The 71,812-nt window shown below is 37.2% G+C and overlaps 5 protein-coding genes and 2 long non-coding RNA genes across 11 annotated transcripts in view; 4 read left to right on the top strand and 3 right to left on the bottom strand.

Annotated features, from left to right (window-relative positions):
• LOC114319826 (uncharacterized) overlaps nt 1-5,389 on the top strand; it is a 15,938-nt gene extending 10,549 nt beyond the window's left edge. For all 4 annotated transcript variants that reach the window (XM_028266884.2, XM_082866295.1, XM_082866293.1 and 1 more), the window contains exon 7: nt 4,946-5,389. In XM_028266884.2, the coding sequence (XP_028122685.2) occupies nt 4,946-5,200 (255 nt within the window). In that variant the 3' untranslated portion in view covers nt 5,201-5,389. The remainder of the gene's footprint in view (nt 1-4,945) is intronic.
• A 1,247-nt stretch (nt 5,390-6,636) lies between these two features.
• On the top strand, nt 6,637-11,719 carry LOC114319847 (uncharacterized). Its single transcript, XM_082923664.1, has 7 exons — nt 6,637-6,678; nt 6,804-7,302; nt 7,417-7,702; nt 8,069-8,718; nt 10,842-11,134; nt 11,345-11,440; nt 11,543-11,719. The coding sequence occupies exons 1-7, from the start codon at nt 6,637-6,639 to the stop codon at nt 11,717-11,719; spliced, it is 2,043 nt and encodes a 680-aa protein (XP_082779790.1).
• Nucleotides 11,720-22,135: 10,416 nt separating this feature from the next.
• Nucleotides 22,136-24,748, bottom strand: LOC114319825 (Radical SAM superfamily protein). Of its 2 annotated transcripts, XR_003649605.2 has the most exons (3): nt 23,827-24,745; nt 22,554-23,345; nt 22,136-22,466 (listed from the first exon to the last, which is right to left on the bottom strand). XR_003649605.2 is itself a non-coding variant. In XM_028266883.2 (2 exons), exons 1-2 carry the CDS (start codon nt 24,627-24,629, stop codon nt 22,718-22,720), a joined length of 1,431 nt encoding a protein of 476 aa, XP_028122684.2. In that variant the 5' UTR covers nt 24,630-24,748; the 3' UTR covers nt 22,136-22,717. The 2 variants fall into 2 exon arrangements, 1 of the variants encoding a protein (XP_028122684.2); XM_028266883.2 differs by having other exon boundaries at nt 22,136-23,345; nt 23,827-24,748.
• A 14,306-nt stretch (nt 24,749-39,054) lies between these two features.
• LOC145824074 (uncharacterized) lies at nt 39,055-40,151 on the top strand. The gene is made up of 2 exons (XM_082923663.1): nt 39,055-39,130; nt 39,739-40,151. Exons 1-2 carry the CDS (start codon nt 39,055-39,057, stop codon nt 40,149-40,151), a joined length of 489 nt encoding a protein of 162 aa, XP_082779789.1.
• A 3,829-nt stretch (nt 40,152-43,980) lies between these two features.
• LOC145789535 (uncharacterized) lies at nt 43,981-47,510 on the bottom strand. Its single transcript, XR_014327558.1, has 2 exons — nt 47,401-47,510; nt 43,981-44,243 (listed from the first exon to the last, which is right to left on the bottom strand). It is a non-coding gene; the product is annotated as an uncharacterized LOC145789535 (long non-coding RNA).
• Nucleotides 47,511-48,666: 1,156 nt separating this feature from the next.
• Nucleotides 48,667-55,594, bottom strand: ELO3 (radical SAM domain-containing protein / GCN5-related N-acetyltransferase (GNAT) family protein). The gene is made up of 9 exons (XM_028266882.2): nt 55,000-55,594; nt 53,887-53,956; nt 53,605-53,777; nt 53,260-53,434; nt 52,662-52,828; nt 52,235-52,454; nt 52,040-52,144; nt 49,436-49,588; nt 48,667-49,075 (listed from the first exon to the last, which is right to left on the bottom strand). Exons 1-9 carry the CDS (start codon nt 55,467-55,469, stop codon nt 48,917-48,919), a joined length of 1,692 nt encoding a protein of 563 aa, XP_028122683.2. The 5' UTR covers nt 55,470-55,594; the 3' UTR covers nt 48,667-48,916.
• Nucleotides 49,587-51,585, top strand: LOC145789534 (uncharacterized). The gene is made up of 2 exons (XR_014327557.1): nt 49,587-50,589; nt 51,530-51,585. It is a non-coding gene; the product is annotated as an uncharacterized LOC145789534 (long non-coding RNA).
• Nucleotides 55,595-71,812: the final 16,218 nt, after the last annotated feature.

Below are 71,812 nucleotides of genomic sequence, written 5' to 3'. Positions count from 1 at the left end.
TCCGACGCGTGGCTGTGTCTGACACAGTGACACCTATGTGTTGCCTCCGGAGAGGTGTCCGTGCTTCATAGACAAAGAGAAACCCTAACCTATTGAAGACAGAGAAAGAAAGAGAGAAAGGGAAAGAACTTGTTGAAGCACTAAATCGAGGTATGTTATTCCAACCTCTGTGTTCGACTCTCTCTCTCACTCTCCCTCTCCCTCTATGCGGTGCTCTTTGTTCATTGTCGAACTTGCTCATCTTCTTCGACTCTCTCTCTTCCTTTGTTTGGTGCTCTGTTCTTTGTTTCTTTCGTATCTGTCTCTCTATATGTTCGTCTCCTCTCTCTCTGTGCTCGTCTCTCTTGTTCAATCGCCTTTTTTATTCGACTCTCTCTCTTTTATTCTTTATTTCTTTTTCTTTTTTTTACCTTTTTTGATTTTAGTAATAAAAAAAAATTCCCTCTTTTATTTTTTTTCTATATTTTTTTATTATTTTTGTTTGCTAAACATTAATATATAGAATAAATTATTTTTATTTGTAGAAAAGAATTAGGAATGATATTTAATATTAAAGTAAATAAGTAATATAAATAAATAAAAATAATAGATATTTTTAATTTTATGTATAAAAAATAAAAATAATTATATATATTGAGCATGTCCCGAGCTTGTCGTGTTCCCAATTTTTTAAAAACTTGCGTGTCCATGTGTCCGTGTCCTTGTAGTGTTCGTGCTTCATAGATCGTAAGATCCTTCCAAAAAAGACCGTACGAAATAATTTAAGGGTAAACTACCAATAGGTCTTAATAGTTGGACTTAACTCCCATAAAGTCCTCTTGAAAATAAGTCTTGGTAAAATCATCGCTAAAAATAAATTTTTATGACGATTTTTGGAATGTCGCTAAAAATTGACACTTAGTGATTATTTTTGTTACAGTTTTTATAAATTGTCTCTAAAATTTACAATTAGTGACTTTTTTTATAAGAAAATTTTCAAACTATCGCTGAAAGTTGAAAATCAGTGACGATTTTTTTAAACTGTCGCTAAAATTTATAATTAGAAAAATTTTGTGACAATTTTCAAATTGTCGCTTAAAATTAATAATTAGTGACACTTTTTAATAGTGTTTGATGAAAAACACTATTAATTATCAAATGGCCTATTAGACAATAAGCCCATCTATTAGGACCTACATGTAAGTCGCTCATAATTTAATTTAAATAAACACTTCTTAAAAAATATATACAAAATAAGTCTAAATTATAAATAATAAAAAAAAGTTTAAATATTATTAAAAATATAATATTCTATGTAAAATGTAAACATCATATTATAAAATAGAAGACTCAATGGTAAAAGTTTTGCATTTCATCAAAAAAGAACGTGAAGAATAAAGTTTTACAACAGAGTACTTTGCAATTTACAATAATGCATAAAAAATGAAGGAAAAATATTTCACAAAGTTGGATATGAAAATTAGGGGTGAGCAGCGGATATACCGATCCGCCAAAACCGACCGAACCGAACCGATCCGCCGCATTTTGGACGGATGCGTGATGATGAGCGGACGGTTGCGGATTGATTTTCTCCAATCCGCCAATTTGGCGGACGGATGGCGGATTTGAGATTTTTTGGCCGCAACCGAACCACCAAACCGCCAAATCGCGAGCACCTGTAGTAATTTATAAGACTTTGTATTTTCAATTTGTTTAAATATTATGTTTGTGTTTTCAATTGAAAAAGAGTTTAAATATTCTGTTGAAAAAAAGTTTTCAACTTGATTATATTTTTGAATTGAAAAAAATAAACGTATTATTCATCTATATTTTTTAGTTTTTAAATCTAACTCTAAAAATAATAAATAGAAAATATGATATATGTTGGTTGGTTTTTGTTTTCAAAAACATATGTAGATGTAACAATATAGAGATATTCAATCTCTACAACTGCTCTGTTTATGGTTTTGGTGGTTTGAATTGTTATTATATTTTAAGAATTACAGATTGTAATACTTTATAGGGATGAATCATACTGTGATTGTAATATGTGGATGAAGCATGTAGTGATCGTGATATTCTAAAGTTTCAAACTTTCTTTCTTTGGATAAGGCATACAGTGATTGTAATACTTTTTTAAGTCATTGACTGTAATACTTTTTTTTTTTACTTTTTTTTTTTTAAGGAAGTGCACAAGTTGAATTATGTTGAAAATTTATAAAATTTTAAACCGCCAAACCGATTCGCATCCATCCGCCAAACCGCCAATCCGCTCAATCAACATCCGCTGGATTGGCGGACGGATGCGGATTGATTTTCTTCAATCCGCCAATCTGGCGGACGGATGGCGGATTAGAGGTTTCGTGGCCGCAACCGACCCGCGCCCACCCCTAATGAAAATAGATTCAGAATGCAAAAGAGCAACTTGGCCGAATGATAAGGCTTGTCGTTAATTCCCATGGTGGATCGAGTTCTAGGACGAAAATAGCCTCTCCAAAGGTCAGAGTAAAAGTTGTATACATGTCGTCCTCCTCAAACCCTGTTAAGGCTAAATTTGTTTTCCAACTAGTTAATTTTCTTAAATTACTACAATACTTAAATTTTTATTTTTCTAATTTATTTTTTTAATCTATTTAATTTAATATTACTTTTATTTATTTATTTATTTATTTGGATCACATAAATTGGTATTTAAACGATAAACATAAAATTTATAATAAAATAGGCCATAACAATACAAAACAAGGCTTACAAAATGGATCGGATAGGATCGTAATTTCACAATCCTATAAGATCCAATTATCATGATCGAAAGATCCTACCTGTAATTTTTTACATGATTCGAATCGATTGTGCCCAAATGAATAGTAAGATCGTCGGATCCAGATTGAGATTTTAATGACCGTGCTCCTTTCCTCTCTTACTTTCAATTGCAACATGCTAGGTGGTCTTTCTAGGTTACATGCTAGGGGGTTTTTATTTTGCTATTTGGCAAGGGTTATGCTACGGGGTCTTGGTGATGGGTGGTGGAGACGGCGATGGAAGTGCGTGTTGAAGAGGTGGAGTTGGGCGTGGTTGTGGTGGAGGTTATTATTGGTGGCTGTTTTGCCGGTGGCCAATTGCCGATGGCTGAGTGTTGGTGACATGGGGGTGAAGGGTGAGGGAGAATAGGCTGTGGAAGTTGTGGACCAACTATTCGACCAAAGACCCAAGTGGATTTCGTTTGGCTGTGAGTCATGCACGGTGTGTGGAGGGTGCGGGGTAGGTGTTTGTGATGCTTGCGGTGGAGGAAGGGAAATGAAATGTCAGTTCACCCCTTCCAAACAAGACTGAATGTGTGAAGACTCTGTTTCACGTTTTTTATAGACACGATGAACATAATATGCCTTGCAAAACCAATGCGCAACTTTAATTTGCTTGAAGAACTTAGAGTCAAATATATCCTAGGATTTGGGAACAAAAAGTATTGATTGGGAGGTGTCACAGCAAGAAGCCATTATAGCTAATTGGTCATTATGGTTAAAGCATAGCCATGGACAACATTTAACAAAAAAAAGATTAATGGATGGGAGAGGGGTGTGATGGTGGTGAGGGAAGGGGGTAATGGAAGGGCTTGGGCAAGGGAGAAAGGAGACGAGCGTACCATGTTTTTTTTTTTGTGTGGGGGAGGGTAATTAGGTAATTTTGCCTTTTCTGTTAATCTTGTTAAAAGATAAAACTCCAACAAAGGGGTCTCTGTAATTTTTCAAACCAAAGGGAATTTGTATTTTTGGTACACCTTAGGGGTGTAATTGTAATTTACCATTTTTTTAATTGAGAAGGATGCTTTTAGTTATTGTGCCATTCTATTATGTGACACAAATGGACAAAATCATGTAAAGGATGCAAGAAACTAATCAATTATAGACTCTTGAAAAACCAATTTTTTGCCCCGAAGGAGACACCCAAGATGTAGTCTAAGTGACTAGAGAATGTGTAGTGTTTTCAATTTTATGTCAAAATGTTATCATAGTCATCTGACTTCTGAAATCATTTGTGGGTTTTCTGTGATATTGTTCTTCTGATTGCACTGCATCGTAACTCGGTATTCTCAATTTTCCTTGGTCTTACATGCTAGAGGTTGTTAATAATAATTACTATGTAACAGAATTCAGTTCCGAATAAAGTTATTGATGAAACACTTAGTCCTACCATTTTAAGAGAAGATGGAACGGATGAAAGCAGACCAAAAACATTTGACTTTCCCTGTTAAACACCTTTTATGTGTCAGTATGAATTGAAATGTGTGGAGAAATGGTAATTCACAAGGATTCGACAGAATTTCGAATTTAAGCAAGGTACCTAAATGTTCAATGAACAGTTCCCTACTCTCTCTCTCCCCTTTTTTTCTTTTTTCCTTTTTCTTTTTCCTTTAGAGGCCCATTTTATGATTTCCTACTCCCACTTGCAACTTCTTTTTTTGTCTTTTGTCTTGCTCTTAGTTTGAAAAAGTAATCAACCCCCCTCCTCTCTCTATCTCTCTCTAAACTTGTATCAGTTGAGCATAAATTTGAAATCATGGATATCAAGTACCACAAAACTATGAGTGAAACCCGTAGACCATGTTTGGATTAGTTGATGAGATATATTTTTTCACAAATCCTCTCTTCTTTTTTTCCTCCGTGGATCCAAAAACAATATTTGAGTTTATGGTAGCGGGTTGACTGTCATTTCTCCGTGTCAATAAATTGAATTTCCACTCATTGCTGATAATTAGAAGACCATTCATGTATTACCTATCATGGAAAACTTGATGTTGCGCTACTTGTTATCGTTTAACCAATTGAATGGACTCTTTTTGCACCTCTTGTGTGTAAATGAAAGTTTTTTCGGAGATTTTTCCTTTTCTTTTTTAGATAGTGAAATAATGTACCCTTTTCTTCGGCATTTCTAAACTTTTCTTCACAATCCTTTAATGTTGGTGCAGGAGTTGCCGAATTGCTTGCCATCGGTTTCATTCAGGGGAAGGCCAATAATGGAAAGGAAGGTATTAGTTCGCCTTCGAGACCCAGTATCTAGACTGTGGCCAGTCATCTACCATGAGAAACAGGGTATCAAAGTTTTGGCAAGTGGTTGGGAAGCATTTTGCAAGGCAAATCGCATTCAGGTTGGAGATGAATGTGCTTTTGAAATTGAGGATGTGTCTGAGTGCATTTATAAAGTCAGTGTTGATAGGAAGTAAGATGGAGCTTCAAACTCTTCTAGTTTCAACAGTACATATCAGTACTTTCCAAATATGATGAACATGTAAAGACTAGAATCTATGAAACATATATTTTGAGTTAGGAAAGTGTTACACTTATATTATTTTGTACATAACTTATGACTTGTTGAAAATATAAGTTATCTTGATGGATATTTTGCTTTAAAATGTCAAAAAATAGAACTTGATATATCTTTATGGATCATTTTGCTATATAGATTTTCTATTTGTATATCTCTACTAGATTATAGGAATTTTGACCAAGTTTCACTCATGCTGTCATGAATTGGGAATAGCTCATTTGTCAATGGTGGATCTTTTTTATGAGATAGATGGTGGGTATTATGTGATCTTTTGTTAATGAACAATTGTAGTTTACCTCGAACAATTGTCAATAGATATCACTATACTCTTTTTTAACTTTAAACCATACATTTAGACTAAACTATTAAAAATTATACAAAAACCCCTTTTCTAGAGGGGTGGAAGTGAAACGATTTTGATAATTGAGAGATTTAAATGTATATTTTAAAATTAATGGGGTTACGGTTGATTTTAATTGATAATTGTGAGGGGAAAAATGTAACTAACCCTTTGAAAAAGGGTAATGGGCCATCAACATAGGAAAATTCTATTTTCACACACCTGATTAGCTCAGGCCACACACTTAATGAATTATTAATTTAATGACAATTATATCATAAATAAAAATTATTATAATAAACATCCAGTAACACTCATAATATTGTATAAAAAATTCTCTGCTTTTAGGAATAAAAAAAATCTCAATATACAACTTTTGAATTAAAAAAAATTAGACCCTAATTTTTTCGTTGTTATCACTTTCTTGTTACACACTTTATACTCATCTATTGTTTGCAAATCAATATTCTCATAAATCTCTCATATTGCTTTAATCTCTAGGTTTATACTTGACTATTTACATCGTTTAATTATTAGTTTTACAATTTTTACTTGATTTTGATATGGAAGAGTTGCAAACCTATGGAAGTTCAAACTCAAGTAAAAATATATCTGATGACAGCAAAATCAGTGCTGTTAGGTTTTTCGTGTAACAATTTTATTTTTATTTTTTTGCGTTTTTAGTCGGATAGTCAGTGTGGAATTTTATCAAAATATTCGGAAATCAACTTCTGAAATAATAGTAATATTTCGATATACAAGTTTAGAATTTATGCTATTTTTCGATACTTAAATTTTGATATTTGAAATTTATTTCGGTTTTAAAGTGTCGAATTTTATATTTTTTTGGGCCATGTAGTGCCGAATTTTTTATTTATTTTCGTCTCTGTAATGTCGAATTATTTCATTATTTTTGGCTTTGTAGTGTTGAATTATTTTATTATGTTCGGCTTTGTACAATCGAATGAAAATTGTTTTCCCTCCATTCTTAGATGGCATCCATTGAAGAAACTGAGGTTCGATCGGATATTATGGTGAATTGTACTAGTCATTTTACTACTAAACAAGTAACCTTTAACATGAAATTCGTAAGTTCATAATTTTTATTAATTAGTTTGTTTACTTTGTTCTTATGAAAGTTGTGTGACATTATATATAGGTTTTCGACAGCAAAGATGAATTGCTAACTTGGGTACGTGATATTGAAAGGGCAAATGGCTTTGTTATTGTTATAAGGACGTCGGATTATGGTGGCGGTCACAAAAGACGAAGAATTTATCTTACTTGTGAGGGGAGTGGGAAGTATAGATCGCGTAAAAAGTTGAAAGATGGCTCAAAAGACTTATTGAGACAAACTGATACGAAGAAGTGCGAATGTTCATTTGATTTGAAGGCATACAAGTTAAAAGCAAACGATGAATGGATATTGAATGTAGTTTGTGGACTGCATAATCATGCAACCGCGGAGCATCTCCAAGGACATTCATATGCAGGAAGATTGTCAGCTAATGAAAAGTCACTGTTAGTAGATATGTCAAAGAGCCTAATAAGACCAAAGGAGATACTCATTACACTCAAACAGAGGAATGCCCTTAATATGAGCACAATGAAGACAGTTTACAATGCACGACATCGATGTAGGATTCTACAGAAAGCTGGTAGATCTCAAATACAATAACTGCTGGGTGAATTAGTGAAACATAAGTACATTGAGTGTCATCAGTGTGAGGAAGGCTCTATGACTGTCACAGACTTGTTTTGGGCACATCCAGTGAGTTTGGATTTGCTTCGTACATTCCCTCGTGTGGTGATTATGGATTTCACATATAAGACGAATAGGCTTCCTCTTCTTGAAATTGTGGGAGTGACATCTACTCATATGACATTCTCCATGGCTATCGCATACTTGCAAACTGAGCGGGTTGATAATTTTGCATGGGCGTTACAAACATTGCGTGATCTTATGGACGACAGTGTTTTACTTGAAGTCATTTTCACAGACAGAGAGCTTGCTTTGATGAATGCCATTAACAACACTTTTCCGAATGCTCAACATTTGTTATGTCGTTGGCATATTAATAAGAATATATTGACGAAATGCAAGAAAATATTTGAGACAAAAGAAAAATGGGACAAGTTTAACACTGCATGAAACTATTTGGTATTGTCATCGACTGAAGAGGGATCAGCTTATAATACTGCATAAGGATTTCAGTAACTATTCGGAAGCAATCAAGTATATTACCGTGAGTTGGTTGAATCTGTATCAAGAAAAATTCATTGTGTTACATACAAATATGTGTATGCATTTTGGCAATGTTGCAACCAATCGGTAATATTTGTTTTTTTTTTAATTTCTTATAAATCATATTGTCATTTTTAATTATTATGCTTGACTATTTTTGTTCACATCCATATGAACAGGGTTGAGAGTGCTCTTGCTAGATTGAAAAGGCAATTTGGTTCAAGTCAAACGATATTTGAGATTTCATTTGAAAAAATACATTGTCTACTTGAGTTGCAGCACATTCAAGTTAAAGCATCATTCGAGAAGAGTTTGACAACTGTGCAACATCAATTCAAACTTTCTCAATTTAGAGAGCTTCGGGGTAATGTGTCTATTTGTGCATTAGAGTACGTGTTGGCAGAGAGTAAGAGAGCAAATTCAGTTGGAATTGATGTTGCAGCATGTGGGTGTGTTCTTAGGCGCACACATGGTTTACCTTGTGCTCACGAGATTGCAAATTACATGAGACAAAGCCATCCTATTCCACTAAGTAGCATACATGTACATTGGACGCGACTTACTATATGTGTGCATAATCCAAAGGTTGAGAAATTGGAATTGACTTGTATCCTAAAACTTGAGATGATTTTGAAGCAGTTCAATGAGTTTGATATTGTCGCGCAATTGGATATGTTGAAGAAGTTGAGGGAAATTGCAAATCCAGCGAGCACTTTTCTTATTGAGCCTGGTGTGAAACCTAATCCACGTCGAGGACATAAGAAAACTGATATATCTTGTCGTCGTGACCCGTGTGCATTTGAGTTAGTTGACGATGGCCATGATAGCTGTAACAGCTGCTCCCTTAATTAATTGTTAAATTACGTAATTTGCCTTACTTATGGGTTTATTATGCCTAATTGTATGTCATGTGTTATATGTACCATTTGTTAATTGTGCTATGTGTTCATGGTAGTGAAATAGTGGGAAAGATAGATGGAAATAAGTAATAAACCTATCTGAATCAATGCATCATACGATTAAAATTAAATATTTGAAATAGGCAATTAGAGCCTGATTCACAGTAATGTGTTTTAATTTAGTGTTAATTAAGAGATTTATGATGAGAAGTGAATTATTAACTTAGACTTGGGAAGAGAATTAGGAAAATCCAAACAAGACTTATCTCAAGTCAACAAAAGAGGTAAATAAGGAGAGATAATGGTTGGTGTAAAGACAATTGGAGAGAGAGCCTTAGGAGTAGAAGGAAGAAGAGGAGTAGAAGAGCTTAGTCCAAATCTTCACTAATTTATCCATCTAAGGTAAGAAACTTTCCTCTAATTTCAAGAATTGAAGTTGTTTGCCCATAGAATCATAGAAATTTAGATGAATTGAGAAGTTGGGTAATGTAAAGTGATGATAGGAACCCTAAAGTGAAGAAATGAAAATAGTCAACTCTTATCCTTGTAATACATGGCATCATCACTTGCGTCTTGCATGAAATTTCGGATTTGAAGAGCGAATTGCAAAAGTTTTCACTTTGACACTCAAAGTTTGCATACATTGAAAATTGTATACATCTAAGGTTCAAGATTTTGTGGTCTTCTTTGAGGCTTGAGCCTTGCTTACTTACTTGAAGATGGAAGTAATCAATTCCTTTGGTTTTGAAGTGTTTTTTAGCCTTAGACCGCTCGAGTGGCCTGGGCCACCGTTCGAGCGGTCAAGCTTGATTTGGCCAAATTTGCACACCAAGGTTCGTCCGCACGAGCGTGCGGCTAGGGCCACCTCACGTGCGGCCAACAGGGCTAGCCCAGATTGATTTTTCTCCTGATTTCTTTGACTTCCAGGCCTTCAATTGCATGGTTTTCAACTGTTTTTCATGTGCATGTGCATGGAATGAATTTAAAATGAAATAAAGAATAAAATGGATCGGGTTAAATGAGTAGTAATAAGTAAGTAATGAAGAAGTTAGTGACTAATTGAATATTGAACCATTATGCTTTCATGTGCCTACATAGGTCAAATGCCGCATCCAAGTCAAGTGCTACACGGGACTAACGGTGAGTGACAATGTAGTAAAACTATGCTTGAATTATAATTCTTTTCGATTGTTATTGATATCGTTAAAGTCTGTTCTATAGTGATATGTTGACTAAATACGTGAACCCACTCCATATAATACGCTCACGTGGCCCATACCCGGGGGTAATAGTACCACAGTCTAAAGTCATGTGGCCCGTAGCCGAGGGTAATAATACCATGGCGTATCTTTACGTGGCCCTCACCCGGGGGTAATAATATCGTGGTCTATGTTTATGTGGCCCTTGCCCGAGGGTAAGAATACCGTGGCCTATATTCACGTGGCCCTCGCCTGGGGGTAACAGTACCATGGCTAGATGCATATGAGATATTGAGTTATATGAACATGATTTGAAGAATTGATATATGAGCCCATATTTCCATATGATTTTTATGTTTTAATGAGCATGTTACTGCTATATGACATGATTTTACTATTCAAATGGACATTACTTCTAACCTCTATACACATTGTTATTCACTGGACTTGGGCTCACAGTTTATGTCTACCATGTAGGTGATCCAGCTCAAGGAAGGAGTTAAGGGCGTCAACCTACTTTCTAGTTTGTCAAGCTAACCGTTGTGCCTCCCTTCGAAGTTTCTTTTGGGTCTAACTCTAAGGCTTTTTGGTGAAAATGAATTTACCCTTTTGTAAAGTGATCAAGTGACTTATAGTCAAGTGTTTTTGGTCTTATGCTTGTTTGTTAATGTGTTTGCTTTTGGTATATGTGTATGATGCGTTGTGGTATGGGATGATTGTACAGTGATGTATATAAAGGTGTGTTATTCATTTTAGTTCACAACTCATTGGACAATGTATTATGATTTTATTGGTTTCCGCCAACCCCTTACTATTTTCTAATAAGCAGGCCTTTGGTAATTGCGGATTACTAGCCGGTTACGTCTCTAATCCCGTGGGGTGGGGGTTAGGTCGTGACAATAGCCAGAGCACATTAGCTTCCAGTCAGTCAAAGAAAAAGAGACCTTCGAAAGTGCTTGATAAGAAGCGGAATGTGAAGACAAAGACATATCGTACAAGAACAAGTTTACTGAATGCATATACTGGTGACTTCCTGCCTATGTTAATACCATTTGTAAAGTTGATGAAGGATGTAGATGGTAATGGGAATTGTGGTTTTAGAACTATTGCGGGTTTACTTGGTCTTGGAGAGAATGACTGGGTGCAAGTTAGGCGTGATATGCTACTTGAATTAAATAATTAAAGAGATGAATATGTCGTACTATACGGGTTGCATTAGAGCGTTGAGGAGCTGACATGCATCCTTTCATATTTTGAAGATAGCCCGGTCTTTGATTGTTGGATGACTATGCCTGACATAGGACATCTTATTGCATCATTTTATAATGTAGTCTTGTACCACTTATCATTGCAATAGTGTCTCACTTTCTTACCTTTGAGATCACCGCCAGCAACCCTAGTTGATCGTCGCGAGATTGCCATTGGATTTGTTAATGGAAATCATTTTGTGCAGGTATAAGTTATGAAAATAACGGTACATTGTTGTTTAATATTTGTGTAATTGCATATTTGATGGATTTGGTAAAGATATGTAAATTTTTGGATGTACGTATAGGTATTTTTTAAGGCCGATCATCTAGTTTCTCCCATTGCTGTGCTTTGGCAAGTTCGCCATCACCCTTGTGCATCAAAATGGGAGGATGCATATGTTAGCCGCATTCAAAAATTCAAAGACAACATAGGACCTAATGTAGCTACTCGAGAAACATTTGATGTAGTTGACATTGATTGATGTATTAGAGAGCAGTCATAAGAGGTTTAAGACATTAGTTTTTATTATTTACTAGCATGGAGCAACGAGATAGATATCATTTTGCCATTGAATTTTGTAATGGTCATTTTTTTAAAAATATAATATCATATGAGTTATAGTTCTCTTATTTATGGAATAGACGTCATATTATTTTTACATTGTCTGAACACAAAATGTAATGAAAATAATATTAACCAAGTGCAACTATTGTTAAAGATTATTCATATTAAAGAACAAGTATGTAACAAGAACTAGTAATATTAACTAGTAGTTTAATCCATCCACATCATCACAAAATATATGTCTCCTTATACATAATCCAAGAAATACATAATCCAAAGATAATAATAATATTTGTCTTCTTATACATCCACTAACACCATCAGAAACTACATGTGCTAACATTATGAACTACTATCAACTACATGATCGGCGAATGTAATGTGCTCCAAAACGATGTGTAATATAAGAGCTGGGTGCAGACCAACCCTGAGTGGATGTGTTGGGCGCAGCTTCACTAATGTGCTGATCTTGAAGAAGCTGTTCAATTGCATCAATTGCATAGTAAAGTCTATCAGGATGTGGAACACTCTCCTCATAGCCAGCCTCAATGAAAGGATGAGTAATCTGATATATCTGTGACATACGCTACATTACGAGAACAAATACAACATTATGTACAAACCTATAATAGTTTACATAAATAATTTGTAATGGTGCCCTTTAAAAAAAAAGTACATGTGCAACTTGGCTAGGATACTGATAATGATGAATATTAGGTCCACCTGAGAACGCGCGTTGGCTTTTGAACATACATATGGGTAATGGTTTGGTACCAATCCATGTAACCAGGAACACAATTCCAAGGTTGTCGTACTGGTGTATTCCTCCTTCGATCAGATAACACATGGTTGTCCTATGCCTCCCAAATGATGTCCAAGTATGCATACATAACATTGTAGCGTGGAGTTGCGGCTCCTCGAGAGGCACATATAGGGCCAAGTGGTGGATTAAGGCTATCTCAAAACTCTATCAGGGTGATATGATTCAACTACTTCCAAACACTTTAGGCAACCGTGGTAGAACGTAATTAGGTGACACGGATGGACATCTCTACAACTTTGGTACGGGTCCCAAATAACCTACAAACAATAACAACTGTAAGATATGACAACTGTAAATTTTGTATGATATGGAGTTTCAAATTTTGAAGGACTTTCTAACTTACATCATGTACACCCAACCTATCAAGCTCCTCTCAAAAATCCTGCAACTGTGTCTCTTTACCAGACTCTCTCCGAGAAGTCCAACGATAAACATGTGGCATGTCTCGAGTGTAATTCACATTCAAGTGTGGTCGGAATCCACGAAAGTACTTATAAATCCATCCCTCAAAAAGTGTCATGTAACTGGCTATTTGTCGGACCTGCTAGCGTACTCCATCTGTCTATATAAGTATGCCAATGTAGCAGCACCCCAAGCATATGAAGATACAGTCGTCAAATCGGACAACAAACTCAAACAAACAACGGGGACCCTAGTACCAGTCTTGTCACTGAAAAGTGTACAGCCCAACAAAAATAGCAAGTATGCTTTACTTGCACATGCAATTCTTTCCATTGAATCATTGTCTGTGACATTATGAAAGTGTGCTCTCAACCACTCAAGCCTCACTGAATTGCCTCCAGCATTAGACATCTCATGTCTGACCTCTTGCTCATCATTTTTCAAGGTATTAACTACTAATGCAATGGCCCGACTTTTTGACAACTTACGTACACTAATAGATTTTCCTACAATGGGAAGCCCTAGGATAGTGGCAACATCATCCAATGTGATAGTCATCTCTCCAACAGTCAAATGGAAGGTGTTTGTCTCCGGTTGTCATCTTTTAACAAAACTAGACACTACAATTTTGTTGACAGAGCGATATATGCAACGAGCTAATTGTGCAAGTCCTGACATCTCTACAATGTTTACAAATGTAGCATTTTTTCCTTGTTCCCACTACGGCCACGAACGAATCTTAGACGAGTGATTATGACAATTCAAGGGCCCCCTTTCATCAGCACCATTCCAAATACCTACGGCAACATGACTTTTAAAACTTTTAAGGATTGATGGATCAATTGGCCCTTCCAGAAATGGCTAAGCAAGAATATCTTCATCAACAATGTCAGCATCATCACCAGTAGGGTCATCATCCATAGCAATATCATCCATAACTGGTGCATCATGTATAGGATCATCATCCATGGTAATGTTCGTGTCATCATCATGCACTCGAGCACATCCACGTCTACGTCCACGACCACGTCTCTCTAATTCATAGAGTCTTCTGTTCGAAGCTGTTACTGACCAACGTTGACTGGGACCAACATCCATCTGCATAAGGAAAATTGTTCTCATCAACCCAATATAATGAAATAGAATAAACACTCTCAGAAAAGGATCACATCAATGTGGGTAATAAGTAGCCTAACCATGCCACCTTAATGAAATCTAATATGCAGTTATAGACCATTAAATTGACAATTTCGATGATATGAAATTAACAAAATAAGTTAAGGATATAACCCTACTACTGATGAAAGAGTGAGACTGGGATTTGTTGAAAAATTACAATGTAAACATGGATATATAACAAAACTATTTGTATTTTATACAGACCATTCACCAATTAGTTTGGTAATGTTCACAACATGCCAAAAACAGATTAACTTCACTTTGGCCAATTTACCAAGGCACCAAGGTCATTAATCAATACCAACATCATTTTTCAAACAAACAAAGGATTGCCCATTACTTGTCTTTGTACATTCTAATGATTGTAAATTTGTTGTAGCTGTAAGTATACAACCAAAGACCAAATTTGGCCCCAATTTCAATGTTTTGAAAGGACAAACCCCTAATATTCTATATAATGCAATTGTTTTGATCAACTATTTAGCTAACAACATTTTTGAAGACCATTGTTTAACAACTACTTAAGTTAACAATATAATGTGAAAATACCAATACTGTTTTGTTTTTATTGTTATGCATTGAATTCGCAAAAAAAAAATAAAAAAAAATAAATACATAAACATACCCATAAAATAAAATTGTTGGAAAAGAACCTAAAGTAAAACCAATCTTGGCAGCCTATATTGGTGTAAATTTATATATATATATATATATATAAAAAAAAAAAAACACCATGCGGAACTTTAGTGCCGAATAAACACAAATATTTCAGAAATCAATTGCCGAAATTAAAGAATTAATTTGGAACTATTGAACCAAAAAAATATATTATATTCGGCAGAAAAACTTCAAAATTTTGTATTTTGTTTGGATTTCATTGGTCGAAATTGTACACATTATTTGGTGATTAGGTTCCGAATTACAGAAACAAATTCGGACACCCAGTGAAGATAGATCCAACCCGTCCCTAACCATGGAAAATCGATGTTTTATATGCCAATGGAGTGCAGAGATATCCGAAAATAGTAAATGTAATAACAAAATGATGAATGTAATAAGAAAATGGAAATATTACCTTAAATAAAGGATTCAATAGTTTTTAGTGGAGATTCAATAGAGCTCTTCAAGTTCTTTAATGAAGGTGAGGAAAGTTCAAAACTTTTTTTTTTTCCTCTGTTTGAACGAAGTCAAAGTCTTTACAAAAGTGGGTGGAACTAGAAATGTCAATTAAGATCAATTAAAGTGTGTACATTTGAGGGTAAAGTGTGTGTACCATTTATGAGTGAAGGATGTGATTGTAATTTTAAGGGTGTGGATTGAGAAAATTAGTTCATAATCAAATTAATAAGTGTGTGTATTGAGAAAAGATTTGCCTTGAGTTTATTAGGTGGGTGGAAATAGAATTTCCCATCAACATATAACAACTTTTTTTGAGCGTGATTATTATTCTTCTTATCTTTTTTGGAGGGTTGAATAGGAAAGCCCCAAATGAGCCTAGTGTCATGGCCTTGGTTATTTACAAAGTTTTACTCTTTAAAATATGTAAATCCTTAAGGCATTTTATTTGAGATATGAATTGGTTTTGTAATTGTATGACATGCTATAGATTCAGGCTTACGGGTGAATATATAATACAATTAGACAATCACAAGTTTTACTTGATCTAACTCACAAGTTTGCAAGAAAGAGAAATAAAAAGACAAAAAGATTTTGAGAGAATACCTTTGTATTCACCTTAAAAATCTTAGGCCTTCTCTAGAATATTCCAGAACATACAAAGGAGTTATTGAGAAGCTTCTTATAGAAGCTTTCTTTATCCTACAAGAAGGTTCTAGCATCCCCCCTAAAAATATCTATACAAATATCTATCTCATTCTAGAAATATGTATAAGGGTCTTTTACCACCTTCATTTCCCTAGGAGGTTCTAGAAGCTTCTATTGCTTCTATTCCTCCAATCTTCACTTAAATGCTCTAGAACTAACTCTAGATCCTTTTATGTACATTATAGAATTATGTTCCATATTTTCACATTTTCTCAAGTCTTCCAAGAGCTTCCGGAATATTTCATTAGCCTTATGTCCTTGAGACTTTCTCTTGGTAGGCTATTTTGTCTAGGTAATCTAGCGGGACGTGACACTAGGCTCAAGAACAAGAATTTTTATATGCTAATAGGGTTTACATGGCACTACTTTCAACCAATCACAAATATATGTGCCCCTTATTGTTCCCCAAACATCCCTATATAAATGTGATGGATCCTATTGTTAAAACCAATTACAATAATAGGAGGTATCACATGAAATATAACCTCTTAACATGCAAAAATTACTCAAAAACAGGGATTACGGACTTGAGTCATAACTTGACTCTAATTTCATTGAATGTAGTGTCCAGGAGTCCATAGTCAAAATTAATAAGTCTAAATCTTGTATCTAAGCGTTGCTCCAAAGACTGGAGCCTATGTCCTTGAACTATAGGAGTAAACCTCCAACAGGTACTGCTCTACTTTGCCCTTGCATCTTCTGCCCTACCTTTGATGAGAAAGTGGGATAGAAATGGGTTTTGTTTCCCCCATTCTAACTTGTCTTGCCCTAACCCCATCTATTATATATTCTTTAGTTTTTTTTTCAAAATAATAAGATTAAATATTAGAAAAATTTATCTATAAATCCCATTTTGAGAAATGATGTAACGCCGTAAAAAAAAAACATAAAACCCATCATTTTAGACATACAATGATATAAGAGAAATAAACATCTTTCCATTAATCAGAGTAGTTCTTACAAAAGTATTACATGTTAACAACAAAAGCAAATGCCCTACGGGCTTACAGCTTTCCAAGTTAACACTTGGTTACAAAAAGAAGAGTACTAACTCAATACATATTACGCCCTTGGCTTGAATTTACATGTAATACATCAAAAGAAAGCAAACAACAAAAGGAGCCTGTCTGCCTCCAGCCTCCCAAGCTATGTCCTTGGAGGTGGCATGCTACCTGTACCTGAAAATGATGTCCCATAAAGGGTGAGCCACAGCCCAGCAGAGATATACTAAACCAGCTATGAACAATGCCTAAAAGATTAGCAGTTGACAGATGGTCAACACCGGTACACCCACTTATATCACATTCCAGTTCCATGACATTTAAGTCCATGTTACGTTTCATTTCTCATTTCTTTTTCAACCTTAAGTTTGACAACAAGGTCCAAAACTTAGCCAAATAACTTAATGAGAATAAGACTCATCTTTAAAACACTTTCGAAATTCATAACGGATACACATTTTGATACTGTATCAATAACACATAAACCACTTCCATACTGTACGAACAATACACATTTTGGTACAGTATCAACATAACATAGAAACACTTCTATACTTCACAATTGATAACGATATACATTTTAGTGCTATATCAAATCAATTTAAACACTTCCATAATCAACGCTCGATACACATTGTAGTGCTGTATCAAGGTCACACACAATCCGATTTAGAGGTCCATCCCCTATCTTCTCCTAAATCGCGGAGTACACCCCCTATCTCTTCTCACACACACAATGTATATAAACATAGATCATATACATAAACAATCAATACATAAAGTTGATGTATTAATCTAACCGCTATGCTCGATAGCCTACTCAATCGATTAGTTTTAATTTGCCTAATCATCATGCATTGTCTACAACAATCAAGACTATCCTCCACCGATAGCCCAAAGCAGTTATTTCTAAACAGAAAATAAGCGCACCAAATGGATAAAATATCAACATATCAACTAGGTGAGTGATAAATGATCCAACTACACCCCTTTAATCCCATAATCTTTCAATTTGAATATTCTCAATTCAATTCCTCATTTCTCAAAATTAATTATACAAATTAATTTATCCAACTAATTAGGGCATTTTCCCATAATTAACATAACAACTCCAAGGTTCCATTTTCATCCACAGTTCATCATCTATCTCATTTCTCTATGCCAAACATGCATATAGGTTTAATTATAAATAAAACCCCATCTTTTGTAAAACTACACAAAGACCCAAACTTTCTCAAAATTACCCAACAACCCCCAACATATCAAAATGCTAAAATTCAAAGACAAAGCTCAAAAAGAGGAGTAAGATATCCCTACCTCGAAGTTAGAGCTCAAACGGGGAAGTTGAAGAAAACCAAAATGTTCCAAATACCAAGATCCACGGATCAAAACGAAACCCTCGATGATGAACATACTTTTCACAAAGGCCGAAGGGTAAAGGGACAGTCGAACTAGATCAAACCCTAGAGAGAAGGGAGATCCTAGAGAGAGAAGCTCTCAAAAGTGTTTTTAGAAAGTAAGAGAGAGAGAGATAATGTAAAAAGTGATTTTAAAACGCCCAGCTGCCAACTGATATACGACATTCCCGCTCGAGCGGCTAACAGGACGCTCGAGCGTCAAGAACAGAAAACTGGATCCGCTCGAGCGCAAGAATGCCTGCTCGAGCGCCAAGACACAAAGACAAAGCACACCCGCTCGAGCGCGAAAGACCAGTCCGCTCGAGCGTAGATTTTCATCTCCCAGAACTTTCACCAACAAGGTACTACCCGCTCGAGCGCCAACAAGCCCGCTCGAGCTCGAACCGCTCGAGCGCAAGAAACCCGCTCGAGCATAGAAAACACACCTGCAGAAGTTTTGCAGGGACACGAAATGCTGGAAGGGTGTAAACCCCGCTCGAGCACAAAATGACCCGCTCGAGCGGACCATTCAAAAACTGAGCAACAACGATGGGAGCCAAAGCTTTACCAACCTATAACAACCAAGCCCAACACATCCTAAAACTCAAACCAATGGATTTAAGGACGACAACAAGATAAATACAACTACTAACTCCACGGAACCAAGTCCGGAATACAACTGAACAGAAAATGGACAACCGGGATCGCTATAAATGATGATCCATTTAGTTTCAAGATTTTTTTATAGACCAATCAGTCCCATTAATTTTAGAAATATAGATTTAATATATTATTTGAAAATTAAATTTACGATTATACCCTTATTTTTTTTTATTTTTTTTTTTCTCTCTTTTGTGTTAGAAAGGTAAGGTACACAATATATAAAAATTGAATTTGGGATTAATTTTTATATGATAATCTTTTTATTTGGAAAACATTTCAAAAGGAGTACAAAAATGACTTTCCTTAGTGTAACACTCTAATGTAACATACAAAAAAACTCCTTAATGTATTTTTTCCAAACGTGACACTCCAATATAACACTCTAATGTAATATACAAAAAACTCCTTAGTGTAAAACTCTAATGTAATACAAAAAAAAAAAATCTTTAGTTTACTTTTTCAAACGTAACACTTCAAAAAAACTCCTTACTGTAACACTCTAATGTAACACTCCAAAAAAAAGATGTGGGATTCTTCAAACCATTCCAAAAGGAATATAAAAATTCATTAGTAAGTTTTGGACAAATATATAATTTCAAACTGTGAGTATTACGTTTGAAAAAAGTATAATAAGGAGTTTTTATTATTTTTGTGTGTGTTACATTGGAGCATGTTACATTGGAATGTTACGTTTGGGATTACATTGATTGAAGTGTTACATTGATTGGAGTGTTACGTTTGTGTTATATTGGAGGACTATATTTAAGAAAAGTACATTAAGGAATTTTTTTAATGTTATGGTGTTACGTTTGAGAAAAGTTTACCAAGAAATTTTTTAGTATGTTACATTGGAGTGTTACATTATTGAAGTATTACGTTTTTATTCGTAATGTGGGATTTGTTCTAGAAGAAGAGAAAATCTTGTGTTTGGTGGAGCTTTCCAAATATGATTCCACAACATGATTTAAGGGCTCTGTTTGTTTACAATTTTCAAAAATTGATTCCACATCCATTTTTCAAAACACGTCTACCCGGTCCATCCTCTCGGTCGTCCCCTCGGACGTCCGACCGGTTGACCGAAACAGTGTTCGTGATTTTTTTTTTTTTTTGGCACATGTTATTTTTATATTTTAAATAAAAAATATTTTGGAAATTTTTTAAAATTTTTTTATGAGCCTTGAATTGAATTTTGGGTTGTGTGTTTGATTATGAGTTATAAATTTTTGAATCAAATATCATATGTCACATTACTCAATTCAAAACTTATAATCAAACAAATTTTTCATACTCAAATCATAATTCCAAAACTTACAAACTCAAAATACAATCCTATTATCAAATCATAATTCCAAAGCTCTACCAAATGCAACTCAAAACTTTTATAGTGTAGATTGCCCAAATGTGTAATTTTACATTTGGAGAAATCAACCTTTATTTCTAAAAAATTAAACTTAAACATGTAAGGGACTATCATTTTATGTAATTTTCACTTCAATGAGACTTTTAGGTTCATAAGAAAAAATGAAAGACTCTCCGTTTGGTAAGCCTCTCAAATTATAATTCTACCCATTGATTTGAGTGTGGTGTTTGTTTTGAACTTTCAAATCATAATTCTACATCCATTTCTCAAAAGTCAATTCAAAATATAATTATTACTTTTCAAAACTCATAACCAAACAAATAATTCAAAACTCTTTTCAAAACTCAATTCAAATCAATATTTTAATTTTTGAAATATGAAATATTTTAAAAATATTTTAATTTTGTTAAGATTTTAAATATTTTAATTTTTAAATATTACGATTTTAATTTTTTAAATTTTTAAATATTTATAAAAATAAATTCAAACTCTATTTTATAAAAATATTTTTAAATATTTTAATTTTTTTGTTATGTATTTGGTTACGATTTGAGTGTAGAGTTGTGAAAGTAGTATGGAGTTTCGAGTTATGTGTTTGGTTATGAGTTTTAAAAATAATTTCTTAATTGAGTTTTGTTTTATGTGTTTGGTTACGATTTGAGTGTAGAGTTGTTTTTAAATTTAAAATATTAAAATTTTAAATTATTTAAATTTTTTGAATATTTATTTTAATTTTTTACCTATTAAAATTTTTAGATTATTTAAATTATTTAAATATTTATGATTTAAATTTTTTGAATATTTATTTTGAAAAAAAATTATTTCCTTTGTAGTATTTTCAATTAAAAAATTGATTAATGTTATTTTCTGTTAATAATAAAATTTTTTAATTGAATTTTAGAAAGAATTTGGTTATGAGTGTTGATCAGAATTTTCAATAGTGTGAAAGTAGTGTGTTTTGTTATGAGCTATAACAATTTGAATTAAGTTTTGAAAACTCTTTCCAAAACTCATATCCAAACAAATTTTCTTACTTTATATGCCAAATCAAACTTTCAAAACTCAATTCCACATACAATTCAAAACTCAATTCAACACTCTATTCAAAAACCATAACCAAACAAATTTTCTACACTCAAATCATAATTCCACAACTCACAAAATCAAAATACAACTCATACTCTCAAATCATATTTACAAAACTCTACCAAACGCAAACAATTCACAAGATGACATTTTGAGATATTGGTACTTCACCCTAAATGTTACACTTACAATTTATTTTCTCTGATTTATTTCTCATCTAACATATTTTAACTTTCATTAATTTTAAATTAGTATCCATAATATATTATATTATTTTAAATTTTTATTAATATTGTATCCACCCGGCTTGCTCTTGTCACCAACCTAATTTATTCTGCCCTAATATGATGGGGTCTTTTGAGAAGCAAAAAAAAAAAAAAATAGCTTTTAGTTTTTTATCCATTTTGAGTCATATCACCTCACAGTTTTTATATACAAAAAGATAAAATAAATTAAAAAAATCAAAAAATTAACTTTTTACCAACTTTTCAAAACAGCATGACATAGTTGAGGGACGGGAGATTACAAACCCCTATTGCCATGCTAGCACAAATGATGAAACATAGAAATAGAAGGAACTGTGCACTACACCAACCACTATGGGTGCTCTTAAGCAAGCACTACAAACAAATATTTATTCATGTCACAGACTCGCAATCATATCAAGGTAAGTCCAATCCAAGGGCAACAACAATCTCTCTCTTTCAAGATCTTTATTTTTACATTCAAACAGAAACATTAACCCAGAATCCTCAAGTGGGACAAGTATTATCCGTGGATTAAAGAAAACAGAATATACATACACTGAGCTCTGCATAGATACAGTTTTCCCTCACCAGCTGACCCCTTACAAAACAAACAAGGAGTGGCGAGCCATTACACAACGGGTTGTCAAGTGTAGGAAGAGGAACGAGAAGCACCCCAAAGCTCTGCAAAATTGAAAAGGAAAGATTCTTTAAAAGCCGGAGGTTTCTTTGTGTTTAAGGTCAAATGGTGAGATCGGAGAATTCACTGACCACTATAACAAAGGACCAACAAGGATGGAGGAGTAGTAGGAGCTAGCATGTTCTAGTCAAGTCAAGAACATGCTAAAGAGAATAGATGATACGTTCCAAGGGTGAAGCTAATTACATCCAACGACACTATTGTCTAGTTAGGATCAAGAACAAAAAAGTTTGATTCATGGAGCTATGACTTGAAATGCAAGGGATATTAGCTCATTCGATAGAAGGAAACCATCGGGATCACTGAGCCTAATAAAAGCCATGGTCTCTTCTATCTCTTCCTCATCAGATAACAATGCACAGAAACGATCTGTTGTTATAACCCTTCTATTCCGATCCAAACAAACCACATGCCCACTTTCCACAAAAGGTCTATAGGCCTTGCAAAGAGAGTGAACAAGAGAAGTACCAAATGTTTTTCTAAAGGACTTCAAGTCCACCCCTTTGGCAGTTCTAAAAGAGAGCATCACAGCATCCATGGCCATGTCCTTGGGATTGGGAAAACTATCCTCACTAAGCCCCACTACCCCGTCCTCCAAATTTTGAACGTAACCTGCATACTCTTTCATCTTTTTTGGCCTTGAAAATCTGAATCCGCCCAAGAAACTGGCAGAACCAAGGCCAAAACCATAGAATGGTTTGTTGTTCCAGTAGGTTAGGTTGTGCTTGCACTCGAAATTGTCCTTGCAGTAACTGCTGATTTCATAGTGGTTGTAACCGGCATCTGAGAGCATTCTTGAAGCCGTTTTGTAGAACTCTGCCGATTGGGTTTCAGAAGGCAGAGGGAACTCCCCCGGTGAGTATCTGTAAACAATCCAGTGTCAGTTCCATACTTGACGGTAGTGTATGTGTAAGTGTTAAAAATACCAAATCACTCAGGGCTGAAAGCAAAATAATGATAATAATAATAATAAAACTCACTCTTGCCCAAACAAAACCCTGACAGTAAAGTCTCATACAAAAATTTCTTATCCCAAAAAAACACATTCTTGTCCAAAAATAAATATTTTAAAAAACCCACATTGTTAAAAAATATGATAAAAAAACAAAATTTACTTTTCCAAAGACCTAGATTAAAAAATATATATCGATAATATAAATATACACTCCTTGTCAAAAATCAGGTTGTGAATAATCTCGAATTTTCATTACAAAAATAGAAGAGAAAATTGTTTTTTACATTAAAAGGATATAAAAAATATTATTTAAACGTAAATAAATAAAGCTACTCATTGAAATTTCGCCTTAGTCTCATCAAGGTTAGGAGGCCCTTGACTCCACTTACAGTATCCCAAATTTGGTCCCTTGTTCAACTTGCAAGTCATAGACAGATACATGTTTAGGCCTTGCATTGATGGTGAGCAACAAACTCTCTTCCCACATTTGTGGAGTTTGGTGAGGTAGAGAAGATATCAGATCCATACTCCAATTCTCAACCCCACATGTCCCAACAACCCCAATTGCCTCATGAACCTCCTCAACCCCATGAGCTCTCCCACAAGCCTTGAGTAACTCATCCTGAAATGCCTGAACTCCCAAAGACACTCTGTTCACACCCAACCCCATAAACTCCTTCATTTTCACAACATCAAACGTCCCTGGATCCATTTCCATGGAAATCTCAGCATCCAAACACAACCCAAATTTCAAATTCAATGTCTCAAGGACTAACGAAACGAGCCTCGGCGGTACCAAAGATGGCGTACCCCCTCCGAAAAAGACTGTTTTGAGAGGTGGGTTGTGGTTGAATTGTGAGTTTGTGGCCTTGATTTCTCTGCAGAGGAGGTGGATGTAGTTGGAGATTCGTGGGTCGTTGATATCGTTGGTTTGGGTTGAAGATGAGCCGAGAGCGACGATTGGGAAGTCGCAGTAGTAGCAGCGTTTGCGGCAGAAAGGGAGGTGGATGTAGGCGGAAGTTGGAGAGAGATTGTGAAGTGGGTTTGTGGTGGTGGCGGTGGGCGAGGCATTTTGTCGAACAGTTGGTGGGGATTGTGAGAGTGAAATGGAGATGGAGTGAGAAAATAGGTTTGGAGGTTTGGGTTTGGAGGGGATGGTGTGGAGAAGGGGAGTGAAGGTTGATCTAAGCATGATTGGAGGTTGATAGTGGGCTATGGATATGGAAGATGAGAGAGAGAGAGAGAGAGAGAGAGAGAGAGTGAGTCTGCGTCCAAGTGATGCAATTCGAAACTTGTTAAATCAAACATGGATCAGCTTATTTCAGTTAAAAAGTGGTTATAAGGGTAATCAGTGTGTTTGGTTTGAGTTTTTTGAATTAAGTTTTTTGAAAATTGATTTTTTTAATTTTTATATTTTTTTATTTTTAGTAAATATTTTTTAAATTTTCAATATTTTTTTTTTTACTTTTTTAGATACACCTTACTTAGATGTATCTAAAAAGTAAAAAATTTGTGAAAAAATATTTTAAAAAATTAATAAATACATAAAAATACAAAAAATGTACTGAATTCTTATATATTTTTTATTTTTTTGATATTTAGTAAATTTTTAAAAGATTTTTTTTACAATTTTTTTACTTTTTAGGTGTATTTATGTTAGGTGTGTCTAAAAAGTAAAAAAAATTGGTTACAATATTAAAAAAATTCAGTAAAAATAAAAAAATACGAAAAATAAGAAAGTAAAATTTTCTTAAAAGTGTTTTTTGAAAAATGGAAACAAGCAAGGTGAATATTATATATATATATATATATATATATTATAAAAATAATATATATTTTTTATAAATTTTTTTAAAAATATTAAAATAATCGTCAAACGAGATTAATGTTTTCTTACTTTTTTTAATAATATTTTTTTAGCATTTTGAAAAAAAAAATCTCAAAAATAATTTTTAAAAATAGTTTGCTAAACGAATTTCTTGTATCATTTTCTTTGTCTAATAATTCACCAAATATGTGATTGTTGGCACTAAAATTTATCTTCTCTGTCGAATAAGCATAACAAATACAGAGAGTTGGTTCAGTGAATGCTACGAGTAAAGATTAAAAATTTACAATGAGAGGTGGATCCCAGAATGCAGAGCAAGTGATAGAAGTGAAACAGTTAAAGAAGCAGATGTAGCAGTTGCAATTTTTCCTGTTGATTTATCTAGTAATGCAGTAAGATGTGGCCAAACGTAGCCCAGGTGTCAAGCCATGAAGATAGGCATGCAAGGGATGCAGGATATGTGTCTTATTTGCAAGAGAAAGAGGATGTTGTAGCAAAGAAGCAGTTACCAGTGGTTATGGAGATTATGAGCAGTTATACAGGAAGTGGAGGTAACTTGCTCTAGGATGGGACACGCGGCAGCAGAGAAGTAGCAAGACCAACAGCATAAAGGCTGGAAATTCGAAGAAAAGAGGATCTTCAATCAAATTCACAACCTATGTGGAATTAGAAGTTATTTAACTTAGTTAGCAATAGCTTCTGTACTTAGGAATAGTCTGTTTGTAATTCAGTTTCTGTGGCTAAGTTTTCCTCCGTCGATTGTTATGTTCATTAAACTTGAAATTTAATTCTTGTAATTAAGTGGCAGGTTTAGTTGTTCTTCAATTGATTCTCAGTTTGTTCATACTTGTTTCTTCGCATTACAACCTCCAAAGAAGTCCTTGAATCTGTCAAGGCATAAGACATCAACCACAATTGCTTGATCTGTTTGTTGTGTGTAAAATTTTGGTTATTCTGTCAAATCACCTCTGTCAATTTGACCTAAACTAGAGTTTTGCTAACATATTTTGGCACGCCCAGTGGGACCTGTCTAATTTGGAGTGATGGCTAAGAAGAAACAACACGAAATCTTTGAAGACCTTGAGAAAAGAGTTGAAAATGGAGAAGAGTTGGATGACGGACTTGAAGCAGTGCAGGACAACCTAGGTGATGGCCATGCAGTGGCCAGATAGGAAATAGGCCAAGGAAATGGCCAAAATGTGGCCAAAACTGGCCAGTCTAGTTGTCCTCCTGTTGATTCAAGAAGGGCTCTTCTATTGCATACTCAGCAAACAATTGGTTCTATGTCTGCATATGAGAACCAAGTGATGATAGATGACTTGCTGGCTTTGTTTGAGAAGGCTAACATCAAGCCTAGCCAATCAAGAAGGGTTGGGGATGAGACTCAGGTAAATAAAGCACAATTCATACCTCCTGTAGCCCCTCAACAACATGAAAATGTAAATGAACCTGTGTCATTTTATAGACATCCCACATTTCAAGAAAGATATGAGGAGGGAATGACCAGAAATCCTGGGTTTAAGAGGGAATACCCTACAAATTCAATGTTTAATCACAACTTAAATAATATAGGAATGAGACTTGGGAGGTAATCAAGGCGACAAATGTATGGTACTCAAGCATTTGATGGGCCTGTAGCAGGTTATCAGGCTATGGCAGAACAAAGAAATAGGCCAATTAATCAAGTAAGGCCTCAGAATATACGAGACCATGCCATGGATCGACCATATTATGAACCTAACATGATGTATCTAAGGCCTAGAGGGCTTGGTTCCCCTTTTCTTTCATTCCAACCAGAAGTCCAAGGAGGAGGACAATAACAACAATACTTAGACCCTCAGATTAATAGCAAGCAGCAAATAATGAACATCATACAAGAAATATACGGCCCAGGCCTGAGAAGGCCAAATAGGCCAATGTTTAGGAGTCTTTACGCTTCATGAGTAGAAACAACCCTCATTTCAAGAAATTATAGGATTCCTGAGTTTACTTTATTTATAGGGGAAGAGAGACAATCAACCATGGAGCATGTAGGCAAGTTCATACTCCAATGTGGAGAACCTGGCTATGATAACAATTTAAAATTAAAACTCTTTCCTCATTCTCTGTCGAAAATGGCATTTACGTAGTTTATTAACTTGCTAGAAAATTTAGTTCATACTTGGCAAGAAATGGAGTGTGACAACCCCGATCCGTATTACACTGCTAATTCATTAATTATATGAGTGTTAATGTGTTTGATATGAAGTTTGATGTTAATTATGTATTCATGTGATTTTTGAATACCTATCTGTTGATTGTAGACATATCTGTTACAATTCCTGCTATAGTCCGAAATTGAGGGTTGTAAAGGCGTCAGAAACCAAAATTGATTAGTTTATTGTGATCAGCGTAATTTTTAGAGTCTATGGTAAAATTTAATTAAAATTGATTCGGATCAAATTAATTAGAGGCCTCGTTTGGGAACCCTCCATTTTAGCTAAAAAGTCAAAAAGTTACTAAATTAGCCAAAAAGCCAATAACCCATACCAAAAAATCAAAGATTCTATTTTCTCTCTACTTTTTGCACATCTTTTCATAAAAAGATAAAAAGTCATCCCAAACATACTAGTTTTTTTTAGCTCATATTTTAGCCAAATAGCCAAAAAGTTACTAAATTAGCCTGTTCCCAAACGAGGCCTAAATGAATTAAATTAAGTAAGATTGATTAGTCTTAATCATGCTTAATTAACTTAAGCTAATCACCCACTATATATATGTTGAGTTAGTGCCTAGGCTCATAAAAATTGAGCTCATCTTCACCATTTTACTGAGATTAAGTTATATAGAGAAAGATATCTTCATCTTAGTGAGATAGAAGCTCGATCTTGAGGTATTGGCTTGGAGGATTGAAGATTTTGGAACCTAGGCTCAAGAAATTGCTAAACCTAGCCTCATTAAAGATAGTAGGTAAGAGTTTGAACCTCAATTTGTGAGTTAAGTCATTAAATTGTGGGTTTAAGAAGAAGATAACAAGATTAAATGTGTGAATTGAACAAAGATTATAGGAATTGAGACGAAATTATACATGCATGCAAGTATTTGCTTTGATTCTTCAAGTTTTGGACATGAACTTTAATAATCATGTTGAATTTGGAGTTGTCACTTACACGCAATCATGTTTTCTAAATTTGAAGGTTTGAAATGCATGAATTCTAGCATGGTTGTAGACACCTCATTTTTGGCCGTCCTCAGGACTTGGACGACATCGTTTGTGCACTCGATAATTGTGCTTATTTGTGTTCACTTTGAGCGCTCGAAGCCCTCGACGAAACGTCTTGTCTTTAAGCCTCTAAACCTTATCTATTTTGTGTATATTTTTGAACCAAGAGCTTGTTGCCTCTATCCTGGAAGAGAGGGTGACCTGTCAGCCAGCCCTAGAATCTATCGGCCATGGCTTGTGCTTGTTGGCTACCAGTGGTGACCGACGGTCATTGGTTTCTTTTTCCAGATATTTGTTGCCAGCTGTGTCAACTGTTGCTCACTGAGTTGCATCTTCATACACGTATATGGTGAGATGTATCTAACCTCAAGGCTTGTTTTTCTATAAATAGGGGGGTTCCTCCCTCATTTTTTAGGGTTAGAAGATTTTGGATAAAAAATATCTCTCTCTCTCTCTAGCTTTCTCTCTCTCACTTGATATTTTATGCTTGATTGCCTAGTTCCTCCACACTTTTGCACACCAACCCTTAATCAAACTTGACCACCATTGAGCTGAGGTCCCTTGGAGTCTTGTTTGAGCTTTGGAAGGAGGTTTGAGCTTGGATTTGTGCCTAAATTGCGCTTTGCTTCAAAGGTAAAGCACTTACCTTATTTAAGCTTATTGTGCATACTTATCTTCCTATCTTTTTTAATTGTTTTAAGGCTGTTTTTGAAGTGTAAAAAACTCAGTTTTTGTAACCTAAAAATGGTGGTTTGAGCCTTTTTGAGTTAGGGGATTATCCGACATTTTGGCTCCTTAGCTTGTTAAGCTTTTTGTGTTATTTTTCCTCACTTTCAAATCAATTTTTTTGGGCCTTTTAACCACTAAATTTCAGAGGTTTTTCAGTGGTAAAAATCAACTTTTGAAGTCCAAAATTAGAGGAGTTAACCTTCCCCCCTTGTGTCTTGTTTGCATGCCTAGTTAGCTTCATATGTTAGCATGTTTTTCTAGCCTAACTTAGCTTTAGTCCAGCATGTTTTTGCCTCTGTTTTGGCCGGTTTTAGCTCTGTTTTGGGCTGGTTAATTCATTTGAGGCTTGTATTGCATGGTTGTAGTGTTAATTCCTTCACTAGCTTAATGTTTTAATGCTTTGATCACGATTGTTTTGAGTTGAAAGCATGTTTTAGTGTTGTTTTGCACTCCATTTTAGCACTAAAGATCTCTGCAATCTCCCTCCATTCTTCACTCTTTCGTTTGCTTTGAAAGTGGTTTCAAACCACTTGTTTGCCTAAGTGTGGAATTGAGGTGTTGCACCTAATGGTTTAATCCCTTAGGGGGTTCATTACCAACAGTGTAATGCCTCTTTCATACCCAAAGCAACTTTTTGTTTGAGCCATCTCTCCATTAGAGGACACCCACCAATGGACTTAATCGATTAAAGAATGAATAGGTAATGTAAAATGAGTAAATAAAATGAACAAGTAAAAGAGGCAAGATAACCATCTTTCGTGTTGCATTGCATATGTTCGAATTGGACGTTAATTCGAACGCAAGCAAAATGGGATATTTCATACTCAAAAATGATGAAATATGCCACTTCCTTGGTCACCATCACCATTGATCATGCATAATAGGGCGGTGGTCTTTTTTAGTCTTATTGAGCATTCATTAAGCCTATACAAGCTTGGTTCCTTAGCCATCATGCACGTGAATTGCTTGGTTGATGGTTTGAGGGCTAAGAGTTACACTCCTTTGAGCTTGTATGATGATAAGGAGCATAACAGTACAAACACTCCTTGAGAATACACTGTTTTACCTCTATTTGCTCTCTGTTGCAGCAAAAGGAAGTTCAGGGCAAGGGTGGCCGACCGACCACCAGCAATGGCCGACGGCTACTAGAAGTAGCCGGTCGGCCACCAATGAAGAAAGTTGCTCAGTGTAATGGAAAAGGGGAGCAAAGGTGTTTTGGAAGTTGGTAGCTTCTTTGGTGTTCAAGTGTGCAAACAGAGTCTTACAGCAGTGAGGCAGTGGCATTTTCGGGTGGAAACCAACCGAGCATGCATATGTCCTTTGCCCCTCAAGGCAATTTAGTTGCTTTGCTTAGCTGATTAGGGGCAGATAGTTAATTATTTAATCGCTTTAGTTAGCTTAGAATAGCTAGTTAATTCACGTGTTGTAATTAATTAGTTAGTGTAACTAGTTATTCGATTCCGATTTGTAATAATTAATTAGCTTAGAATAGTTAGTTAATTCATTTCAAGTGTTGTAATAGTTAACGTAGCTAGTTGCTTAGTTTATTCATTCGAACCGTCCTTCGGGAGAGTGTAATGTTGTAATAAGTGTGTGTGCCTGTGTGTATGTCTTCCAGCCCCACGTCTTTTTCTCTTTTATTTAATCGCTTTTGATGGTTAGATTAGGGACATTTTCAATTAGCATGCCTTATGCTCTCATGTTTGCATTCATTCATTTGTATTGCATGCACCGAGGCTCGGCGCATCATTCAAACTGCATTGCACTTTCAATACTTCTTTAAATATGTGTTTCAACAACATGTTGTTCAAATTGATTCATATGCCATATTATTAGCTGAGCCTATTAATTGCATAAGTTACATTAGGCATCTTAACATAGTTAAGATCATGCATCTTTCTAACTAGTTTTTGTTTTGGTTTAGAGTACTCGGTAAGTCTTTATGCTTTAGCATACTTGCATGAGTGTGATTGCCATATTGTCATGTTTCGTATGCTTGCCATGAGGTTATGTGCTTAAATGCTGAACTACATGAATGCCTGTGGATGAAGGCTTGTTGTTTGAATTGGAACAATTCAACGAATGCGCGTTTTAAGCCCACTTTGTCATGGCAAAATCCTGTTTTGAGCCCACTATGTTTGGTGGCAATCCGCATCTTTAAGCCCACTTGAGGGTGGCAAATTCAAATCATTTTCGCAAAACAAGCATGACTTGAAATGTTCCAATTCTTGCGATTTAGTCTATATTTGCTTGTGCGCATCACATAGTAAGGTTAGATTAATAACTGGAATAAGAACTCATAAGGTTTATAAAATGACATATCATGGTTAGTAGAGGCCGATCTTTGATCGGGCGAGCGGGGGTACTCAATTCATGACCTTCCCCCCTCGTACCCAAGTTCCCGAGCTGAGGCAACTTTGGTGATGACGGACACGTGGCCTTTGCCACGAGTCAGGGTTTCCTAAATTTTCTCAAAAACAAAATATTTAGGTGTCGACTCTGTATCTAGCAAAGTAGTCCAATTTTGACATTATTTGATTTAAAATCAATTTTTCAAAAGATTTGTCAGATTGGACTATTTGGTGATTATCAGTTTTACACTGCACTTGTGAGACTAGATTCAGAACCGTGAGAGTCCTAACTGTGAGGCCTTTCTTTTCAAACCCTTTCCGAAAGAAGGGGCGCGGAAAAAGGTGAGCCCATAATGGTATGTGACCAAGGTCAAGAATTGAGCTAAATATGATGAAATTGAGGTTAATGTCTCTATGCATATAAAGATTTGCCATGAATGTGCATGATTATGAAAATTTGAGCACCAAAATTCACATGCATGCATAATTTTGATAAATCTCATGATTTTGATCATCATATGTATCATTTGACATGGAATTAGAGTCTATATTTTACATGCATGTGTCATCCTTGAAGATATGAAGCTTGGTAGCTTGTATTATGCAGTTGTCAAGAAGAATGTGAAATGAATTGGGATTTGAATCATGGTTTTGGACAAATTAGACTCAATTTGCCTATGTTATCGTGTTATATAAAGATTTCCATGTCTTTGTATAAAAAATGTGAGTTTTGAGCCTTTGAAATCAAGTCATGAACTTTAAACAGAGTTCTGGAAAACCTAGAATTCAACTTGTTCGCTTGAGCGAGGAAAGTGTTGCTTGAGCGTGAAAGTCGAGCTCCTAGAAATTTTGCAGAGATTTACACTATGGCTCAAGTGACAGACTTTACGCTCGAGCGAACCCTGTTTTGCAAAGACTCCTCGCTCGAGCATGAATTACAAGCAATCAGTGCTTTTGCAGACCAAAGGGGTCCGCTTGAGCCACCAAAGCTGCGCTCGAGCAGAGAGCCCTATTTTAGAAATTTTGAAAAGTTGTTTTATGTTTCGTTTTCCGTTCTCTTTCATTTCTAGGCACTCTTAGGCATGCATTGAGCACGCTAAATGAATTAAAGGGTTAGAAAGGAGCCTAAGAGAATTAAACAATGAGCAGATTAAATAGTATTGTGATCCGATTTGTGTATATTTATGAATTGTGTAGGAGCATCCACGAGGACGAATCAATACTCCGAACACTGTAAGTAATATCTTAGTAAGGATATTTGAAATATGCTACCTTCTAAATGTCTACTTCTGTATAAGTTCCATAGGATTGTTACTTGAATTGTGAACAAGGTTCGTTATGACAATGATTGAATAAGGTCGGTTAACATGAATAATTAGGCCAAAGGCCGTTTGACATAAATAGTTAGGCCAAAGGCCGTTTGACATAAATGATTGGACCTAAGGCCGTTTGACATAAATGATTGGGCCCAAGGCCGTTTTACATAAATGATTGGGCCAAAGGTCGTTTGACATGAATGATTGGGCCAAAGGCCGTTTGACATAAATGATTGGGCCCAAGGCCACTTGACATAATTGATTGGGCCAAAGGTCGTTTGATATGAATAATTAGGCTAAAGGCCGTTTGACATGAATAATTGGGCCAAAGGCCGTTTAATATGAATGATTGGGCCAAAGGCCATTTGACAAGAATAAATTAGGCCCGAGGCCATTTGATAAGAATGTATTAGGCCCGAGGCCGTTTGATACGTTTGGGCCTGAGGCCGTTTAATGTATTAGATGGAAACATAAATGGGCCTATGGCCGTTTGATATGTCTATTACGAATTTCATTCATGTAATTTCTTTATTTTGATATTATTCACTAGGCTGTAGCTCACTCTATATTTATATGTGTGTAGGTGAGCAGCGGGATGACTAGCCCTAGCCTTAATGAGATTATGAAAAGAACTCGAGTTTTGTGAAGTCGGCCCAGGTGCCTCACACAAGAGGCTTTGTTTATGATCTTTTGTATTTTCTTTTGCTATTTCCATTGGTCATGATAGACCATTTATGTGTATAAGCTTTTGGTATAGTTGACTATGTATTGAACGATCCTGGGTGCACAAGATGTTAACTATTAATATATGGTGTGAGTTATTATCAAGTATATGGGAAATGTTTTTAATTTACCATGTAAGCACAACTCATTGGACAAAATTTTTAAGTCTACTTCCGCATCTAGCCCCATATTATTAATTATGAATTGATTTCTGTTTGAGGTCGTAAGTAATCTCATGATTACTGGCCGGTTATGACCTTAATCTATAGGGGCGGGTTCGGGTCATGACATGGAGAGTCAGTTTCATGCCCAGTTCTTTAGAACTGAGCCTGAAGTGACAATGGTGGATTTGTCAAAATTTAAACAAAGGCAAGGAGAAAGTGCAAAGCAGTACATCGATAGGTTTAAGAAGGTAAAAAACAGATGTCATGTGTACATGCGTGAAATAGAAGTTATAAGACTAGTCCAGAAAGGTTTAAATTTTGAACTTAGGAAAAATTTAGAAGGTGTGATGTTTAAAGACCTATTTGAGTTGTCTTCAAGGGCAACTAGTTATGAGGCCATTCTTAGAGAAGAGCAACAAAGAAATGCAGCCTCATTAGGGACTTATTACCAAGAGGTTGAGTTTGACACGGATATCGACATAGATATGGCTCAAATAATAGGTAAAAAACCTATGATTTGTGAAACACTAAGGAAAGCTGGTAAACATGTGAGCATGCCAGCAACACAACTAGCCAAAAAGAATGTGGCTATGTCACATAGGCAGTACTCTTTTGATTTATCAAAAGCAGATGCATTATTTGATGAGTTGTTAGCAAACAAGTTTTTAACTTTGACTCCTTGACACAATATTCCCAAAGACAAGGACAGCTTTAGCAAGGAGTATTGTAAATGGCATAATTTTTTTAGGCATTCCACTAACAATTGTGTTACATTTCAGAATTGTGTGCAGGACTTAATTCAAAAAGGAATATTGAAATATGCTAAAAAAGATAAAGGGGTTATGGCAATCGACAGTGACCTATTCCCAAACATGGTGAAGATTAACATGGTTTCAACTAACTTCCAGTCAATTGATCAAAAGAAGAAGGACAAAAATCCTAGAGTTCTCTTGGTAGAATTAGACAAGCTCCACAAAGAGAGGATGAAGAAGATGCCAAAAGAAGCAAAAGTTTAGGAAGAACCTGGTGAGATGTTCATTTTTTTCAGATATGGTACTAAGAAAGAAAAAGCCAAGGCCCTTGTGATTGATGGAATTCAAAAAATTGGAAAAAATGTTGGCCTGAGGTTCAAAACTATGGGCAGTGGTGATCTGCAAATTTTTGACAATAATTGCTTGTTGTATGATGGGACAGACCCAGGGATATTTGGTCCTGCAGAGAATTATGGTAAGGATGATGCTCCATTCTTGTTCCAAGGAGCTTCTGTTCATCCATGCTTTGGTGGATCAAGTAATGTGAGGGTTACGCTCAAACAACACAAGGGTTCTAAGCCCTATGGAAGTCCAAGGGTTCTGACTAGGCCATATAGTGGCTAGTAACAGCAATTTGGTGCATCACATAGTGGCCATCAACAGACTGGAAGGCCATATGGAGGGTAGCAACAGTTTGTGAGACCATTTGGGGGATTTCAACAGCAGCATCATGGCCTAAGAGTGAGGCCAAAAATGCAATTAGCTTAACTAAAAATGGTAAAGCCTTCAGTACCATCTCATCTAGGATGGCAAGGAGTGTCTCACCCGAAGTTCCCTATGAGTGGTTGGAGACCAATCGGAGAAACAAGAACTCAGAAAATGAGAGAATAAAGAAAGTTCCATGCTATGATGTCTACAGCTGCAGGGGATAAGCTAGCTGGAAAGCAAGATTTAGTATGGACTAGAGATAGATTGGTTCCTACTGCTGGAGGAAAGGAAGTGAAGGGTTCAATTTCTAGGGCCCATCCAGTACAACCAGTTCAAATTCTGAAAAGGAAATGGAGCCAGAATAGGCAGATGACAGACCTGTTAGGAAGCTTTTTGAAAAGGCTCTATTGAGCCAGAAGCTGAAAGAGTTAGAGAAGGACCTAATGTTTGATGAAGATCACAGTGATAAGAAAAATGTGGCAATGAAGGATGATCAGGACCAAGTAATGGTCACTGATAGCATGAATGTTAATGAAGGAGTTAGAGAAGATGAAGCTAAATCAAATAGTTCTGGTGGTGACATTGGAAAGAAGTTGGCTGCAATTCATTTTGGTTCTTTACCTCTATCAAAGGAGTGTAATATGATTATGGCCATTCCTCAGAGGTTTCAAGCCAAGCCAAATCTGCCTAATAAACTAGCAGGTGATGTTGAAGATTTGATAGAACTAGCAATTCAGATAGCAATGGCTGAGACACGAGCCAAGCCCCTGAGATCAATTGAGGTGGTTAGGTATGTCGATGGAGAAAAGATTGTGCTACAACAGCCAAAAGACAAGCTCATCAGGCATCTAAGGCCTTTATATGTCAGAGCTTATTTAGATGGGGTACCAGTGGAAAGGGTGTTGGTCAATAATGGAGCCATTGTCAACATTCTTCCTCCTAAGACACTGAAAGCTATTAGGAAATCTATCGATGACTTGCTTCCTACTGATGTGAACATAAGTAATTTTGTTGGTGAATCATCTGAGGCTAGAAATATAGTGGCTTTACAACTTCAGGTTGGTTCCAGGTCAATGGGAATAACTTTCTTTGTAATAGACTCCACTTTTAACTATAATGTGCTACTAGGTAGAGATTGGATATACCTTTATGGTTGTGTACCCTCTTCGCTGCATCAGGCATTGATCTTCTTAACTAGTGATGGTAAATGAGGGATGAAAATTTACTGGGCAAATGCAAATCCTTTTGTTGCTGATGTTAATAACTTAAAAGTTGTGTTGTATGATGAGGATTTGGGTCCAGTTGTGATTGATGAGGAAGAAGTTAAGTCCCAAGGAAAAAGTTTGACAAATGAGGAGTTCAAGGTCTTTGTTGATGAAGGTTTTAAGTAGATGAGCCAGGAATTAGCCAGCAAAGCTTGATGCAGAAGTAAAAAAGGATTGTGATAGAAGAGATTGCTGAAGATCAAGAGTAATACAAGTACAAGTGACAAAAGAAGACAAGCTGGATGAGACAGCTAAAGTAATTAGATCTACTTTTTCTAGGCTTTTTTATTTCTTTTAGAGAGTAAGTTTAGCCTTAAGTGTTTGGCCAATTGTTCTTGGGTAGAATGTGTTATTGACAGTAGCCCTCTGAGTTATAAAGAGGTGCAACTGGAACATCTGAAGAATGTAGCTTAGGGAGTAAGGCCTGTAAGAGGCCTATCTATGTAAATGCTAATCTATCTAATGAATGTAAGAGCAAACTAGTTGGTTTGCTTTATGAGTATAAGGATTGTTTTGCATGGAATTATGAAGAAATGTCTGGATTAGATAGAGCATAGGCACCCAATTAAAGGAAATTTCCTTCCCCATAAGCAACCACCAAGAAGGATGACCAATGAAGCCACCTTATTGGTCAAAGAGGAAATTGGAAGGTTACTCAAAGCAGGTTTTATTAGAACAGCCAAGCATGTCGAGTGACTGTCTAATATTGTCCCTGTTATGAAGAAAAATGGCAAGTTAAGAGTGTGCATAGATTTTAGAAATCTAAATTTAGCAACTCCCAAGGATGAATATCCCATGCTAGTGGCTGGCTTGTTAGTGGATTTAGCAGCCAAAAGCAGGATTTTGTCCTTTATGGATGGTCATGCTGGATATAATCATATTTTTATTAACCCAGAGGATACACATAAGACAGCCTTCAGGTGTCCTGGTGCTTTGGGGACATTTGAATGGATAGTCATGCCTTTTGGATTAAAAAATGCAAGAGCAACATATCAAAGGGCAATGAATTTCATTTTCCATGATTGGATTGGAAAATATTTAGAAGTCTACATAGATGATGTAGCCATTAAATTTGACAGTTTTGATGAACATTTGGAACATTTGCAGTAGACATTTCAAAGAATGAAGACCTACAAGTTGAAAATGAACCCTTTGAAGTGTGCATTTGGGTATCTGCTGGAAATTTTCTGGGCTTCCTAGTACATCACAAAGGGATAGAAGTGGATGCTAATAAAGCCAAAGCCATTTTAGGAGGAAAATCCCCAACCAACAAAAAAGAGCTACAAAGTTTTCTTGGAAAAGTGAATTTTTTGAGGAGATTCATAGCCAATTTGGCTAAGAAAACTTTTGCATTTTCTCCTTTGATAAAAATCAAGTCAAACTATGAGTTTAAGTGGGAAGCATGCCATCAAGAAGCTTTTGATTTACTCAAAAGATACCCGACAAACCCTTCAGTGCTTATGCCCTCAATGGCAAGAAAGCCTTTGAAGCTGTACATCTCAGCTTCTGACCTGTCGATTGGTTTTTTATTGGCTCAAGAAAATGATATAGGTCATGAACATGCCATTTACTACCTAAGTAGAAGGTTAAATAATGCTAAGACTAGGTATAACTCTATTGAAAAGCTATGTTTGGCACTTTATTTTGCAGTCATTAAACTGAGGCATTATATGTTGCCCACATAAGTGTTTGTGATAGCACAAACAGATGTTATCAAATACATGTTGTCTAAAACAATCTTGAGAGGAAGACACGGTAAGTGGATTTTAGCATTAATTGAATATATCTCAAGTATGTGCCACAAAAAGCAGTCAAAAGGCAAGCCTTGGCTAATTTTTTGACAAAACACCCTTGTACATCTGTCGATTTAGATTTATATGAAATCAATATGGTGGAGAATGAACCTTAGAAGTTCATGTTTCATGGTTCAAAGACAGATAAAGGAGTGGAAGCAAGTATTGTGTTTGATTGCACCAAATAAGCAAATATACCAATTTGCATATCAGTTGGAGACACAACATATTCAGTCTTGTAATCAAGCTGAATATGAAGCTTTGATAATTGGCCTAGAATTGGCCATAGAGTTCAAAATAAGAAGTCTTCAAGTTTTAGGGGATTCACAGTTGGTCATTAAGCAAGTCTTAGGAGAATTCAAGTATGTAAGTGGTGCTCTGGAGGAGTATCTAGCTGAGGTCAAATGGTTAATCAGTTTCTTTGACCATGTCACATTTACACACAGATATAGATTAGAGAATAAAGAAGCCAATGAGATGGCTCAAGCAGCTTCTGGTTTAAAAATACCTAAGGAAGCTCAGGAAAGGGTGATTCGAATGAAGAGAAGAAACTTTTCTGCACTTAAGAATAGGTGTAGAAATTTCTTGCCTATTTTTACTTTGGATGTGACAGAGGAAGATTAGAGATTCTCCTTAATAAAATACCTGTCGAATCCTAGTGAAGGGGGTGATAGATAGGTAAGATATCAAGCCCTAAATTATGTCATCATGGGAGATGACTTATTTAGGAAGGCTCGTGATGGTTTGACTTTACTCTGTATTGGTAAGTTAGACCAAATGAAAGCCATGGTTGAAGCACATGAGGGAATTTGTGGGGGCTATCAGGCTGGTGATAAGATGAGATGGTTGATTAACAAGTATGGTAATTTTTGGCCATCTATCATAAAAGATTGCATAATGTATGCAGAAGGATGTCAGAATTGCCAGAAACATGGCAATATTCAAAAAGTTCTAGCCATAAGTCTTCATTCAGTAGTGAAACCATGGTGTTTTAGATGATGGGCCATGGACTTGATAGGAAAAAATTTTCCAACCTCTTCAAAAGCACATTCTTATTTGCTAGTGGCCACTGATTACTTTACCAAATGGGTAAAAGCAGTACTTTTAAAAGTGGTGACACAGACTCAAGTCATTGAGTTCTTAAAGAAGAATGTGATCCATAGGTGTGGTTTACCCCAATCCATAACTGTCGATCAAGGCACAGTGTTTAATGGGAATGAGATTAAAAGGTTTGCCATAGACTATGGCATTCAAATATTGAATTCCTCACCCTATTATGCTCAAGCAAATGGGTAGGCTGAGGTAACAAACAAGATTGTCAACACTTTAGAAAGGATGATTAAAGACAATCCTAGGGATTGGCATAACTCTTGTCAGAAGTGCTTTGGGCTTATCGAAATTCAAAAAGAAATAGCACAACAATAACTCCATATGAGTTGGTGTATGGGAATGATGTTGTGTTGCCTCTAGAAGTAATAGTGAGGTCCAATCGACTAGCCAAGCATTTGGATATTCCTATGGATGAATATGCAAAAGCCATGTTGATTGAGTTGCAAGACCTAGAGGAAAAAAGAATTATGGCCTTTAATCACTTGATAGCTCAGAAAAATAAAGTTAAGAGAAGCTATAACCAGAAAGTAAAAGGTAGAGTGTTTTCTGAAGGAGAATTGGTGTGGAAAACCATTTTATCAGTTGGTTTAAAATGCCCAGAATATGGCAAGTGGTCTCCAAACTGGGAATGTCCATTTAAAAGACATAAGGTCCTTAAAGGAGGAGCTTATCATCTTGCTTATTTGGAAGGTGAACCACATAGGAGAGTTATTAATGGTAAATACCTAAAGAAATACTATCCAACTATGTGGGAATGCATGAATGAGTCATAAAAGCATAAGAGCGAACATATGCGACAAGCCAAGAGAAACCAGAGCAAATAAGAGAGATCTTTCATTAAAGATTGTGTCAAGAGTACAATCAAAATAATTAAATTTGGTCTAATCTTTTTGAAAGTACATTGAAAGTCTATTCCAGGCTTGAAGGGCAGTTTGGTGCCTTATTTTATTTTGCCTAAGTTTGGCTTGAGCCTATTTAATGGCAAGTGGGCCACCTTCTGCTTGAACAAGAAGAGTTGGAATTTGTTGAGAAATGTTGGCTTGTTCTTGTTCAGCAGCAGTTTTCTGAGCCCTCACAATTGCTAGTTGAGCTTCCAGTTGGGGCTCTTCTGCTGTGAGATTAGTAATTTGAAGACTAAAGGCTTGTGATCTAGTGGAGGCTTCAGTCAGAGCAGTGACTGCCTTTTTCATTTGATCCATTTGAGTTTCAATAGTTTTGGGCTCAGAGTGAAATTGATTGATAGTTGTTAAGTATTGTAGAAGGTCTGAAAGGAAGTTCTGGAAAGCTTGCACTTGGTTTGGATCAAAGAGTTGAGGCATTAGAGGTGCAATGGCCTCCAAGCAGTAAGTCAGAATAGTGGTGTGAGAAAGAGCCAGATCATCTAGGGGTTGATCAAGTAAGTTGAAGAATTAATCCACCAATTTTTGATCTTCACCAGTTAGTTGTTTTACTTTTTCTTCAACAGAAAGATTGGCAACAGTTTCTTATACAGCAGAAATGCCAAGAAACTAGCCTTTAATTATGAAAGGAGAGACAACTGCAGACTGTGACAATAATAAAGTGAAGTTAACAATTGGTGCAAATTTAAAAGAACAAAAATTAACATACAATGTAAAATAGAAAGTAATTTGAGGTGTTGTTACTTCTGTCGAAGGTATGGTAGTAGCTTCAATGTGAGGAGGGATGGAGACGGTCAAGGCCTCCCTTGAAGGACTTTGGGTTGGTGTGGCTTGCACCTCCATTTCAGCAGTCAGTAGTATCCGAGAAGATATAGTGGTCTTGCAAGATAGTATAAAGAAAGATTATTAGGCCACATAGAAAATATGAAAAAATAAGGTGTATATTTGTGAGAAAATATTACCTGTATTAGTAATATCTGAGCAGTGGAAGTATTGGTGGCTAGAACATCTGGATTTGGCTCTCTAATAGGACCATGAATGTGAAAAGGTTGAGCCCCCATGCCTTGACTCATAGGAATTTCAGTATGGACTAGTAAGGGTGCATCTATTGGTGAAGGCGGATAGAATAAAGGTGCTTGGATAGAGGTAGTGGAGGAGTGAACAAGTTGTGTAAGCACCTCATGAGGAGTTCTCATGTCAGTTGAAGTTGATTCATTGTCCAATACCTCAATGTCAACTCTATCAGCCTCATTCCCTTGGTTGTAGAATGAAACATGACTGTCTTGATGAATGTTATCATTTTGTTCATAGACAGGGTCACGGACAGGGGAACTTCTGTCGATAAGAGCTATATAGCTGTCAGGGTTATTGGTTAAGTCAATGAGAGTCTTTAACATGGCCTAAGTCAGCTAGAGATTTTCTGGTATGGCCAAGGGTTTTTTATTCTTCTGAGGAGAAAGAGGCCACTCTAGGGAAATTAATGACTTCATTTGTTCCATGGAGCACTTCTCTGAGAGGAAAGGCCATTAAGTCTACTAAAGCTATTCCGTAAGGAATATCAGATAGAATTTGGGCTAGTTCAGGGGCCAATTCTCTTAGGCCTGCTCTCTCTTGACCAATTTGTTCTTCATGATAGGGATGTTGGTGTTCTAAGTTTGGTTGAGGAGAGGGCAATTTGGTCTGGTCTTCAATTATATAACGGGGATTGATCTGAGTTTCAGGAAACTCTTTATTCTTAAGCAAAGAAGGGGGTAGATCGGTCTGGGTTTCAAGTAATTCCCCATAAGAAGAAGGAGATGCAGCTAGAGAGGGAAGTCTTCTCCACTTATATGTTTGAAAGTATGTCTGAAAGAGAGAAAGAAATGTGGAATAGAGTGCTAGTACATTAAACATAATGTGTAGTGGTTTAACAAAAGTTTGAGTGAAAATTATACCATTATAGTAAGGGAAGAAGAATTGCTGGAAGAGGAAGAGGAAGAGGCTAGTGCAGCAAAAGATGTGGTTTGAAGGAGAGTTGGTTGTTCTTGTTTTCTTTTTGACCTCCTCTCAAGGGCTGCACATTCCTCTAATTGTGGCTGAGGGATAGAATTTCCTGAATTTCCTCTTGTCTATTCTTAGTCCTCCTTTAAATCTCAACACCTTGGTTGGAAGGTGTGAACCCTTCACAACTGGTTGTGTTCAAAGGATTGCCTTTGGGTTTCTTTGATGGGTTCATTGGAGCCTTGCCTTTGTCTTTAGGAGCTAAAACAGCCTGAGTAGGCATCTCTATGGTTAAAGGAGTGACCTTGATAAGAGACTTGGCTGCATGAGAAACATGGCAAGTTAGTACCACTACACACCTAGTGAAAGCAATTTTACTAACAGGTATAAGTAAAAAGGAAGCACAAGTGTTTACCAATGCTCATTTTCACTCATTTCCCGTTGTCAGGGTGCACATTCCAGAGGCAGACTTGAACTTCTTTGTCAAAAATTAATGCACTCATGAGAAGCCACCATTCTTTGAATCTTGTAGTGAGGTAAGGTGTGGTGTTGTAGTAGTAGAAGCTAAACTGATCAAATAATTTTTGATTCTCAGCTAAGAGAGTCTCCACATCTGAATGGTCTTTAAATTGAAGTCTAGCCCCAACTTGTTCATGAATGGTGGGGTGGAAATAAGGGCAAGGAGTAGTTTGATATAAACGCATTTGCTTGGCCCATTGGCAAGGGTTATAGCTCTCAAAACTGCAGTTTGAGAATCTACTGGTGGAGATAGACCTTCCCACCAGAATATATCTGGAAGTAAGGATTTGACCCCAAAAGCTTCTTTGTTTTTGTCTCCAGTCATCATCTAGGATATGGGGCTCAGTAATAATATATATGAATCTGGATGATGTAAAGTGGAAATGTTGGAAGAGGATGAAAAGTTGAGAATCTCTGTCGATAGGTAATTCATAGAAAGTGGTGAACACCTTGGTGAAGGAATTGGAGGTAGCTGAATGAGAGAAAATTCAGCATAGCTTTCACATACTAAGAGGTATGAAGTTTGGGTGGTGGGCCTAATTTCAAAAAAATAGGCATAAAGCTAGGCTTGGAAAAGCCAAAAAGGGCCATGTCGTGACCCAAACCCGCCCCTATAGGTTTAGCATCGTAACCGGCCAGTAATCCTTGGATTACCGAAGGCCTTCCTGTATAATCAAAATAATTGGGGCTTATGGAAGCAATAAACAAAACACCAATAGTCTAACGAGCTGTGCATCTATATGAACAAATAATCACATACGAAAACGTTAATTTACCCACTTACATGACATAACATATAACATAATATTTTATGCAAAAACATATGTACAGGTCAAAAATGTATAACATAACCGAAAACTTGCTAAAGGCCTTCCAGGCCTAGCCCTAACTCAGAGGCACCCAAAACACTTGGTAGGCTTCAAAACGGTGACTCGGTTCAAGACTCCACCTAGGCTTGACTTTCGAGGCGCTCACCTATAAATATATCTATAAAAATAGTGAGCTAAAACCCAGTGAATAACATTAAAATAAAGGGGTTAGTGAACGAATTCCAAATATATCATATCCGTAAAACAGTTCATGACACAGTTATTCATATCAGTCTCATATCAGAACATAATATAATGGTACATCTCATAGAACATATTACATGTCGTCTTCTGACTAGAGTAATCGGTTCCGGATACCGATTAAACACATATTATCACAATGAAGTGGCTAACGAGATCCCATATTCACATTTATGTCATGGACCCGCATTAACATGTCGTCCCCCATGACTTGGGACTATCTATGGATGCCATAATAGATTTCAAACATGGGACATTCGTTCACGTAAACAATATCATTTCAGAAATCATAACATATTGTAACTCGTTTGGAACATAATTCATATCAACATATCTTTACAGAAATGTTACTCACAGTGGGCTTCCAGAAACGGTTGGTCAGTCTTTGAGTCTTGACCTACAAACATAAATGTACATGGCACAAAACATGCCTCATTATTACTCATTCATGTGACCATACATGGCTTAGCTTTCTCACTTTAATTTCTCATTCATTCCATGTTACATAACTTGTTCATATTGCCCATATACTCGGATTCAACACATATTTTCTAATTCACTTACTTATGCTGTTTCTTAGCTTATTAATCTTTAACGGCTCATAAATCATGCCTAAGAATGCCTATAAAGAGATGGGAGTGAAGATATGTACTTAAAACATCTTTTGAAAACATGCTGAAAATAAGTTGGTGGCTAGAGCCAGCAGAAGGCAAAAACAGAGCTCGCTCGAGCTAGAACTCCTTCGCTCGAGCCAGCTTCTGTAGAGTTCAAAACTCTGAGAGCTCGTAATGTTGGCTCAAGCTACCACTTCTTCGCTCGAGCTAACTGTAAATTTTTGGGCACCAAGCTTAACAAAAATGGCTTCCAAACCACCTTCAAACCTTGGGTTCTTGCATGGTTTGATCAAACACATAAAATAGCTTTAGAAAACTTCAATACAAGACCCTTGAAACATCTTTTATTCAAAAACTCATCAATTCTTGAAAGATTTGAATCAAAATTCCTTCATGCAATATTTCAACTCTTTTCATGGTTTTCATAACATGCAATTGGTGATCAAGAAACTCATGAATTTCTGAAACATGGACATAATTAAAGCTCACATGCATGCAAGGACTTTAAAACTCAAACTCAAAATGATAAAATTCAAAGATGATCTACCATGAATACTCATGAAAGCCATCTACATGTTCAAAGACCCATTTTCTTGCATTCTCATGAAAGTAGCTCAAAACTTGATGAAATCATGATGCATGGAGGAATAGCTACAGAAATTAGACATACAATCCTTACCCAAGGCTTTAATTTCAGAAATGTGAGACGAACCCTCCTAGTTTCTTCAATCTCTAGCACAAAAACAAGCTTCTCTCTCTAGAATGAGCTATATCTCTCTCTAGCTCAAGACATGGATGAACTCAATGAAGCCAAATGAATGATACAACATTTCCAACTCATTAGAATATACACAACACACACCTCACTTTGAGCACAATACACGTGCACACACATGCAAAATTCCAACACACACACACAAGGGTTTTAATCCCCTACACTCAACACCACAAAATGTCTTAGTACATCATACACTTAATCACATCTTGGATCATTAATAGGGTTAGATTAGGTACCAATCATGCATCATTTTAATCAAACACAATTAACCTTAATTAGTCAAGGTTAGCACAAAATTCAATTATTCAAAAATAGTTGCAATTAAGGCTTAATTTAATCACATGCGATTTTACTAAACTGAATCAGTTTTTAGCAAAACTTCTCAGATGGTTCCAAAAATTCTAATTAGTCAATCCATGTGCTCAATTTCAGTTTCTGAGACCGTTTAGGCTATCAAATTCATATCAGAGCATAAATCATTTCATATCAAAGCATAAATCATGATAGATATTACTACGAGTAGCAGATTGAAGGCCCAAATAACATACAAAATACATAATAAACACATAACTTTTTTTAACCACTTAATTAACATCCTTAATTACGGATTAGTAGTTAATTACGGAATAGGGTTGTTACAGGCCACCACAATTACGATCAATTTCCTTATCAACTAAAGAGAATAGACCTCTGTACAAGGTACCTAAAAGAAAATGAGCAAAGGCCAGTTCTATGCCTTCTTGAATACATGTGGCAAGAGCTAAATATTCCTTAGTAATTTTAAAACCAGGAACACACAAGAAGTGTTGAAAAAGCCACAATAGGTAAAAGGTTGTTCTTTCTTCATCTGAGGGTTCAAGGCCAAACTTTTGATATTTAGTCTGGAATTTTCCATAACTAAGGTCAGTATCGAATTTGATAGGTGTGTGCACTGATATTTTGACCAGAAGTAGGGAGGCCAGTTAAATGAACAACATCAAGAATGGTGAAAGAAATCATACCATACCTTAGGATAAGGGAGTTGCAGGAAACAGACTAAAAGAGCAGCACTGATGGCCCAATTGTCCATGTCTAGGGGAAAGGTTGACAGTCTAATGGCATAATAAATCCCTAAAGCCCTCCAAAGATCAATACCGTATACCATCATTTGCTAGACCCAAAGTCTCTAGTCAGGGTTAGGTTTTTACCATGAGCGCAGAGGGTTAAGGCTTAAGTCCCAATGATGCCAAGCCAGCTTTGCTTTATTGAAGAGCATCATTTCGGTGTCTGCAATAGGATAATAATGAGTAAGTTCATCAAGAATGGTTGCAGTGAAAGTAGGGCCCAATTCCCCTTGTGTAGAACTATCGCGGCGAGGAATAATGCAACTGTTGAAGATGTGTTGACGGAGTAGCTGCTGGAACTCAGTTGGGAAACGTTGCACAGATAACGTGTTTACTTGTTTCTTTCCTTTGGTTTAAGCTCGTTTGGGTGCCATTGGAGTGTATGAGCAAAAAAGGGTTTCAAAGCAGAAGGTCTGAAAAGGCAAAGAACAGAGTAAGGTAGAGGAAATGAGAGTAGTGAAATGATTATTTGAATTCTGACGTTCAAATAGCTTATGGTAGACCCTCACGATTGAGTTTGGGCCTGTTGACAATTTAGGCTTAATAGTTGGGCCTATTTAATTCTTGTTTTGGATCAATTTTAGTATTTGGATGTTATTATAAATATTTGGGCTTTAATACGTGGGTTTGTTTTTATAAACCTAAACGAACTACCCAAATATATAAGTGTCCAAGCCTTATTTTGTCCTTTCTGACATTCATTCAAAACAAAAACATCTTTTTGTCTTCAATGAGAGAGGCATTGTTGGCACTAAAATTTATCTTCTCTGTCGAATAAGCATAACAAATACAGAGAGTTGGTTCAGTGGATGCTAGGAGTAAAGATCACGAATTTACAGTGAGAGGTGGATCCTAGAATACAGAGCAAGTGGCAGAAGTGAAACAGTTAAAGGAGCAAATGTAACAGTTGCAGTTTTTCCTGCTAATTTATCTAGTAATGCAGCAAGATGTGGCCAAACGTAGCCCAAGTGTCAAACCATGAAGATAGGCATGCAAGGGATGCAGGATATGTGTCTTATTTACAAGAGAAAGAGGATGTTGTAGTAGAGAAGCAGTTACCAGTGGTTATGGAGATCATGAGCAGTTATACAGGAAGGGGAGGTAACTTGCTCTAGGATGGGACACGTGGCAGCAGAGAAGTAGCAAGACCAACAGCATAAAGGCTGGAAATTCAAAGAAAAGATGATCTTCAATCAAATTCACAACCTATGTGGAATTAAAAGTAATTTAACTTAGTTAGCAATAGCTTCTGTGTTCATATTTGTTTATTCGCATTACAACCTCCAAAGAAGTTCTTGAATTTGTCAAGGCATAGGACACTAACCACAATTGCTTGATCTGTTTGTTGTGTGTAAAATTTTGGTTATTCTGTCGAATCACCTCTGTCAATTTGACCCAAACCAAATTTTTGCTAACAGTTATCTTATGTTTATTTTTTGTGTTTACAAATCATATATATATATATATACGTGTTATTTGTTTTACTTTCTTTTTTTTTTAAATATCAAAAACCAAAATATATTTCAAACTTTCTTTAAATACATAAAACTGTCAACATTATGTATCAAAAAATTATAACTGTCAACATTTAGGGCTAGTTTGTCCCCCCCAAGTATTTCTTTGTTTCAATTAATTTACAATCATTCAATCATATGAAAATTTTAAGATATAGAAATTTTTAACGTATCAAACTTACAAATACTAGTCTATATACCATGTCCGACTTGATAGTAACAACTAAACTTAATGGATAAATTACACTTTATCCCCTTTATATTTGATCATTTTCTTACTGTGACCTTTCAAGTTCATTTTTTTCTCTATTTGGTCTATTATGTTTCAAATTTTTGCATAATTTACTCTCAAAGCTAACTTCTATTTAAAATTAAATAAAAAATGTCATAATAACTATCACATAATATAAAAAATATATTAATATAATTTAACTTTATGTAAAAGATGTGAGCTATATAAAATAAAATATTTTTATTTTACGTGACTGTTAATGTGTCATTTTCTATCTAATTTTTAACATAAATTAACTTTACGAGTAAATTAAAAAAAAAAAACTTAAAATAAGAGAAGTCAAAATGGAATAAAACAAACTTTAAAGGGTTAAAGTAAAAAAATGACCAAACATTAAAGAGACAAAATGTAATTTATCCAAACAAAATCTTAAAAATTGTCAATACCCTATCCACAACACTTTTTTTTTTTTTTTTTCCTTTGCAATAATCTTGTGATAATTTATAACAATTCAATTTAAAATTGAGACAAAACAACATGCCTTTAGAGAGACTTAAAATAAATAGTAGATCAATGTCATTTTACTTTAATTTTAAACTAGTCATTGGATTGGATTTTGATAACGTGTAAAAACATTACATGATTTGATCACTCAATGGTCTGAACACATTCGATATCCAAATATAACCTAAACCCCCGAAACAAACTCAAAAAGCTCAGGGAAAGGACAAAGAGCATAAACAAATATATAAAAACATGTCAAACTAACCCAAACTACATATAACATGGATTTTACAAAATTGGTGTTGCATCAAGCATATCAGTCTTCTTACACTAGGCATTTTACCATGTAAGGACCTTCAAGTTCATAGCCCAATTTCCTATAGTAATGGCGGGTTCCTACACCTGAAATAACGGCCATCTTTGTTGACCTATGCTCCCTAAGAGCAATCCGCTCAGCCTCCTCCATTAGCAGTGTGCCATAACCCTACGAGGAAAATAACTCGTTAGAGAGAGAATCAGAATGCAATTAAGTAAGATACAGATTTGATTCCCCTCCTGTTTGCCCGATTTATAGGCATAGAGTTGGCCTTTGAACCGGGTAGGTACATAGACCCCTGCCAAGGCTGAGTTCTCGGTCATAAAAAATAAATAAATAAAGAAGAAGAAGAAGAAAAAGATTGTTGGCCCTACAGAGTGAGAAAAGGGTCGGCTTCAATCCAAGATTCTATCCACATGATGGTGTATTATGGCATACAGTTACTTGAATTAATTGTGACTTACTACTGTGATTTCTACTTTATGTAGTTTAAAATTTTACATTGAATATAAAGGAACATAGAGTGACCTGGTGTTGCAGCTTATCAGCATCCCGGCCATGAACTGGAACTGCAGTCCCGTAGACATGGAGTTCACGAACAATTGAGCACTTCCCAACGAGTTCTGGGCAAGTTACATTCCGGCCACATTTTCTTAAGCGCAGTAACCCAACAAGAATGTCCTGCATGCAGACACAGATTATGTTACAAGCAGCCTTGGTTGCTGTAAATAGCAAAGCCTATGAGAAACCAGTATCAAAAGATTCAAAACAAAGGATGGAATAATCATTTATCTTGAAAATGCTAGCAAAAACCACAAAAAAAAACGGTTAGTTATGAATCGATAGAATCCAAAATCTGCCTAGAAACTATTCACAGAGGATGGCATCACCCAAGTTAATAATTGCGATGAGTAGCACCTTTAAGGTCCTCGTCACCCAGAAAGACAATGACCCCATGTAGACAGCATAGCACTGACTTGAGAAGTGAATTGCATGAAAAATGATTAGATTTCGACAGGCAAATAATGAATTTAAGTGTGTAAAATGGCAATTGTTGTTAGAAAAGGAGGCATATATTTCTAACAAGAACAGTTAGAATCCTGGTACAAGGAATAACCTAATTCTGACATATTTTGAGAAGTTGGGCATGCTAACCGATTTATGTTAGTCAGATCTCAGTCATCAAAATCAATGCAACAATTCGTTGTAGTTGTTGTGATGTTTCCACAACACAGTTTAAATAGGTAGGATTCATAGTCTCACATGATTGACAACTGCTGAAAATGAAGAAAAATCAAGGCTCTGTTTGGTGTGATGTTTCTACAACACAATTTAAATAGGTAGGATTCATAGTTTCACATGATTGACAACTGCTGAAAATGAAGAAAAATTAAGGCTCTGTTTGGTAGAGCTTTGGAATTTTAATTCCACCCCTTCGTTTGCACGTAGTGTTTAGTTACAGTTTTAAAAAATTGATTCCACACCCACTTTTCAAAACACGTCTACCCAGCTATCCTCCCGGACGTCCCCTCGGACGTCTGGCCGGTTGAGCAACTAGTTGACCGGAATAGTATTTGTGTTTTTTGTTTTTGTTATTTTACGTTTTAAATAAAAAATATTTTGAATTTTTTTTTTTTTGAATTTTTTATGAGTTTTGAATAGAATTTTGGGTTGTATATTTGGTTATAGGCTAAGTTACACGGACGCGGGTACGAGGATCGGGTGTGGGTGCGTATCTAGGGGTCGGACACTTCAAAATTAAAAATTAAAGATACGTGGATATGTATCCAAATTTGGATACGGGTACGGGGATACGTTAAATATATATATATATATATATATATATTTTAAATATAGTTATTAAGATGAGTTATATTATATAAATAACAAATAATTATTTTACATATATGTGTTTATTTATTTTTATTAATATATATAAGTATATATTATCTTATAAATATCTTATATGTTATACAATAATTATTATATAATATCTATATAATTTATATAATATCTATTGTATTATATAATTTTTTTTAGATGAATAATATTACATATTATTATATTAATGTAATTTATACTATATATTATATATTAATGTAAATGTAATACTTGAATAATAATTTATAAAAATTATTATTATATATGATAAATTATATATATGATAAATTATATAAATTATATTATATATATTATATATGATCAATATATATGATCATTAAATCAGAGGCGAAGAGAGAGAACAGATTGAGAGACGAGAGAGAGAGAGTAGCAGAGACGAGACGAAGAGGGAGAGAGAAGCAGAAACGAAGAGAGAGACGAAGACGATCGAGCTCGAGGTCGAGATCGACAGTGATCGAAGCCCTAGACGAAGACGATCGAAGCCCTAGACGAAGACGATCGTGATCAATAGTGAGAGCCCTAATCGTGATCGATGATCGAAGCCAACAGTGACCAGTGACCAGGTTTTCTTCCTTTCTCCTCTTCCATTTCTTTGCTGTCTGTAAAATGCCGTGTCCGAGAGAGATGAGGTGAATCCGACACAGATCTCACACCCGCACCCGTGTCGTGTCGTGTCGACACGGGTACTTCGCCCCAAAGTGACGAGTCCATGTAACATAGGTTATAGGTTGTCAATTTTTTAATCAAATATCATATGTCACATCACTCAATTCAAACTCTTTTCCAAACTCATAACCAAACAAATTTTCCACACGCAAATCATAATTTCAAAACTCATAAACTCAAAATACAACTCTATTCTCAAATCATAATTTTAAAGCTCTACCAAACGCTACCTAACTCTGTCATATTATATTGCAACTAAAGGAATAACCGACGTCGGACAGAAATATAGTGACATATTCAATGAATCATAACAGTAAGTGGGCACCATATGAAAGATAGGTGAACTACCAATTCACTGCCATCATGCACTGATGGCCCTAAATCGGAGGTTTCCAACAACTTGTGAACAGAAAAGGTGCCTAGACACAATGCTGTATTTGGGATCAATATTGGAGCATGCTGACGTACCAATTGAGATGAAATGCAAAAGCAGTGGCAGAATGCACAATGGGGTGCGTGCGTATGTGGTGTTGGGATTGTTAAGGATTTTGGAGAGAGAAAGACCTGGCGTGTATCTTCATATGACAGAAACGTTTCCCAGCCCTCATTTGCTGTATAATCACGGCGGACAAGATCAACTTCTTCTGGTTTTATTTTGTGGTGAATGTCCTAAATACACAAAACAATTGGCAAAAATTTTAATTTAATGCAGTCTATAGCAGATAGCATGCCTAAATGACAATAAAAATGTTCACTTACCTGGATTCCAGCTTCACGTGTTCGAACATCTCGACATTTCAAGCCCAAGTCATCCATCCGAGCTAAGGCTAGCTCCCGAAGATTTCCTTTCTCAACCCCAGAAGTAACTAGAGGCATAGGAATATCCCGCTGAACTCTATAAACACGTGTCCAAGGGGGTACCATGGCTAGGATCCTAGCTACAATGTCCACAAGCTGCTCAGGTGGGTAGTTTCTATACCTGAACATGATATTAACTATTAATTACCGCTTTTCATTTGACCAGGCAATTTGTCAGCATAGTCAACACTGTATTTTATGATCGATATATATCAAGAAAGATCATTCTTAAAGAAATGAATCTTCACTTCAAATGACCCCCAAAAGGGACCCCCCAAAAAAAAAGTTGAGTCTTAAGACCTAAAAAAAACTAAAAATGACATTATACCTGCCAGTTTTCCAAAGCTCGTAAAGCCCAGTTCCACGAATAACAAGCGTAGGATAGATTTTAAGCCCATCAGCTCTGAATGAAGGGCTTTCAAAGAATTCTTTAAAACTTTCCATGTCCCTATCAACTCCAACGTTTGGAAGATCAGGCATCATATGAGCAACAACCTAGAAGAAATGCATCAAAATTGGTAACACGGAAAAAAAACAAAATCAAAGAAAGAACTATCCCCAAAAAATGCATGCTTAGACTAGTGAGGCACCAAACAAGTAGTTTCAAGGGGAATGACATTAAGATGGCATTAAATAGCAACAACTATGTGAAACATGTGTCTCTTATTATGCTAGACTAGAACAATGGGAACAACTCCCTTTAGAGTTTTTAAGAAATAATTCTGACTACTTGAACAGAGAGCATGGCCAAATTTGGAAATGTCATTCAAGAAGTCAAAGTTCAAGCTACTGATCATGTAAATGGAAAATCAACAGTGGCTAGAAGATGTGATTTTGTTAGGAAACAACCAACATTGCAACCACAAAAGTTTAAATTGAGATTCCAAACCGAAGGACTAAATTTATAAGATGGGACAGCGGAGAACCTTGAAACCGGCATCCTTTGCCAAGCAAAAGCAATCAGCCACGGCTGCTACTGTGTGGCCTCTATTGGTGTCACGAGCCACATCCTCATATGTGCTTTGAACTCCAATCTCCAGTCGTGTACAACCATAAGAAAGCATCTGCCTCAAATGAGGTCCAAGGCAATAATCGGGCCTCCTAATAGTTTTAAACATAATAAAAAAGCATCAAGTCAATTAAAATTTTCAAGCATACATCTTTATATTAATACATGAATAAACTAAAACTTTTAGCAGCAATTAGAATAATGAGGAAAGAAAGAACGGTAAGTTTTTATATTTTGAAAATTTACTGTAAATTTAACTCACGTTTCTATAGTCATCCCAATACACTTTACAGCACTGTGCTCAGAGTAGGAAACAGCCTCCTCAACATTAACAGAAGTGTGTCCCGATAAAGCATCATGAAGATTCCTTATAAAGTAATCACGGTAATCTGATGGTAATGACATGAAAGTACCTCCCATCAAGATGAATTCAACCTGCAAAACAAACGGTCATTTCCAACAAGTGAACAAGGATTTTTAAATACATATCATCTCATTTTGTACAATTGAAAGTAAAAATTGAAAAATATGGAAGACGACAAACCTTATCGACACTGTGGCCCAACCTTTTGAGTTGATCTATCCTGCTTCTAGCTTGAACATACGGGTTATATCTAAAACCAATATTACATAGAGTGATTAACTCATCAAATATTAACTACAAGATATAGACACTCATAAACATTTTCACATAATGATAAACGAATTCTAGTAGATCCAAATTAATAAAACTAGAGATAAGGTGGAAAACCATTAGGTTATTAGCATTTTCTCATAATGCTGGTTATAACAAATTCACATTATAACACAAGGTGTGGCATTATTGGAGTCGGCACTTCTGTTTCTCCCTAATATATCAACAAATAGCAGCCACAATAGTGAAACCTCCCCTCACAGTGCATGTATATACTTTGTTCTTTACTATGCCGTCCTCATAGAAAATCTCAAGCTTCAACCAAATGATTCAAACTCCAATGTATTCATTTGAACACTAACTCCTCCCCCAAAAAAAGTCCCCCTATGACAATGCATAATCAATCAACTGCTCATTCACATATAAAACGCAAGCATACAACTACTATAAAAAATAATAATAACAAAAACTAAAAACAATCCTCATTTGATTGAAATAAAAGGAAAAAAAAAATCAAATTCTACATTCTACATAATTTTAGCCACTATAGCAAAAATTATATAAAAAGTATCAAAAATTAATACCAGAAAGCTATATATTCTATGAAGGTTTTGTTTTGTGCTCCAATCAGTGGAAAATCTAGTACAATTTTCTTAACAACTCCTACAACTTTTCAGGAGCCAAATATCATGAAATAAGCTGTATTCCAAATTTCAATCATTTGATTGCTGAGAAATCTCATGAAACATAAAGATTTTTTTTTTTTTTTTGAATTCTACAGAATCTTAGTAAAAAAATAAATTTAAAAAATCAGCTAGAGAAAGGCACAATTGTCTAAGGTCTTGTGTTCCAAAAAAAAAAAAAAAAACACTAGAGAGAGAGAGAGAGAGAGAGAGAGAGAGCCGTATATACTAGCGGGCACAACTGAATAAAGTTTTGTATTCCGATCAAAGGAAAATCTAGTACAATTTTCTCAACAACCAAACACAATCTGAATGTTCAATTCGCATCAATAAAACTAACCTGGCACGAATCGCGCGCATACTAGTGGGCTCATATCCAGTATACGACTGAGTACTATACTCAAAATCCGAATCAGGTCCTCCAGGACAGTACACACATATATTCCCAGTCGTGGCGATGTGAGGACAGCGGTGAGGCTTCGACATCACAGCCACGACGGCGATTCCGGAGGCGGTTCGAACCGGCTTGGCCTTGAGTTTGGGGAGGAGAGAGTCGCGGTCTGACTCGGGAAGCGCGGCGATCATCTCCACCAGTTTGGGGGCGCGTGAGAGGCCATACTTACGGCAAGCGGCGGACTTGAGGGCGTTGAGATCAACGGTATCGCCGCGGCGAGAGAGGTCGACCATGTTGTTGACTATCTCTGCTATGGCTCGGACTCGGGCTTCTTCTTCGGTGAGGTTGTGGGAGATTACACCGCCTCGCCCTGGCCGTGGGAGCTTCCTGGAGTCGGCAACCGCCGCCGTCGCCATGAGAGAGAGATGGGGGAAGTCGTGTGCAGTGCGTAGTTGTTATTGGTTTGATACGATGCCTTTTTTCTCAGTTAAAAACAAAATTGTGTGTCGTAGGTGTTTTGGGAAAGCAGTAAAACATCTTCTTCTTTTTTTTGTTTTTTAATTTTTTTTTATACAATAAAGTTGTGGAGATATATTTTTTTGAGTATTAACCCGTGGTTAAGGTGACGTCGACGTGTTAACCGAGATGTCACGTGTCCTGCTTGTTATACCGAGGTCATCTCGGATAGACCGAGATTACCTCCGAAGATATCGAAATCCAAGATAAGCGGATGAGAGGCAAGAGTCTTATAATGAGAGAAGATTTCAGTTTGTATTAAGATAAAACTCTTAGAGAATTTATCCTAATCTTATTGGGAGTTCAAGATTAGCAGTAATCCTGAGTCTATAGAAATTAGGCTTCTATTGGGATTAGATTTGAGTCTATAGAAATTAGGCTTCTATTGGGATTAGATTTATGTTGGCTATAAAAGAGAGGCACCACATGGGTGAAATGTATGCTTTTGATACTCAAGCTTATGGGTTTAGCACTTAATTTATCTTTGAGATATATACTGACTTGATCGTCGGAGTGGCCCTGGGTGGACGAACTACCGCCGGAATCTTCTCTTTCTGTTGCAGGTCAGTCAGGTGCCATCTATTCTGTCGATGCTCTCCAGCTGGTCACTAAGCGGGTAGTGTGGTCAGAAAATTACTCACACAATTTGGCGCCGTCTGTGGGAAAGAAAGGAGAATAGATGGCCATCACTGTACAAGATCAACGTATCGGAAACGACGAGTTTAGCAAAGATAGAGAATGTGTTGACATAAACGGAGTGAAGACCTTTCCAGAAGGAACGCAAAGACAAGGGGCATGAGTGCTCCCAAGGAGATGACATTCAAGTATAGAAGAGCTCAGCCCAAGTGAGCAGATCCCGGATCCCAGAAGACAAGATCTCGGCCTAAATAAGTAGGTCCAAGAAGACAAGAGCTCAGCCTAAGTGAGCAGATCCCGAATTCCAGATCCTGGATCCCGGATCCCAGAAGGCATGATCTCGACCTAGATGAGTAGGTCCGAGAAGACAAGAGCTCAGCCTAAGTGAGCAGATCCCGGATTCCAGATCCTGGATCCCGGATCCCAAAAGGCATGATCTCGGCCTAGATGAGTAGGTCCGAGAAGAGAATAGCTCAACCTGAGAGAACAGATTCAAGATTCCAGCAAACAAGACCTCGGCACTTAAGCCCGAGAAAAGAAAAGCTCAGTGAGCAGATCCCAGATCCCAGAAGATAAAAAGAAAACATACAAGGTCAGACTGCAGTTATCCAGGTTGAAGACCTTTTATAAGGTCCACAAAAGAGCATGTAAAAGCCATGCAGGGGGCAGAGAGAAGAAGAAAGAAAAATATATTTAACACTTGTTGAAATTCTGTGTGAATTTACAAGTTGAAGTTAAACCGAAATCATTGTTTAACACTTGTTGAAATTTGTGGACAATTTACAAGTTAAGTTAAACCGAAATCATTGTTTAACACTTGTTGAAATTTGTGGACAATTTACAAGTTGAAGTTAAATCGAAATCATTGTTTAACACTTGTTGAAATTTGTGGACAATTTACAAGTTCAGTTAAACCGAAATCATTATTTAACACTTGTTGAAATTTTTGAGAAAAATTTACAAGTTGAAGTTAAACCGAAATCATTGTTTAATACTTGTTGAAATTTGTGGACAATTTACAAGTTGAAGTTAAACCGAAATCATTATTTAACACTTGTTGAAATTCTGTGTGAATTTACAAGTTGAAGTTAAACCAAGATGATATTTAACACTTATTGAAATTCTGTGTGAATTTACAAGTTGAAGTTAAACCGATGTGATATTTAACACTTGTTGAAATTCTGTGTGAATTTACAAGTTGAAGTTAAATCGAGATGATAAATTCTATGTGATATTTAACACTTGTTGAAATTCTGTGTGAATTTACAAGTTATAGTTAAACCGAGGTTGTATCGAAAGGAAGATGGTTTAACACTTGTTGAAATTTTGAGAAAAATTTACAAGCTGAAGTTAAGCCGAGGTTATGATAAAAGATGATGGTTAAAACATTTGTTGAAATTTTTGAGAAAATTTTACAAGTTAAAGTCAAGCTCAAGCAATGTCTGCGTACTTGCCAAAACTACGAGGTTGTCAAAACTTGAAATATGGAAAACTGAAGTCTTGATAGAAGACATTGAGAAAGTGACAAGTCCTAAGCAACACTTGTGAAAATATTTGTTACAATATTTTCAAGTGATTAGGACAAGGCCGAGATAAGCAAGATTAGAAGTTGTGACAGAGGTATTTTACCCGAAGAGATTGCACAGTCAAGGTATACTTTGAAGACATACAAATTATTCTAAGTGTAGAATCATACAAGAGCAGAAAAAAGAAGACATTCATTCAAAGAAGAAATTAGAGAAATACATTTAAAGAAGAAAGAAGGCACTTCGGCCTGAATATTGAAAAATAAATTATTCAGACTACAAAAATGACACGTACAAAGAATGACAAAGTACAAGGTACAAGGTACAAAGAGTAAAAGAAGGAAACAAAACTACTCGGCAGCAATGGCAAGATATAGAAGACAGTTGGGAAGAATTCTCAGTGGCCTTCTCGGCCTCGAGCTCAACATCGATCTCCTGAAGAGTTTGATCAAAGCTCTTCTCGGCGATTGGCACCTCGGAGTTTGAAGGCAAGGATTGAAAGCAAGAATCTAGAAAAGGACACAGAAAACAGAAACAAGAATGTAATTCGTAATCAAGAATAGTGATGAAGCTATCAGGAAATCAAGACAAAAAAATTACACAGGTGTGTCAAGCCAAGAACAGTGGCAGAAATCAACAAATGCGTGAACAGTGTGTATTCAAGAAGATGATTTGGAAACAACGGGTAAAACAACAATGGTGATTGAACAATGAAGCAGAGCTTCTTGGAAAGCAACAGGAAATAAAACCAGGAGGAACAGTGGCTTACTAGAAAGAGGAAAGCCGGAATGAAAATTGCCGAAGTCTGACGACGGATGCGAAAATGACAGAATGACGTAAGCTTTATTGGAGGAAAGGAGCGAAAATAGTTGCAGAGCTTGAAAGGTTGGAACAATGACAGATTTAAGCAAAAGAGCTAGAAAGAGAAAAAGCCAGAGGATTGAATGAAAAAAGAGAAAAATCAGAGTCAAGAAGACGACAAAGTTCAAGAATAAAGCCAAGTGCACAGGCACTAAGCAAGTATGTGAAGAACAAGAAAGTAATGACCCATACACGGTGCTAGCAACAGGAAGCGGATATGGCAAGAACAGTGCCAGTCGTTCAAACAATTCAAAACTTGAAAACAGACAAAAATAGAAGACAACAAAGGGCAAGTAAACGGATTCAGAAGAGTTATGAAAGATTGAGCTTAATAAAAAAGTTTATGAACCTACCAAGAGAAATGAACGCCGATATGAAGATCACCGGAGTCAAATAGATGACTGGAAGTCGGGAACCCACCGAAGAATGTGAGTGGAGCAGTTGCAAAGCTCTTGCAGTTTACGAATTAATGGAACAAGAACCTCGGCTAGGAGGAGTGATCTCGAGCAGCTGGGAAAGCATGAAGCTTGATACTTGACAGAAGTGGACAATAAAGTCCAGGGAACTTTGAGGTCGGCGAGTTTGATCTCGGACAGAGGGGCACAGATGAACGAACAGTGTAGGTTCCATCACCTCAGAATGCCGAGGTAATAGAACCTAGGGGGCAGTTGTGGGGATATATTTTCTGAGTACCAACACGTGGCCAAGGTGACGCCGACGTGTCAGCCGAGGTGCCACGTGTCCTGGTTGTTATGCCGAGGTCATCTCGGATAGACCGAGGTTACCTCCGAAGATATCGAAATCTGAGATAAGCAGATAAGGGGCAAGAGTCCTAGAATGTGAAAAGACTTCAGTTTGTATTAAGATAAGACTTTTAGAGAGTTTATCCTAATCTTATTGGGAGTCCAAGATTAGCAGTAATCCTGAGTCCATAGAAGTTAGGCTTCTATTGGGATTAGATTTATGTTGGCTATAAAAGAGAGGCACCCCTATGGGTCTAAGGTATGCTTTTGATACTCAAGCTTATGAGTTTAGCACTTGATTTATCTTTGAGAGATATACTGATTTGATCGTCGGAATGCCCCCGGGTGGACGAACCACCGCCGGAATCTTCTCTTTCTGTTGCAGGTCAGCTAGGTGCCATATATTCTGCCGGTGCTCTCCAGCTGGTTACTAAGCGGGCAGTGTGGTCAGAAAATCACTCACACAAGAGTCATAAAAAAAAAGGAAAGTTACCAATAAATCTTAAATGTTGAAATTGTGCTCCATTTGGTCCCAACTTTTTTTCTTTTGATCTATTTGGTCATTTCTATTGCTCAATGATGTAAATACCACTGCATATTTTTCTGAACGCTTGAATAGGTGATGGTGTGGTGTGGCACAACCTTATGTTTGTGTGTTTCCAAAATTTGTGTTCGCCACGTGTTACATTAAGGGTGATCGGTGGGTGCCACACATCAACAAAGTGCACTAAGGCTCTTTATACTTTTTGTCTTGAAATAATGAATGTCACGTGGCACATAGTGTTTGGCACGTGTCACATTGAGGGTGATCGGTGAGTGCCACACATCAACAAAGTGCACTAAGGCTCTTTATGAGGGCAATCGGTGGGTGCCACACATCAATAAAGTACACTAAGGCTCTTTATGCTTTTTGCCTTGGAATGATGTATGTCACGTGACATACACAAGGAATGGTATATTTGACCACTCAATATTACCAAACAAAGGAAATAGGATCAACTGGTAAGATAGTCCCCCTCTAATAGAACTGATCAGAACAATAGAAATAACCTGAGGACCAATCGATAAAACTGTTTGTCAAATAGGATTTATTGGTAAATATCCCCCCAAAAAAAATTATAAAAATGTCAATTTTTTTAACATAAAAAAATTAAAAAGTTACCAAAAAAAATAAATTAAAAAGTTAATTTTTTACTAATTTTTCAAAATACCACTACTTATTCAAATTATCATTATTCTCTTTTACAATTGGGGAAATTGCAAATCAAAATTTTTAAGAGCACTGAGATTATGTTTATTTGACTTCGTAGGTGAGAGAATTGGACTATCAATCATGCGGGTTTTACATAGTTTATATTTGGTTGACAAAAATAGAAAGGGACTAGTAATCTCATGGGACTATGAATACCCTCACATAGGGGGATTAGCTTGTCTAGATTTTGAGTGAGATTAGAAAAATAAGGGGACTGAATCTATTTTATATAAAATAAAAAAAAAAATTACCAAGTGCATCTGTTTGTTTTTATATTTGTTTTAATTTTTTTAATATAAAAATTATTTATTTATTTATTTATATAAAAATAATTTAACGATCCCATCACTAATCATCGCTCGTACTATTATCAAAACAAATACACATTTACTTAATTCCCTTACTAACAATCCCTACATTAACAATCTCTTCACTAACAATCATTTCGTTAATTATCCCATCCAACTTAATCCATCAAACGTGACCTAAAAGTAAAGCTTTAATGAGGGTTCTGCTTATGTGACAGTAGACTCTGCTCATAAGTGATTTGATATATGTATCTTTTTTTTTTTTTTTTTTTTTTGCTCCATGCCACATCATTAGAGCCATTGTTAGAGCTCCAAATTTAGAGTTATGAATCATTGTTCAATTGCAAATAATAAATTGAAAGAACACAAATCACATTTTACTATTTAGACACAACTAAGATGTATCTAAAAAAATAAAAAATATATATATATATATATTTAAAATTTTAAAAATATTCACTAAAAATAAAAAAAATACGAAAAATAAAAACTCAATTTACAGAAAACTAAATTCAAAAAATTAAAACCAAACATACTGAATATATTGCAATTCAAATACGACATCCATTTTAAAAAAATAAATAAAATAAAATAATATAATTGTAATGAATGAATTTAATTTTTAATTTTTTTTTTATAAATATAATCTACAAACAGGCTTAATGGTAGATCCCACAAAGTCCAACAAAATTATTGTAGACTAAAGGCAAATTTGACCCTTCCATCGGCCCGCCTATGATTTTAGCTTATACAGTCGGGTAAGCTAACATTTTAAGCCCATTGAATTAATGGGTTGGGAATAAAATGTGTATTCGTCCGATCTAGCTTAGCCCAACCAGCTAATATATTTATTTTTATATATATTAAAAATATATGTAATTTTTAATTTAAGATTTATCTCAATTTTAATTTAAACTCTTTATTTTGTGCACAACCAATGTTTTATTTATTATTTTGGATCCCTTATTTTTTTACTTTTTATTTTATTTTATTACAATAATCATCTTAAATGAAATTACTAAAGAAAATATCAATCATTTTGTGACACTCTATCTTACAATTGAGCTCACACACTCACTAAATCATGAGATAGATTTTATAAGAGTACCCACCTCCATCACGATCCACCTATCTTCCCTAAATCCCACCTTCAAAACCTTAAGAACCCTCCGACGGTGATATTCCGGTGGCAACGATGGCAACTGAATGATTACACACATTTTTGCAGTAATGACAATGAATGAAATTTTTTTCGACAATTACAATTTCATGAGACGAGAGGAGTACAATAATGTAAGTTTAGAAGAGGTTCATAACTTTGATGGTGTTATCAACTTAAAGGATGTTAGTTTTATAAGGGTAAGTTTATTGAAAAATACATCAAAAATGGTGAAAAATATTTGTATTTTTTTTTGTACTGAACTTCTTAACATATAACAAAAAATTGGGAATTGTTTATTTGTTCAGAAATGCATGCTTGAACATTGATTGTTTGTTCGGGAACACATGTTTGAATATGAAAATTGTTTACATTTGCAAGAGTTTTCGTTTTATCAAGTTTTGAAACATAGACCTAGACATTGGTTATTTATTCAGGAATACATGCTTGAACTGTCACGACCCAAACCCGCCCCTAAAAGTTTGGCATCGTAACCGGCCAGTAATCCAAGATTACCAAAGGCCTTCCTGTACAAAACATAAATAATCGGGGCTAGCGGAAGCAAAGACAAAATACCATAAGTCCAAAGAGCTGTGCATCTATATGAACAAATATTTACATGCCAAAAAGGTTAATTTACCCACTTACATTACATAACATATAACAAAATATCATATACAAAACACAGGCACGTGCCACGAGTACAACAAAAACAAGGCTTGCTAACGGCCTTCTAGGCCTAGCCCCAGCTCGAAGGCACCCAAAACACCTGGTAAGCTTCAAAACGGTGGCTTGGTTCAAGACTCCGCCTAGGCTTGACTCCCAGAACGCTCACCTATAATACATATATATACAAACAGTGAGCTAAAACCCAGTGAATAACATTAAAGTAAAGGGGTAGTGAACGAATTCCACATATAAGATATTCATAAAATAAATCAGTCATAATCATTCATAATCAGAACATAACATAATGGTACATCTCACAGGATACAACATATATCGTCTTCCGACTAGAGAATCGGTTCCGGTTACCGATTAACACATATCACCACAATGAAGTGGCTAACGAGATCTCGTATCACGTATATGTCATGGACCCGCACTAATGTGCCGTCCCCCGTGACTTGGGACTATCCGTAGATGCCATACTAGTTTCGCAAATAGGATATTCGTTCACAGAATCAAGATAGTACTTTGAGAAAACATAGCGTATCAATAACAGTTAAAACATAAGTTATTTCAACATAACTTTACAGAAATGTTACTCACAGTGGGTTTCCAAAACCAATTGCACGGTCTTTGAGTATTGACCTACAAATACAAACATTCATAGCACAATTTCTTAACACACATCGTCATCGAATCAATTAGTTTATTCTATTCTTCTCTTACTTTATTTCATGTTTATGAGATGCTAATGGATGCATATAACATGTGAAAATCAAGTAAATGAAGGCCTGAAAGTCAGAAAACGATAAAAAAAAAACAAAATTGGAAAATTGCACTGTTTGGCCGCACGTGCTGTGGCTTGGCCGCTCGTGCGGTGGCCTAAGCCGCACGAGCGGTGGAACTGCAGTAGCCAAAACACTGTTTGGCCGCTCGAGCGGTGGCCCAGGCCGCTCAAGCGATCTGGGTGAAAAACCAGTCCGAAATTCTGCTAAACCGTGAGTCTCCCTCTTTTACAAAAACAACTTCACAATCATGAAATCAAGGCCCAAAACACTTGAAAATAACTTGAATTTCTAGCTTCAAATAGAAATCATACTTTCCAAACAAAAATCCAAATGCATCATGTAAAGATCAAACCTTGAATTGGGATAGAAAATCATAATACATGCACATAAACTCAAAATTCATGGAGACTACTCTCAATTAAAGAACTAAGTGAAAAGTAAATACATATGCACAAGAATTTCATGAATTCATGCCAAGATCTTGAGATGAGAGTTCTAACAAACATCTACACCATGAAACTCCTTAGCTTGCTAGATGTCAAGGGTAGTACAACATAGATTCATGGAATTAGATGGCAAATCTTACCTTGGATGGTTTAATGGGTGAAGATTTAGCTTGATCACCTTTCCTTCTTCTTCTTCCCCTTGGTTCACGTTTTCTCTAGAACTTTCTTCTTCTTTTAGATTTTATTTTCCTCTTTTGTGTTGAGTCAAACAAGAGTCCATCTTTAGTTTTATATTTGTGCTTAAAAATTGAGCCAAACATGGCTTAACGAATCAGACGAAAATCAGCTCTCAATTAAATTTCCCAAATGGCTCTAAAAATTCCCGGTAACACATAGGCGTGTTCAATTTCGTTTTCCGAACCCATTATGGTCGTCAATTTCAGTCCCGAAGTTGTAGTCCCGACAAATTTTTTTTTTTTCCAATTCAAACAAATATTCTCCAATTAATTCATATTATCGCATAATTAATTAAGGATAATTGCGACATGCGTTTTGGGCCGTTACATTCTCCCCACCTTAGGAAGTTTGGTCCTCCAAACTTAGCTTATCCTGGCACAATCTAAATCAGAAATCTCGGTCGCATGTTATTAATCCGTCCGTCATAGGTGTTCAATTCATTCTGCAGCCATATAGTAGTTCACAAGTCATCACAGTTACCCAGAAGTGTCATCATACAAAGACGCCAACTCGGCGGTTGTATTCAGTTATTCAGCATGATAGCAGCCAAACACATAATGAACATATCTTGCAATGTATACAGGTAATATATTGCCTAGTAGTTGAGGTTTCAACCCGAAGTCTACTATTAACAAGTTTCGTAGCATTGAATTCAAAGTAGTAACACAAATAGAATCATTCCTTAAACAATTAATAGCAAAGGTAATACCAACGGATTCAATCAGTAATGTGATTCATATATTTCCAAGTGGTCAATACAGCCTTAATCTGTCATTTCCTTCGCAACATAGTCCGGTACTTCAACAGTCAGTCATATGCTTCCACCAAAATCAGTTCAAATCAGAAGTCTATGATACATTTGGTTTCAGAGATCATAGTTCAAGTTGTCAAGCATAATAACTCATATTCAATTGTTCTGACACGGTATAAGTATGAAAACTATTTATTAATTTAGTTTGTTTTGTCACAGTCACATATTCAATATTTTCCCTCGCATAGGTAACATTGCCAACATAACAATAGATAGGAAAATCGTACCTGCATTCGGTGTTCCAATATTCTGCGTCTTTTCTGAAACTAGGGTGTAAACCCTTCCTTGCCTCAAGGTGTTCCCCTTGGGAGTAGATGTGAAGGGTGGCCGAGTGGATGGGCCGACCATGAGGAGGACCGACCGCGAAGGGTGGCCGAGTGGAAGGACCGACCATGAAGAGGACCGACCGCGAAGGGTGGCCGAGTGGAAGGACCGACCATGAAGAGGACCGACTGCCAAGGGTGGCCGAGTGAATGGGCCGACCATGAGGAGGACCGACCGCGAAGGGTGGCCGAGTGGATGGGCCGACAAGGAGGAGGACCCACCGCGAAGGGTGGCTGAGTGGGAGGGCCGACCATGAGGAGGACCGACCGCGAAGGTTGAGATGGGGAGGCGCGGGGCTTAAGAGGCGGCATGCCACGTGATGACTTGAAGTGGAAAAGGCAGGATAATGGGAGGTGGTAATGAATCGTGATCGTACACGTGGTAGCATCTCGTGGGGAGGGAGATTAGGCATTGGGCCAAAAATGAAACGATAGGTCATGATAGGTGTTGAAAAGACAATTTTGGCGGATGTTTTGAAAAGTTTTCAAACTGGTGAAAATTAATTATGACCCTTGGAATACGGGCAAGCCTTGGGCTTTTGGTATTATTCGATTTACCTACTTCTTTGCAAAAAATCAAAACATTCCAAGTGTTAACTCCTTTGTTGCTGATGATACACCTCTGTAACATTTCTTGAATTTTCTTACACCCGCTTCCGAAGCTATTCATAGGCACACTACAGAGATGGCTCAAGAAGAAGCTGGAACCGCCAGGGTTGATCTATTTGGGGATGACGACGCAGTGGAGCCGGCGGAGCAATACCGAACGGAGAGACAAGTGGAAATGGTAGGGGAGCCGGTGGTACAATCCCATTCTTCCACCATGATAGCGGCTCCGAAGCCAATCAATCAGGCGGAACCAGATCACTGGCATACGAAGGCTGACAAATCAACGGTTACTGCGGCAGACTTGGAGGTTATGCGCGAAAAATACCAGGTTCCCGCTGAAATAGAGTTACTGTTGCCGTCGTCAACGGATAGGCCATCCGACGCCCGGCCGGGGGAGTTTGCCCTGTACGAGGAAGCATTGAAATAAAGACTGAGGCTGCTACTTCCGCAGGTGGTGGTTGATGTCCTAAATCGGTTAGAGGTAGCACCGGGGCAACTAATGCCCAACGCATGAAAGATTGTGTTAGCTTGTGCAAGCGCGTGGCCGAAGGCGACTGAAGGGGCGGCTATGACGGTGGATGAATTTTTCGCGTGTTATAAGGCCTTATGACAACAAGAGACTTGGGTGACGTTGCAGGCGGCGGCAGGGAGGGGTCTGGTGACGGGGCTGCCGTCATCCATTAAGGGTTGGAGGCCGCGGTGGTTTTACGTGTCCGTGAATGGGGGGGTTAGGGTGCGTACGGTGTGGAGAGTGCCCACCAAATCTGTGGAGCCAAAACTAGGGGCGGAAGCAGAGGAGAGGATAAAAAAGATGAAGACATGGAGGGAGTCAGGTGGAACGAGCTCGTTCAACCTTCAGCCTTGTTTGCAGCGAGATTGGGCCCTTAGCCGAGCGTTGGAGATCTGGGACGGACTGAACCAGAGGCGAGGAGGAAAGTGCAAGAGGCTGAGGATATGGCCATCCTTGCCAAAGCTAGTAAGTTCAAGGAGGCGCAGGAAGACCGACCGCATAAGCCGATCGCGTGGGAGAGGATCCGACCACGCCCAAAATTGCTGGAGGAAAGACTTGGGTGAATCTGAGCCACGACCGGCCCCGATTGATCCTTTAAAACAGAGGGCCAAGGAGATGGGCAGTGTGGGGAAGAAGAAAAGAAAGGTGAGGAGGAGGGAGGGGGAGCCTGCCTTGAAGAGGAGGAAGGAGATGACAGTAGAGGAGACCCCCATGGCCCAAGAGGCAGAGGAGGAGGGAGTGAGGGAGGCCCCAGGAGGGGTGGTTGCCTCAGGAATGGTAGAGGTCGCCTCAGAGGTCGTGGAGGTCGTCCCAGTAGTGTTGGAGATCGCCCAAGAAGTTCAAGTAGAAGGTGGGGCAACTGGCCCTGAGCCAAGGGTAGAGGAACAGCCCCAGAGGGGTTCTACGCCCCAAAGAGGGGGGGTCAGGCTGACGACTGCTATCTACCACGCCCGCGCGGTGTTTGGGCGGTTGGAGGGAGAAGAAGGCCCAGCCAGGGCAGCTGCAGATCGCCTTGTAGGGATAGTGGATGATGCAATCTTTCGCTCAATGGCCAGGTTTAATGAGGCTGAGCTGCTAAGGGGGTTATGCTCTGCCCAAATGGAGGTAACCACCTTAGTTGGGGCTCTGCTGAGAAAGGCGGTGGCTGCAAAGGTCAAGTCGGATGAGGCCAGGGCTCAACTTGCAAACTTCACAAGGGAGAGTGCAGGGTGGAAGAAGACTGCGCAAAGCGCATGCTCCAGAGGTTGGCAGGAAGCTGAAAAAGCTAAAAAGATGCAAGTGTTGGCCATTGTTCACCGCAATGTTGCCGACCGAGCCCAAGCTGAGCTGATCGCGGTCAAGTTGGAGCTAGAAGATGAACGCTGCCAGGTTGTGTTGCTCGAGTTCCAAAGCTGGAGGAGGCTCAAAGGGCCTGCGCAGTTGCCATTGAGCGGCATGAAGAGGCTATGACCAGTAATGAAGAACTGCGCGCCCAGCAAATCAAAGAAAATGATGAAACAGACGTGAAGATTGCTGGGCTGCAGAAGGAGCTGGAAGATGAGCGTGCTAAGGCAATGGAGGAGAGGGCGAGCCTGCAGAAGGAGTTGGAGGAAGAGTGGGTCAAGGCGGCCTCTAAAAAGGTGAGCCTGCAGAAGGAGTTGGAGAAAGAGAGGACCAAGGCAGCCTCTGAAAGGGCAGCATACCCCGATCTGTATGTCGCAGCAATAGAACAATTCAAGGGGTCTGTTGAATTTTAGATGGTGATCGATGCCGCGGTCGCCAGCAGCGTGGCGAGGGAGGTGTCTAGGGGGGCGGGCTCGTCGGGAACGACCGCTGGAGGTAGGATTGAGGCGGAAGTTATTGAGAGCTTCCAGCGGTCAGACTTCTATAAGCACGAAATGGCTGAGTTCTGGGACAGTGGCTGGAAAATGTTCAAGCGTAAAGCTGAAGAGCTGTTCCCAGGCTTAGACCTCAGCAGTGTAAAAATTGACGAAGACGATGTGGCCCAGACCCCCTCTGGATGAGGGTATTGAAGAAGAAGACCTCGTTTCCAGTGAGGAGGAATGATTTGGAGTGAACAAAATTTGTACAGAGTTATGTTTGTGTGTTTGTTTTTGTTTTTTTTTTTTTTGAAATGCTGTAATGAACTTATGTACTAGTTGGTGAATAAATAAAATTTGAGTTGTGTTTTCAGTCTATTATTTTTGCTTGTGCATCCGAAATGTATAAATTATTGTGAAGTGTAAAATATAAGGAAAACTCAATGTAAAGTGAATTTTAACTTGCAAGAAAAAATTCAATGCAGAGTGAAAGTGAGAGAACTCAATGCAGAGTGAATTTTAACTTGTAAGAAAAATTCAATGCAGAGTGAAAATGAGAAAACTCAATGCAGAGTGAATTTTAACTTGTAAGAAAAATTCAACGCAGAGTGAGAGTGAGAAAACTCAATATAGAGTGAATTTTAACTTGTAAGAAAAAATTCAATACTGAGTGAATGTGAGAAAACTTAATGCAGAGTGAATTTTAACTTATAAGAAAAATTCAATGTAGAGTGAAAGTGAGAAAACATGGCCACTATGCTTATGATCATGAAGTCGTAATGGCGACTTCGGCCTGGCTGGGGCTTTAAGTGACTCAGTTTGGCCGAGCTCTTCATGCTCAGTCTGGCTGAGGCTTTTTGTGACTCAGTCTGGCCGAGCTCTTCATGCTCAATCTGGCTGAGGCTTTTTGTGCTCAGTTTGGCTGAGGCTTTTTGTGACTCGGTTTGGCTGAGGCTTTTTGTGACTCAGTCTGGCTGAGGCTTTTTATGCTCAGTCTGGCTGAGGCTTTTTGTGACTCGGTCTGGCCGAGCTTTTCATGCTCAGTCTAGTTGAGGCTTTTTATGTTCAGTCTGGCTGAGGCTTTTTGTGACTCGGTCTGGCCGAGCTCGACATGCTCAGTCTGGCTGAGGCTTTTTGTGCTCAGTCTGGCTGAGGCTTTTTGTGGCTCGGTCTGGCCGAGCTCTTCATGCTCAGTCTGGCTGAGGCTGTAATCAAAGTGTTATTGGAATACCACAGATAGTTGAGATATAAGCTTGCTGTTATACAAAGTATAGCCTGTGGGGTCACAAATGTATACTATATGAGGAGAAAATGAGAACATAGATTGTTTAAAAGAAAATACAACATTTTGGACGATACAAAAATATAATTTTTATTGAAAATAGCGCTTCAAATGTTCAGCGTTCCAAGGGTGGAGGAGGTCTCGACCTTTCATGTCCTGAAGTCGGTAAGTGTCCGGTCGTGGTCTGGCTTTCACAACGTAAGGTCCCTCTAATTTGGCTGCCAGCTTGCCTTCAATTGGATTTTTGGTGGCGAGAGTTACTTCTCGCAAAACAAGGTCCCTTACGGCGAACTGCCTTGGTCGGACTCTGCGGTTGTAATGTGTTCTCATTTTCTGTTGGTAGGAAGCCAGTCTGACAGCAGCGGTTTCTCTGAGTTCTTCGATTAGGTCAAGGTCAGCCCGACAGAGCTCCTCGGCTAGTTCTGGGTTCGGATGTAAAACCCTTGGGGTAGGCAGACCGACTTCCACTGGGATGACCACCTTAGCGGCGTATGTTAAGCGAAAGGGGGTCTCCCCAGTGGCAGTCCGAGCGGTAGTACGGTAAGCCCAGAGTACATTCGGTAATTCCTCAGCCCAAAGTCCTTTAGTAGCTTCTAGCTTAGTTTTGATGATCTTCAGAAGAGAACGGTTGGTAACCTCGACTTGGCCATTGGCTTGGGGATGACCTGGGGAGAAGAAACAAGGTTGAATCTGGAGATCTGCACAGAACTTCCTGTACTTGGCGTTGTCGAATTGTTTGCCGTTGTCGAAGACGATGGCTTGAGGGATGCCAAACCTACATACGATCGACTGCCAGATGAATTTGGTTGTGTTCCGTTCGGTGATGGTAGCAAGGGGTTCTACCTCTACCCACTTGGTGAAGTAATCAATGGCGACAATCGCGAACTTGGTCTGGCCTCGGCCGGTGGGAAGTGGTCCAACTAAGTCGATCCCCCATTTGGCAAACGGATAGGGACTGCAGAGTATGATCAGCTCAGTAGGAGGAGCATGGGAGATGTTGGCAAAGCGTTGACATTTATCACATTTGAGTACGAAAGTCAGTCGCATCTTGGTTAAGGGTAGGCCAGAAATAACCAGTGTGAAGTATTTTGTGGGTTAGGGACCGGCCGCCTGAATGATTACCGCAGATACCCTCATGGATTTCTCGCATCACGTAGGTTGCTTGAGCTAGACTGAGGCATCGCAGATACGGGCGTGAAAAATCACGTTTGTACAAGACACCACTGACGAGGATGTAATTGGACGACCGGGCCTTAACTTTGGTGGCTTACTGTTGGTCATCTAGAAGTTCTCCCGTTGTCAAAAATAGAAAGATGTCCGACGCCTAAGGGATGGGCTCATTCTGGAGGAACTGTACTTCTTGCTGATCGGGAGAAATGGCAGGGTGGGCTAGGTACTCGAGACGGACACTATGACGGAGGTCAGACTGGTCTGCAGAAGCCAACTGAGCCATCTCGTCTGCCTTTGAGTTTTCCGCCCGAGGAATATGCTGGATGTGGAAAGTATTGAAGAGGCGAACAAGGGGAAGGGCAATATCTCTGTAAGCCCACATTGTGTCCTCCTTTGCATCGAATTCCCCCGTAATTTGTCCGACAATGAGATGGGAGTCGCTAAACACCCGGATGTGGCTGACACCAATGTCCCTGGCTAAGCGGAGCCCTGCTATCAATGCCTCATATTCGGTCTCACTGTTACTGGCATCGAACAAGAAACGGAAAGCACATTTGAAATAACCACCCTCAGGGGCGGTGAGGATGAGGCCAACCCCACTGCCTTATCTCCGGGATGATCCGTTGACATTGAGAGTCCAAGAATGAGGGTCCTCTGGCTCGGTAAGGGTTGGTGAGGGTGGAGTGGCCGTGGTTGGGGTAGGATTGGTGAACTCCAGGATGAAATCGGCGACAGCCTGCCTTTTAATTGCTATTCAAGGTCGGTAGGAGATGTCAAACTAGCTGAGTTCCACCGACCATTGCATGAGTCTACCAGAGAGCTCTGGTTGCTGCATTACCTTCTTCAAAGGTTGGTCGGTGAGGACTACTATGGAATGGGCTTGGAAGTAAGAACGGAGTCGTCTGGAGGCGGTGACCAAGGCCAATGACAATTTTTCTAACAGTGGGTAATTCTGGTCGGTGCCCCTGAGGGCCCGATTGATGTAGTAGACCGGCCGTTGAACAGAGTCGTTTTCCCTAATAAGAGCTGCACTGACTGCGGTGCTTGAAACGACTAAGTAGAGGAAGAGGGGTTCGCCAGTGATTGCCTGAGAAAGGATGGGGGGTTGGCCAT

The sequence above is a fragment of the Camellia sinensis genome, chromosome 4, assembly GCF_055761805.1.
Source record: "Camellia sinensis isolate YWXY chromosome 4, ASM5576180v1, whole genome shotgun sequence".
Taxonomy (NCBI): domain Eukaryota; kingdom Viridiplantae; phylum Streptophyta; class Magnoliopsida; order Ericales; family Theaceae; genus Camellia; species Camellia sinensis.
The sequence above is the reverse complement of the archived record's forward strand: the minus strand, read 5'-3'. Positions and strand labels throughout refer to the sequence as shown.

Coding starts and splice junctions, on each gene's coding strand:
- LOC114319847 (XM_082923664.1), top strand. CDS start 6,637: ATGGCATCCATTGAAGAAACTGAGGTTCGATCGGATATTATG. Junction 7,303..7,416: donor TAGGATTCTACAGAAAGCTG/GTAGATCTCAAA, acceptor GGGCACATCCAG/TGAGTTTGGATTTGCTTCGT. Junction 7,703..8,068: donor TTTCCGAATGCTCAACATTT/GTTATGTCGTTG, acceptor CCATATGAACAG/GGTTGAGAGTGCTCTTGCTA.
- LOC114319825 (XM_028266883.2), bottom strand. CDS start 24,629: ATGCTTAGATCAACCTTCACTCCCCTTCTCCACACCATCCCCTCCAAA. Junction 23,346..23,826: donor GGGACCAAATTTGGGATACT/GTAAGTGGAGTC, acceptor GATTGTTTACAG/ATACTCACCGGGGGAGTTCC.
- LOC145824074 (XM_082923663.1), top strand. CDS start 39,055: ATGGTTGAAGCACATGAGGGAATTTGTGGGGGCTATCAGGCTGGTGAT. Junction 39,131..39,738: donor ATGGTTGATTAACAAGTATG/GTAATTTTTGGC, acceptor TGTTGCCTCTAG/AAGTAATAGTGAGGTCCAAT.
- ELO3 (XM_028266882.2), bottom strand. CDS start 55,469: ATGGCGACGGCGGCGGTTGCCGACTCCAGGAAGCTCCCACGGCCAGGG. Junction 53,778..53,886: donor TGGGCCACAGTGTCGATAAG/GTTTGTCGTCTT, acceptor TTTGTTTTGCAG/GTTGAATTCATCTTGATGGG. Junction 52,145..52,234: donor CACGTGAAGCTGGAATCCAG/GTAAGTGAACAT, acceptor TTGTGTATTTAG/GACATTCACCACAAAATAAA.